The sequence below is a fragment of the Dreissena polymorpha genome, chromosome 3 (genome assembly GCF_020536995.1).
Source record: "Dreissena polymorpha isolate Duluth1 chromosome 3, UMN_Dpol_1.0, whole genome shotgun sequence".
In the NCBI taxonomy this organism is placed as follows: Eukaryota; Metazoa; Mollusca; class Bivalvia; order Myida; family Dreissenidae; genus Dreissena; species Dreissena polymorpha.
The window spans coordinates 48,999,690-49,063,496 of NC_068357.1; the positions used below are offsets into that span (position 1 = coordinate 48,999,690).

The following is a 63,807-nucleotide window of genomic DNA, read 5'->3' on the forward strand; positions in this document are numbered from 1 at the left end:
GTGACGTTGTCTGTATGACACAAACAGCTGTCCTTGGCCATCTCGCAATACTTAAACATTATGGAGATGGTTCCCAACGTTCCTTATTTTATCATACATTTTTTTATTTTCTGCTGAATTTTCCGTATTTAATAGATCTTTCACATCTTGCCCATCTTTATGCTGCGAAAGCAAATGTTTTTTTTAGTTTTGTTTGAGCCTTTTCGCAAAACATGCAATAAAATCTCTTATCGTAATGTCTGTATTCACTGTTATTTGTTTAAGCGATGGTGATGTTGGTTTTGTGTGCCTCTGCGGATGATTCGTCACGTTCACGAGATTGCAAGGATTCAACAGGAGGTAGTGTTGACGCTGTCTTCTTTTGAAATCTTTGAATGTTTGGTATGAGTTCGACAACTATCGACTCATCTGACGATGCATCGCCTTCTTCCGGAATATAGTCTTTGTCATTGTCACTATCCTGTAAAATAAAGTTGTTTTCCTGTGTGTGAGATCATATAAAAATATGAAAATATCACAACATCATAATTTGTTGTTGGTGAACTACATCCATAAAAATGTGTAAGTGTAACATAACACTTACCAGAATGCATGTCTTAATTACAGTTCGATACTAGAGCTTGAAAAAAATCGGAACTATATATAATCTTAAATTAAATGTTTAAATGTGTGTACTGTATTGCAATCACAAAATCGTTATAAGTTTACGTACATCGATATCCGATGATTCACTGTTCAACATATTTTCTGCTGCATCTTGTGAATTGTACTCGTGTGCAGTGTCGCTATGTTCTTTAGTTTCGGTACTCTGCAACACAATTCAATAAGACAATAATAGAGTAAGATTCATACATCCACGTTCCTTAGTATCAGTTGAAATTGCAATTCTTTAGTAGCAGCATTTTCAATTGATATCATCACTCATGTGGCTTTTTATTATGATGTAGAAAATCTAAGTGACATGAGAATTTTGTGTAAATGTTTGCAACCGATGGTATAATACAAGTTTAATTCACCTTCGTCCAAAATAGTTTACTTTTGCTTATCTTACATCACATGTTTTATTTTTTGCCGTTCACTGTCATTGGGGAAGATTTGAAACAGATTGATAACTTGTTTTGTCGACATAATAACAAACTGAAAAACACCCATAGAACATTTTTAAAGGTTGCATTTAAATGATCAATTTCAACAAAACGGTTTCAAATTTAACATATCTTTGATTATTTATCTTGAACGTATCAAGCTTGTTTAAAGATTGGCTGAATACACCGACGTAGTAAGTCTTAACATATACCAGGTTGTTCCAAACATGTTATCAAAGTTCAAAAAAGTATACAAGGAATATTTTTTTACAGATACTAATAAGACAAAATGTATGCACGGTTAAATGAAAGGTATTGTACTTCTCTGGACAAATGTGTTGGAAGAAAAAAGAACTGGTGAACGGACTGTGGTTCACGGTAAATCCTGTATGTATTGTGCGGTGGTTGGTGTAAAATGAACTATCCTTTCTTACCCATGTCAGAATGTATCGTATAGCAAAATATCGAGTAGATGCTATTGTTTTTTTGTCGTTAAGATAAAATATCAACCAATGACCATATGTAACACGCAATTTAAATTTCTTAATGTCTCAGAGTTTCATACACAGTAATTGGCAGCGTATAAGTCTTACACTGAAAATAAAAATTAATGATATTACACTTCTTGGATAAGCGTGATAACGTTTTTGTGATTATGATGAAGTCGATGTTTATAAACTACAGTGGTTAATACACATGCGCACCAGTTTCATTGACAGGTGTAAATTCTAAATTATAGTGTATATGAAGATTTTGAAAGACAAGTAGTTCAAAGTCACTACAACTGGTAAACAATATTTTATTCTTTTAAAATTCGCATAACATTTTAATATAATGATCATCGACGTACGTGTTATGTTAAGCCCAAATACCAATTAGCATCACCCGGAATAAATATTGGCACAATATAATTTAAGGCAAAATTACGCCTATTTCACTGAAGACTAAACCAAACCAGAAAATACGCCTTAGTAGCTTCGACATAGTGAAATATTACAAACCGTCTCATCGACTTCTTCCGTGTGTACGGATGTTGTTTGTCCTGGTTCCTGGCTGTCCGTAGATCTAGTAGTCATTGTGTTGCCTATTCACAACAACAATAAAAAATGGTATAACACATAATCTAGTCAGAGTTAAAAAGTTCGTTATTCATAAAAACATTTAGTACAACACATTGACATTAATTCCTTGTACACAAATTACATTAATTTCATGATATACATAATATGTATTTCACTAAGGAGCCATAATTCTTACAAAATGCTGTTTACAGTAGTCTGCTCTTGTTTATAGATTGGGGTCATGTTGGTAAAGAAGTATGCAAAATATAAAAGCAATATGTCAAGGAGCATAGAACATATTTGAGGTGGTACGTAAACTTTAACAAAGATTTATCAATAATATGCATATTTTAAGTGGAAAAACGGGGCCATAATTCTTACAAAATGCTTGTTACAGTTGTCTGCTCTTGTTTATAGATTGGGGTCATGTTGGTAAAGAAGTATGCAAAATATAAAAGCAATATGTCAAGGGACATAGAAAATATTTGAGGTGGTACGTAAACTTTCACAAAGATTTATCAATAATATGCATATTTTAAGTGGAAAAAAGTGACCATAATTCTTACAAGATTGTTACAGTTGTCTGCTCTTGTTTATAGATTGGGGTCATGTTGGTAAAGAAGTATGCAAAATATAAAAGCAATATGTCAAGGGACATAGACAATATTTGAGGTGGTACGCAAACTTTAACATTCCAACGCTCACGCTAACGCTCATGCTAACGCCGACGCCGGGGTGAGTAGGATAGCTCCACTATATATATATAGTCGAGCTAAAAACTGCCTAGAGCTCTACTTTGTTTAACGTATATTTATAAAATATATTCTTGAAATATGTACCGTAAAACAAGCTTTGTAATCAAATGATATTTATATAAATCGATCTTAAAATTCGTCTTTCAGTATTACTTTAACGTTTACATAAAAGCGCTTTTTAATAGTAATTAAAAATTATAAACATAATTAAAAAACTTACCTTAGTTTAATGCGTTTGTTCGCTCGAAACTCCATTTTTCCAACTGACTTTCACTAAATGATATAAATACCGAGTGTATGATTTTTAAACAGCGCAACCGGGGAACTGTTATAAGCCTGGATACACACTCGATTGTAATATGGTCAAGATTTGTGTATATTTTGTGCATGCCACAAACCCGCTAATCGGGGAAGGCGTTGGATTTCTAATATAAATTGACAGTTTGGTATTTCATTCACGTAGATTAGAGATTTTCGCCTAAAACCAACCGGGGAATTCCCCGGTTGGTAGGTGTTCCCCGGTTTGTTGGTGTGTATTCATACGATTTTCCCCGGTTGGTAGGTTTTACAAACTCACACACACACACACACACACACACACACACACACACACACACATACTTGTAAAACCTTCCAACCGGGGAAATGTGTTCTAAACCTACCAACCGGGGACCACCATTTCCACATATTCTAGAAAGCTGAAAGTGATAAAAAACAGACAGGTTTCGAACCTAAAATACGATTTTGACATAACAATTATGATAAATAGGGTAATAAATCAAAGAAAATTTTACATGCACACCGGGGAATTATGTGCGTACCAAATGAGGAACTGCGATGTGTGCCAACTGGGGAACGGTGTATACCAACAGGGGTACTAAGTGCGTACCAACTGTGGAACTTCAATGTGTACCAACAGGGGAATGGTGTATACCAACAGGGGAACTTAGTGCGTTCCAACTGTGGCACTTCAATGTGTTCCAACTGGGGAACGGTGTATACCAACAGGGGTACTATGTGCGTACCAACCGTGGAACTTTAATGTGTGCCAACAGGGGAATTGTGTTAACCAAGAGAGGAACTTAAGCGCGCTATTACTGTGGAACTTCAATAATGTCCAACGGGGAACTTGCGTTTACCAACAGGGGTAATTGTGTGTAATCATGGTACTGTTGTTGATAGGACAATGGCGTGCACGTTCATGGATAATATTTAAGTTAGTACAAAAATTGAAAAGAATATGTATGAAACAATATTTAAATTAAATATGTTTATTGTATGACCTTATATAATTTCTGCAAAAATGCCTCATTTGATTGACTCAAATATTATTCACATCAAAATAAGCATACGAGACATAACGCAAATCAAACAATACATTTATGACTTTATTAGCTATAAGCCGACTACAAGCATGCAAGTGCTGCATTATACCATAACAATCATGGTGAATTAATCAACAAATGAATACAATTCGTTCTTAAAACTAAAAAATAATGTTATTTTTTTTCAGGCCACGCTATTTGTAAAACCGAGTGAAGGAGAGGGGGAGGCGGTTTATTTGTTTTATTCCTTTTTTTCCATCAGAAAAAAATATTCACGATGTTCACGTACTATGAAGTTTTTTATCCTAAAAGTAGAACTGCCCATAAGCATGTAGATTTAGTAGTGTAAATTTACTTTGTCCTTACTCTGACATTCTAAAATAACTCATGCATTTAATCCCCTGAAACAGGTAAACATCAGAAAATTCATTCACACGCATGGCACCTTCCACTTCACTTAAATTGTCTTAAATACATTTATTGCATTTTCAAAAATAATAAAATCTGTAACTTTAAACAATTATGAACGTTTCACAACGAATGTGGCGAGGCCTGAGAAACAAAATAGTTTAGTAAACTAGCAAAACGACTTGATAACAATGCATTTTGAAGCGCCAGTGACTTAGTCTACGGCGGTAGGTCAATCTGAATAATGATCAGTATTTATTGTTATAATATATGAATTCCAATTCTACAACTGTGATACCATTACACATGTGCTGTATTAAAAAAATACAGTATGTATGCACTTGTTTGAGTAGAGAATGCCAAAAACGGGTTAACGTTAATAATGAACTTACATTTAATTCTACCTGTCGAAATAACAGATTATATTTTAAGGAAAATAGTCACTGGCAATCGCTTAGTTTTCCCTTGCAAACCAAACACCTTTTTTCAAGATTTGAATTCACGTATTTTGTTCAAACTACCTTTATGTAAACCAACTTATGTACCTAATTTTTGCATAAAATATAATAGAAAGAGTGTATTTTAAGCACTGAAAATTTATGCCGATGTGTCAACCATATATTATTTGTTGAAAACAATATAAAAGTGTTAATTAATGTTGTTATACACGTATAATCACCGCTGACTTTGACAGCATTATCATTATATAAAAACACTAATAATTAAATATGTACCAAAGCAAACACTTATCAAACACGTAGTTTAATATTATTTTGCATCACTTACATTATAGTATATATACTTACTGGGGAGTGCACATGTGAATCAATTGTTAGACCCTTGTTGGTGCCAACTTAAAAATAATATGTACCAACAGGGAAATTATAACAGTGTGACTCAATTCAAAATATAAACATACCAATTATATGCACAAAGCAAATATGTGAATTGATAGTTAATGTGAATATCTACACGCAAAACAAATGCACAAAAGTCTGTGTAGGAAATTATTGTAATATTTAACAACTATTTAATCAATTCTAGTGCGATATTTACGCAATAATTTACATATTGGTAAAGTTTTACTTTAAAATAACTATTAAGTACTCAACTGCAAGTCAGACACCTGTCATTCAAAACAAATTTTGTAAAATTGACAAAATATTCATTTGTATTCTTCACATTGTAGCAGTAGTTTAGCAGTAGTTTTTTTTTATGTTATTTACATTTATCTTATTACATCTAAAAGTGTTTGTTTGTTATGCTTAAACAAAATGTTTGTTTCCATTTATCCGACTGAATTTTTTTGTGCCTTCTCTGAACGTTTAGCCTTCTAGATTGATTTGTTATCATGTTTGCTATATTCATTCATATTCACCAAGTTTGGGGTAAAAAATAACTTGTATAGTGAGTAACTCGTAGAAACTCGTAATAGAAAGTACAAAGAAACACTCTTTGGCCGAACTATATACCAATCCTAATTTGTTCGGCGATATGATTATGAACAAATATCGTTTTTGACTGAACCGTTTTAATAAAACATTCAAATACAATAAGCACACATATATCGTTTTCGAAAAGAGTATATAGAACAAGAAAACACACAAAACACATGTGGCAACTTCATCCTTTAATGTATTCTCCTAAACGTGCATTATATGTGTAATATTTTTTTAAGTTAAAAGTCCCCGTCGCTTTTTTGTTTCAATTAAATTTCTGCAAAAGTCTTTGACATTTTTCCAACTTCTGTTGTGAAGGTCATTCTCACTTTCAATACATGCTAGTAATTCTTTTTTCCCTGGTAATTTACCCATTATCAAAAAACGATCTAAGTGTCTGTGAACAGCTCCTGTTTTCGTCTTCACTCCATTGCTCTTTGGCTGCTTGTTTTGTTCTCCTGGTATTTGAAGTACCCTTTACTGTACATGGATAATAAAACACCATATGACGTCGCTAACTGCCATGTGTAAGATATCCATATTAAATATATATACTTCAGTACAATTTTTCATAGCAAAATTACGACAAAAGCGTCCAGGTACTTACGGCACCTGATAATGACATCGATGTCACACGAAAAATTTGGAAACATTATTTTGCCTAATGAATCAAACAATTACATGTAAGAAAATCATGTTCTAAGAAACATAAGAAACTTGGAGATACATAACTTAAATGCATTCACATGTGTATGCATTCCTTTGTCTGTTATTTTTGGTTGACTGGTGCTGGGAAGCAGAGTTTCAAGGTCTTCAGTATTTTCATTTTCTGATAATTCAGAAGAATATTGTTTATCTGTCGTGTAAATCACAAGATCAAAAATTATATATAGTTTATAATATAACAATGATGGAAACAACCGAAGCACACCAAATACATATGCAGTTAGTGCATTGAAATTGAAAAATTAGAAGTAGCCAATGTAAACCTTACTTAGCACAAAATGAGTGTAGACTTTATATTCCACCTTACCTGGTCGTCTCCGATAAAAAAGAATTGCCTTGCATAACACAAGTATATTTCAGAAAATGTTTGTAATTCTTTTTATCACTTCAGGTTATCAAGTTCGGTAATGAGCCCATTATTAACATTAAGTTTACTGAATTAATTTAACACTGAAAATGCGACATACCTACAATACATTCGTCGTCAACATCAATATCGTCTAGCGAATTGACAGAATTTCTGGTAATTTGTCCACTTTCCATCATCATGAGCAGCTTGCTGACTTTGGCAACCTGCATGGTTCCATCTGGTAATCTGTAGAATTCTCTATGTACCCGAATTTCGTGACCAAGAAATTTAGCTAGAATGTCTATTTCATTTTCAGACAAGTTAAAAAGCTGAGTCATTGTGGCAATATGGTTCCTTAACTTTGTAGAACGAAGCCTTTTCGGATGTTCAACTCCACAGTCAATTGCAATTGAACGTAATACGTCTGTCCCACGAATATGCGATGATGCAGATTTTGTTGGGAAAAGAAATTTACTATTTAAACAGTTTGTTAGAGAATTTCTGCTGCGTATGAGGAGGTCGATATTTTCTTTCACTTGTCTTGGAAACAGTACTGCAGCTATTCGACCTCGTTTTGCAATAATCTCTGTACGGTAAAAATAACGGCACAGGTCTTTTTCCAGTTTTGTTAAACATCCATCTAATTCTCCATCGTCATTTGTCAATTTGTTTTTTGAATATTCTTCGACTGTCATTTTTGACACCTCGCCTGATCGTATCGATTAAAAAGAATAGTTTAGCACAAGCAGATTTCAGACAACTTATGCCATGCTTGCCTTTTCTCGCAATCACTTGCTGATCCTTGTAAGGTATTTGCATGTGTTTCTGCTTCATGTCGTAAGTATTCAGACATTACTTTGACATCATTTGCCAATGGCAACAGTCCTTTCTGACTGTTCTGCTTAGCCTCATGAAGTGTTCTTAAGGCATTGGAAGACATGTCATCCGTCCAATTAATTTCAAATAGTTTGGAAAGATCCTCAGCCCTTGTTTGCAGATCCCGGTTGCTTGTTTCGATTCCTTTCGAAATTAGAATTTTTAGACATTTCTGAAGCGTTGTGCCAATCTTTAAGGCTAATGATGGTGTAGCATAAGTATTGGTGTTTCCGTCGAAGCCTGCAACGTTTTTGCAAGATTGTGTAATAAATTTGAAAGCATCTGGATACATGAAATTCTCCAAAGACTTTTCAACATTGCCTGAACAAGATCGCATGTCTTTCAGCAATCTACCAACTTCTCTTAACTTCTGTCTAATATAATTGTGTTGCTCTTCATCATGGCCCCTTTTTGTACAGAGTTTTTCACCGAATGCAAGGATTGTATTATCACTTTTGACTATGCGACTTATTTCGTCGTTTCTCATGGACTCGATTACTCGTCTTAAAAATAGTGCTTTCTTCTTTTGATTTTGGTAATAGCAGGCTGCTCTCTAAAGCGAGTCGTTTTCTTGATCCCGCCGCATTTGTAAACTTACATTTTTGAGTGTGCCTCCACAGGATTTTCTTCGGGTAATACCCGTAACAGTAAGGACAAGGTCCATACTCGTCTGCAGCTACGCGTTGATTGTTACGTTGTCTGTATGACACAAACAGCTGTCCTTGGCCATCTCGCAATACTTTAACATTATGGAGATGGTTCCCAACGTTCCTTATTTGTTCATACATTTTTTTATTTTCTGCTGAATTTTCCGTATTTAATAGATCTTTCACATCTTGCCCATCTTTATGCTGCGAAAGCAAATGTTTGTTTAGTTTTGTTTGAGCCTTTTCGCAAAACATGCAATAAAATCTCTTATCGTAATGTCTGTATTCACTGTTATTTGTTTGAGCGATGGTGATGTTGGTTTTGTGTGCCTCTGCGGATGATTCGTCACGTTCACGAGATTGCAAGGATTCAATAGGAGGTAGTGTTGACGCTGTCTTCTTTTGAAATCTTTGAATGTTTGGTATGAGTTCGACAACTATCGACTCATCTGACGATGCATCGCCTTCTTCCGGAATATAGTCTTTGTCATTGTCACTATCCTGTAAAATACAGTTGTTTTCCTGTGTGTGAGATCATATAAAAATATGAAAATATCACAACATCATAATTTGTTGTTGGTGAACTACATCCATAAAAAATGTGTAAGTGTAACATAACACTTACCAGAATGCATGTCTTAATTACGGTTCGTTACTAGAGCTTGAAAAAATCGGAACTATATATAATCTTATATAAAATGTGTAAATGTGTGTACTGTATTGCAATCACAAAATCGTTATAAGTTTACGTACATCGATATCCGATGATTCACAGTTCAACATATTTTCTGCTGCATCTTGTGAATTGTACTCTTGTGCAGTGTCGCTATGTTCTTTAGTTTCGGTACTCTGCAACACAATTCAATGAGACATTAATAGAGTAAGATTCATACATCCACGTTACTTAGTATCAGTTGAAATTGCAATTCTTTAGTAGCAGCATTTTCAATTGATATCATTACTCATGTGGCTTTTTATTATGATGTAGAAAATCTAAGTGACATGAGAATTTTGTGTAAATGTTTGCAACCGATGGTATAATACAAGCTTAATTTACTTCGTCCAAAATAGTTTACTTTTGCTTATCTTACATCACATGTTTTATTTTTTGCCGTTCACTGTCATTGGGGAAGATTTGAAACAGATTGATAGCTTGTTTTGTCGACATAATAACAAACTGAAAAACACCCATAAAACATTTTTAAAGGTTGCATTTAAATGATCAATTTCAACAAAACGGTTTCAAATTTAACATATCTTTGAGTATTCATCTTGAACGTATCAAGCTTTTTTAAAGATTGGCTGAATACACCGACGTAGCAAGTCTTAACATATACCAGGTTGTTCCAAACATGTTATCAAAGTTCGAAAAAGTTTACAAGTAATATTTTTTACAGATACTAATAAGACAAAATGTATGCACGGTTAAATGAAAGGTATTGAACTTCTCTGGACAAATGTGTTGGAAGAAAAAAGAACTGGTGAATGGACTGTGGTTCACGGTAAATCCTGTATGTATTGTGCGGTGGTTGGTGTAAAATGAACTATCTTTTCTTACCCACGTCAGAATGTATCGTATAGCAAATATCGAGTAGACGCTATTGTTTTTTTGTCGTTAAGATAAAATATCAACCAATGTCCATATGTAACACGAAAGTTAAATTTCCTAATGTCTCCGAGTTTCATACACAGTAATTGGCAGCGTATAAGTCTTACACTGAAAATTAAAATTAATGATATTACACTTCTTGGATAAGCGATAATTAACGTTTTTGTGATTATGATGAAGTCGATGTTTATAAACTACAGTGGTTAATACACATGCGCACCAGTTTCATTGACAGGTGTAAATTCTAAATTCTTTGTGTATATGAAGATTTTGAAAGACAAGTAGTTCAAAGTCACTATAACTGGTAAACAATATTTTATTCTTTAAACATTCGCATAACGTGTGCTATAAAATGTTAATATAATGATCGTCCACGTACGTGTTATGTAAAGCCCAAATACCAATAAGCATCACCCGGAATAAATATTGGCACAATATAATGTAAGGCAAAATTACGCCTATTTCACTGAAGACTAAACCAAACCAGGAAATACGCCTTAGTAGCTTCGACATAGTGAAATATTACAAACCGTCTCATCGACTTCTTCCGTGTGTATGGATGTTGTTTGCTCTGGTTCCTGGCTGTCCGTAGATCTAGTAGTCATTGTGTTGCCTATTCACAACAACAATAAAAAATGGTATAACACATAATCTAGTCAGAGTTAAAAAGTTCGCTATTCATAAAACCATTTAGTACACCACATTGACATTAATTCCTTGTACACAAATGACATTAATTTCATGATATACATAATATATATTTAGGCATGTGTAGTAATAACAAAATCACTAAGGAGCCATAATTCTTACAAAATGCTGTTTACAGTAGTCTGCCCTTGTTTATAGAGTGGGGTCATGTTGGTAAAGAAGTATGAAAAATATAAAAGCAATATGTCAAGGGACATAGAAAATATTTGAGGTGGTACGTAAACTTTAACAAAGATTTATCAATAATATGCATATTTTAAGTGGTATGCAAAATATAAAAGCAATATGTCAAGGGACATAGACAATATTTGAGGTGGTACGTAAACTTTCAAAAAGATTAATCAATAATATGCATATTTTAAGTGGATAAAAGTGACAGTAATTCTTACAAGATGCTTGTTACAGTTGTCTGCTCTTGTTTATAGATTGGGGTCATGTTGGTAAAGAAGTATGCAAAATATAAAAGCAATATGTCAAGGGACATAGACAATATTTGAGGTGGTACGCAAACTTTAACATTCCAACGCTCACGCTAACGCTCACGCTAACGCCGGCGCCGGGTTGAGTAGAATAGCTCCACTATATATATATATATATCAAGTTTACAATGCAAACAAGCACACTCGAGTGAAATGTAATGACTCTAGATGCGCCCTGTGTGGTTATATTATTGAAGGGAATTCTTTTGATTTTAATGGCAAAATGTTCAAAATAAAAACTAATATGTCATGTGATATACAAAATGTGATTTATGTATTATTATGCAATGGATGCAGACAATATTATATAGGCCAAACTGGCGATAAACTTAGAAATAGGCGATCAGTCCATGAACAACAAATGCGAGACCCCTCAACAAGACAGATGCCTTTAAGTAAACATTTAGATGAATGTTCACATAATGAACCAAAATTTAAAATATTTCCATTTTATAAGCTATTTTCGAACAATATTTCAGCTATGTTAGCAAAAGAACAACATTTTATACATGTATTTAAACCCAAATTAAATTTCATTTAATATTTATTGACGTTATGACGTCATAATTGATATGACGTTATCTCCATGACATTTTGACGTTGTAATATATTGTATTATGCCCTGATGAGCTATGCGAAACGCGTTGGCTAAATCAATATATATTTAAAATCCCAGACACGTTTTTTTACTTTAATTATATATATATATATATATATAGTCGAGCTAAAAACTGCTTAGAGCTCTACTTTGTTTAACGTATATTTATAAAATATATCCGTGAAATATGTACCGTAAAACAAGCTTTGTAATCAAATGATATTTATATAAATCGATCTTTAGAATTCGTCTTCCAGTATTACTTGAACGTTTACATAAAAGCGCTTTTTAATAGTAATTAAAAATTGTAAACATAATAAAAAAAACTTACCTTAGTTTAATGCGTTTGTTCGCTCGAAACTCCATTTTTCCAACTGACTTTCACTAAATGATATAAATACCGAGTGTATGATTTTTAAACAGCGCAACCGGGGAACTGTTATAAGCCTGGATACACACTCGATTGTAATATGGTCAAGATTTGTGTATATTTTGTGCACGCCACAAACCCGCTAATCGGGGAAGGCGTTGGATTTCTAACTTAAATTGACAGTTTGGTATTTCATTCACGTAGATTAGAGATTTTCGCCTAAAACCAACCGGGGAATTCCCCGGTTGGTAGGTGTTCCCCGGTTTGTTGGTGTGTATTCATACGATTTTCCCCGGTTGGTAGGTTTTACAAACTCACACACACACACAAATACAAATAAAACTTACTGAACAATGCCAAGTTCCCCTAATACGTTCAAAAGTCAAACAATACAACCCACTTGTGTCAGAGCCTTTTCAAAACTGCTGCTTTGGACGATTTGTTAGAGAACGTTCGGCAAAAAATGTACATAAAGTAATTAATATTCATAAAGGCCAACAAATAAAAATATAGAATATAGCCATATCAACAGGTCTAAATATATCTTTTATCAAATTTGGGGTTCCGGAAATAACATCACCATATTCGGAGTGTCGAAACCTCAATGAATTGTTAAAGCGAGATTAAACGATTTTGTCAAATATTTATTAATTTATATAAAATGTGTAAAAAACTGATTAAACATATATTTTAATATAAATTAAAATAAAAGTTAAGAAGAACACGTGTCGAAAAATGCGAAATAAGCCAGATATTTAATTCTGAAATCGAAAAAGTCTGTACCGTCGAATTCGCCAGCATGTAAATCATGCATGTACGATGTGAATCTAAATTTAGTTTAACGGTTCATTTTAAATTCCTGCAACGATATCTTTTCATTCGACACACGAACACTAACTAAAAAGACGAATGCTTCGGATATTGTAGAAAAAAAATGTGCGAAATATCTTCGTCACAATCGGCTCGGGCGCTTATTTGTCATTGCTGCATTTTATGAAATTCGTCTTTAATGTATAATTTTTCTTGCCTATTTTGTGTTATTGTAACATATTTTATCAATATATATTACAATTTGACACATGTACAAAATCGTATAATCTCGCTTTAAGCTTTAGATGAGACAAAGCAATTAAACTATATGGGTGGTCGATCTTCCCAGTCCCGGAACAACGCTATTTTTTCATCATCATTCTGCTATTTTGAAACCATGGTGCTAGTCTGCAACAACGTTAATGTGGTTTCATTGAATATGTCAGGTGCCTATGTGATATGTTTGATAAAACGTTCAATGACGGTTAATACAGGTAGAACATTGAAATTGTTTCCTCCTTTTTTACTTAACAAAAGTCATTTAAGTGATAACTTAAAATTAGTCGTATTAGTGATTACATAAAAAACATACATGCTTACTTAAATAATTTCAGAAGATTATATATTTATTTTTATCAATAATAGCATCATCAAAACACAGAAAAAGTAGTATCAAGACAACCATAAACGAATTCGTATCAGTTGTATTTAGTGTACGTGAAAAATGGACTTTTAATCTGAATTTTGGTGTTGGTGCAATTTTATGTAATGTTTCTAGCACTAAATCAAATTGCTTCATACAGTTATAAATAATCTTACTACTGCAGTTTACACAAGCGATACGCGTAAATATTAACATGAATTACAAAGAGCACGATTTTTGTTTATCACGAGATGGCACCGTAAACTCTATAACTCCATATGAGTCACTGGAATAGTGAATGTGTATTAAAGGGACCTTTTCACAGATTTTGGTATGTTTTGAAGTTTGTCATTAAATGCTTTATATTGATAAATGTAAACATTAAATTTTAAAGGCTCCAGTAAAAAATAAAATTTAAAAAAGGAAAAAAATGTAGCCCGCAACTGGGCTCGAATCAGTGACCCCCAGAATTCTGAAGTAAAAACGCATTTGCCATCTGAGCTATTCTGCCAAGCATACATAGGCTGCGTATTTTATACGTTATATAAGCAATCTTCGTAGTTTCAAAAATTTAAACGACAACAACAGAACTCTCCAAATTATTCAATCGTTTCGCGTTGCAACGTTTTATAATTTTTAGGTTTTTAAATCGTCAAATGATGCATCTAATGGCTATATTAGACCATGGCAAATGTTCAGTAATACTGTTTCCTCACAAATATCATAACTAAACCGAAAATTTGCGAATCTGAAACAACTTTTTTCAATTTTGTCAATTTACAAAACCGTGAAAAGATCCCTTTAATTGTTTCTTTATGATAATGTAATTGTGTTGCATTTATCATTCATTTTAGTGTCAATTTGCAGTGACATGACGTTTGCATGATGACTTTCGATCTCACAAGCATAATGGCAACATGCACGTGCCTGCCCTATCATTTGTGACTGTTCACAATTATCTTGTGTGATAATGGAATACTATTTAATCGTATTTTCATTTTCATTTTCGATTATCAAACCGTACAGCTAACCCGGCTACAGGGGTGAACATTTCAATCGCCCGGCTGTTTTATTAATTCTAAAGAGTCGAATATAAACATTTATCCTGCGTTTTCAATGCAGTGACAATAATTATGGTTATTAAGCATCAGATGTGTTTGATTACATGATACTGTACCTACTTTTTAGCGAACTAACTTACCGGTAATATGTAAACAATTATACGTGGATTTATCTTAATCTTGTTTTGTTTGCTGTTTTGGGAATGAGCCAACGATGAAACGATCACGGCATAATTTTCGGATTAATAGTTTCGATGCTTAGTATATCATTATCATTTTGTCATCAACCAATCCGTGGTTATTTATCTAAGCATAATGATCGGGATATCTGATAATTAAGATGAAAGATCATCAAAAAATATGTATTTGATTAAATGGACAACTTTGTGTTAAATATCAAAATTCCAACCAATCTTTGTAATTCGAAGTATGATTAAGATAGTAATATTCTTATTGTGTTAAGATCACGAGTTTAATTTTTCAACGACGTGTGAACATTCTTGAATAAATAAACAAGAGAAAGTACGTCATTTATTACTGTTTCGTACTTCTGAAACAATCGAGCGTTGTATGTATAATATATGATTGTTGAGGTGTTTTGCTGTTTTAAAAGGTGTAAGCTTTAAATAAAAAAACACGGTTTTGATTCATCGTTATTTATAGAACGATTTGTAGTTTTGGTACGTATATAATCCGCACGTGTCATTTATTAGAACGACACGGAGTTGTTGTTGCGTTTGGCGAAAAGGGACTATAAATCGAACATTTTTTCCATCCACTCACAATTTGAAACTTATTCTGCAATTTAAAATGTAACAATGAAAGGTAAACTTTGTTTTTAAGCTCAGGGTCACACGTGTTTTCGTTATTTATTTGGATAGTTTATACAACATTGTGTTTGTTGTCTATAGAATTATAATGAGGTATCATAATATAATGTTCCGTTTAACAATCGACATAGAGACCTCCATTGAAATTGGGAAGCGAAGTTTGTTTAAATCAGTGTTTGCTAGTTTGTGTTAAAATGCATACGAAATTAAAAGGAGAAAAAAATGAATTTTAGAATGCATTGATAACACGTAATGCCCATCTAAAATACATTTAAGAAATAGTGTTAAAGATTTGGAGCATATCTTATACTTAGTTTACGTGGAAAAAAACACCTGAATCGTAAACGAAAAAAAAGGTTTGCCTAAAGTACCTTTTTAACAAAAATTGTGTGGCAAATACTTTTTTGTTTTGCCTTACCGATTCAGTTACATCGAATATCTATACATATAAATAAATTAAAGTTCGATAGTGGTATGGCCGTGTCGCAGGTTCTTAAAATCAACAGTTGAGGTTTGGCGTCAGCGTGGGGGGGGGGGGGGGTGCGTAAGTATCGCCTATTGAGCATATTGTGCGCCATATCCATGGCGAGTGGGTATGAACTTTTTAGGAACCCTTTTGGATAATCAAAAGTTATCCCCCGGAAGCGAACAAGACGTACAAAAAGTGTTTATTTCCATTTACACGATCGAACTTAATTGTGATGCAGATTTTGACGTGTTTTTTGTATTGAAGATTTTTTAATTCTATTATATTTACTCAATTAACTTTTGAATTTGCGTGCATGGTAGCTACATTTGATGATATCACTTAATATAAAAGTATAAAGTCTTTCTACGCACGCTGTGGCACATAGTTGAGTGTAACCTCTCCAAAACACTACACAGGGGTGACGCATTATTTAGACGCATTGTGAATGTTATCGTTTATATTACATATCATCCTACTTTGCATCTTCTTTAAAACATATTACAAAACCGGCTTTCCGTATTTGTATTTCAGTTATACACATTAAATATTCCAGCCTCAATACCATGCTTGATTGTTTTTATGAAACCAAGTCGGGATTTTATTTGATGGGTTAATATTTCATAAGTTCATTAGTTATGTGTGTTTTTGTCACTAAAAAGATATTCAATTTATAAATATTTGTATTTGATATGATTTTTATTATACATAGATGCTAGTCATTCTTCGCGTTTATGTTATAATTAATATTAATCAGCTCTGGAGTGTTTGTCTCAAGTTAATCATAAAAAAATAAACGCAAAGTGTCAGCCATGCCAAGCGAAGACAAAGAGCACGTGATAATTGTTTTCTATATGTGATCTTGTATCTACACTTTACGCATGGTGTTCTTGTGTGAATTATATGTTGAAAATCCTAAATAGATCGAAAAGATATGGGCATCTTTTAAACCATGTTAATTATTTGAATCATATCTAAGCATCGATATTGAACATGGAACATAAATACAACATTAAGATTGAGATAATATATTGTAAGAATCAACAAGATGTGTACAAAACTTATTTCACATATTTTTCAAACATAAATTAAAAGAAAAGTTAAAAAGAACATGTGTCGAAAAGTGCGAAATAAGCCAGATATTTAAATCTGAAATCGAAAATGGCTGGAACCCGAATTCGCCAGCATATAAATCGTTCATGTACAATGTGAATCTAAATTTAGTTTTAGTGCAGATTCGATCATACGACACAAAGACACAATTTTGTTTCCTAACAAATACGAGTACAAGTGTCGGCGTCGGCTTTAACCAGCGCTAACTTGTCTTTGCTGAATTTTATGAAATTCGTCTTCAATGTATAATTTTTCTTGCCTATTTTGCGTTATTGTTACATATCATTTATCAATATATTACAATTTCACACGTATACAAATCGTGCATACTCACTTTAACATCATGAGCTTATCTTACAAGAAATAATACGCGTAACAAATATCTGCGTTTAATGATTACGTTTTTTGTCTCCTACTTTCTAGAAACCTTTATACGCATGTCGTTACGAATATCTTTCAGTTACGAGCACGTGGCTGGAAATTGCAGCCATACCGGTAGTTCAAAATTCGTCAACAACTTCAAGTACTATATTAAACGTTTAACATACGATGTGTACAAGTTGTTCATAAAACTTGCTGAAAAGCACGTAATAATCTTCTTCTCGTACTCGTACTCGTATCTGTATATGTATCAATCGATTTCGTGTATTATCCAGTGATATAGATGATATTTACTGCACTCATGAACACTTGCTAAAACAGGTTATAGATGAACATGCTCCGATTAAAGAAAAGGTCCCCAAAAAATACTCCCCACCATACATGAACTCCCAATACCGAAAAATTATATACAAGACCCGGGAAGCCAAAAATAAGTATCAGAAACATAAGTCAAGCGAAAACTGGTTACAGTACAAAAAACTTAGGAATCTCAAAACCAGGTCAAAACGAGAGTCAATTTCAATCTATTTCAAAGCAAGATGTGATGGGGGACCCAAATCCAAAGACTTCTGGCCCACTATAAAACCCTTCTTATCCCAAAAGTCAACACAGAAATCTGACTGTCAAATTATTCTTAAAAACACTGAAAATAATACACTGATTTCTGATCAACACCAGGTAGCAGACAAATTAAACACATTTTACATCAACATTGCTAAAAATATAGGTATAGAAAACAAAGTCCCAGTAAATGAAGAACACCCTAGCATTAATACAATAAACAGTAAAACTAAGGTCAAGACTTTCGAATTTAATAAGGTTACGGAAAAGTGTATTAGTGAATGTATAAAAAATCTAAACCCCAAAAAGGCCACTGGTGTTGACTCAATCCCTCCTAAAATTATCATAGCAGGTCAAAATAGCCTCAAAACCCCATTTACAAATATAGCAAACGCCATTATAAATAAAGGTCAATTTCCCGCTAAACTTAAGCAAGCGCAGGTTACACCAATATACAAAAAAGAAGATCCTTTCAGTGAAACAAACTATAGACCAGTTAGCATGCTGCCCACAATGTCAAAGATATATGAAAAAATCATTAGCAACCAACTCACTGAACATTTTAATAATAATGTTTTCCATTCTTATCTATCAGCATTCAGGTCATCTTATGGATGTCAAACAACTTTATTAAAACTAGTAGAAGATTGGAAACAAGCCCTAGATGAAAACAATTATGTAGGAACTGTTTTAATGGACCTGTCTAAAGCGTTCGATTGCTTACCTCACAATCTAATTGTACTAAAACTCAAGGCCTATGGATTAACCGAGCATGCATGTAAATTAATGTTAAACTTTCTATCAAACAGGTCTCAAAGGGTTAAAATAAACAATTGTACTAGTAAATGGCAAGAAATCATTAAGGGAGTGCCTCAAGGCTCTATACTCGGTCCGTTGATCTTTAATATCTTTATCAATGATATTTTTTATTTAATAGATAAGTCAACCCTATATAACTATGCAGACGACAATACCCTTTCCTTCAGTCACAAAAACTTAAATACCTTTAAGGAAACTATTGAATCAGAAAGTAAATCCCTGATACACTGGTTCAATATTAACCAAATGCAGGCAAACCCCGATAAATCCCAGGCAATATGTGTAGGTAAAAAGACTTATAAAGAAGTTAAATCATTTACTATAGGTCAAAATGAAATTAAATGTGAACAAAAAGTAAAACTTTTAGGAGTGGTACTTGATAACAAATTAAACTTTGATCAACAGGTTACAAATGTATGCAAAAAGGCAGCCAAACAGTTAAATGTTCTCCAAAGACTAAGCAAATTCCTGAATGTAAGCACTAGGTTAATAATTTTTAAATCTTTTATCCGATCAAATTTTAATTTTTGTCCCCTTATATGGCATTTTTGTAGTAAATCCAACACAGAAAAACTAGAAAAGATACGGTTTAGAGCCCTTAGAACTGTTTTTAATGACTATGAATCTAGTTATGATACACTACTAAAAAAGGTTAACAGTACTACTCTTCACTTAAACAGGTTACGACTCATTGCGTCAGAAACATTTAAATGTATACACAATCTTTCCCCAGAATATCTTCAATCCTTGGTTAAAGTTAAATCCTCTACCTATAATTTCAGATATTCAAACATCCTTGTGACACCACAAGTAAGAACAACAAGGTATGGCAAAATTTCCTTTCGTTTTGAGACTGTACAGGTGTGGAACAGCCTCCCAGAGGATATTCGCACAGTCGACAAATATAAAGACTTTGTACGGCTGAGCCGCACCTGGACAGGCTCAAAATGTAAATGCGCCATGTGTGAGTAACCTGCTTCTCACATTTTTTGCTTGCTTGCTTGTGTTTTGCTGTCCTGCTTATATTATTTATTTATCTGTCAGTTAATCCCTTGTTTATTATCCTTGTATATAGTGTAGCTGAGTTTCTTGTGTGTTTAAAAAAATAAAAAAATAAACATGTATATATGTGTATATATGTGCTATGTAGATGTTTTTTTTTTCATGTGATTAAATATGCTTTTTTATACTCCCTTCTTGTGTGTTTTTTTTAAATGTTATAAACATGTATATATGTGTATATATGTGCTATTTATTTGTTGTACTATGTAGTTATTGTGCATGTGCTTATATATGCTTTTAAACATGAATTGTGTGCTATACTTGTTTGAATATCTTAAATTTTAATATAGGTCTGCAATGCTTTGTTTGTACAAATTATAAGTGTATAACATATGTGTTAATTATGAACTGATGTAAAACAGCTCCAATATAGTTCTTAGGTATATTTCCCTTTGTCATATCTATGTGTAACTTACAAAATATTATGCTTTTAATGAACATTTTTTACTAAATTTTGTGTTTTATATGCTCTAAATATGTCCTTGTAGTATAAATGCTTATATAACATGCTTAATCTTTCTTTCTTTCAGCTCAATATACACTTGTTATATATAAACAATTGTTTTGTCGGGAAATAGCTCATAAGCTAATGTTTATTGTTATTCACATCCGACGTTAAATAAAGATTCTTGTATCTTGTATCTTGTTGTGTTTCCGGAATTTATCCTTTACCAGTATCTTATGGTTTCGTGTGTTATCCGATGCGCGTGAAATCAATATGCGACCCTTTTAAAACGCAAATACTCACGTTTTTGAAGTTGCCAGTAATTTCCTACAATTTAATTAAAATTAAATAAATCGCACAAACACGTCACTTTTGTTCATTCAAATAGTACTAAACATGTTTCGGCCATAGCCTTCATCAGTAGTATAATAAGATATGACGTCAACGTCATACAATAACGAAACGTCGTTTGGCGGAAAAAATATATATAGTGCATAATATTACATAATACATAATACAAAGATGGATCAGTGATGATACAACAGCCTATAAGTAATACTATACTTTATAAAAACATAGTAATAGACAAACATCAAATGTATATGTAAATTATGTTTATGTTCTATATGTCATAAAGCAGTTTATTATTTAGACCGTTAGGAATCATAGTTTTTAATTTATGTATCCAATATGTTTCTTTGCATAAACGGTGTAGATTGTTTTGAACAACGTCAATAAGTACAAAGGAGAAATCTGATAAAGTGCAATCATTGTCGGTGGATCCAAAATGTGTAGCAACATGTGAAATAGGATTTATTGAACAATTTCTGATAACAAATCTATGGCTATCCATTGTGCGGGAAACAATCTGATTAGTTTGTCCGACGTATTGTTTTTTATAAACTACAACTTTATTATAATTCTGAACGATTATTACAACAATGTAAAGTAGTAGTGTTGTATGATTTTTTTTTCTTAAAAGTTACAAAAAAGCAAGTATTTTAATCTATTTCATGACTATGAGGTAGGTATAGTTCATTTGGTTTCGTTCGTTTTGATAAAATGGTTTATTTTCATAACGAATTTTGAAATAAACCATTAGCTGAAACACCATACTGGTCCATGAGTAATAGTATTTGGCATTTTAACGCGGTTTTGTTGCCAATTTCACTTCCAATACTAGGCGCATCCTGCAATTCACCTTGTTTATTTTCTGATATGATCCGTTGCCGTTTCGCGTATTATCCGGAAAAGTAAGGCATCACGCCAGGACAGATGGAATATGTAATGGAAGTCAACATATTGGAGTAAAATTTCATTGTTCAAATCTAGTTCGGCCATTAAAAACATCCATCGAACTGGTCAAATATGTTTATTGAAGGGCAATCTCATAGCTCCAAGAATTACAATCTAGACCGGCCATCAATAACATCAGTTTAACTGGTAAAACGTGAATAATTTTGTGTAGCACTTTTTCTGCTGTGTCATGGAGTCAATACATGAGCGAGTTGTCCAATCAACGAGTAGTAAATATGAAGGCGGAGTTAAATTGACCAAACAAGAATTGAATAAAAACTATTGTTTTGTTGTTTTATGTTTCTGTACCTGTAAATATATGAAAGTGTTTTGTGGTAAGAATGTTCATTTTACAGCTTGGATCGAAAGAACATTTGAGACTTATTGTACTTAAAAATAAAAATAAAACAGAACTTAGAAACTATCCAGAGACTTGTCTGGTTTAATAATAAGATAAACATATAGTATTCTAATAAGTAACTATGGTACATTATAAAGGATATAACTCGCGTGGATGTTAAATAGTAAATATATACATAAACACTTCACTTAAAAATGATAAACAATTGCAAAACATTATATTAATGCTGCCGGAGAGAGGCAGATAGAAACTACATCGTCTGTCCCTCAGTCTACCCATCTTCTTGTGCGGTATATTTCTCAGGAACTATTCGAGGGATTCAAATGAATTTTCATATAATTATAGAGGGCTTTATGCGGAAGTGCTCGGCACACGAATTATACCTGCTCAGGAGGTACAGAGTTATCGCACGTTAGTCAATTATCGTGTGTGGATTTTAATGCCTTGAGTATTGAAGATACATATTTAAATGAAACTTTCAGAAAAAGCGCAGTCGTAAACACATCATCAGTACGTTTGGAATTATAGCACATCGTCCATTTTTTGAATACCATTATTCAGTTTCTTGCGTAAGTCATGACTACGCACGGTATGAAAATATTCAAATATCTTACACTCATAGATGGCTTTAATAGAAAGTGACTAGTGCAAGGAACATCAATGTCTTTTCAATTATTAAAGGATTATTTCCCTTTTTAAATGTTTAATGCGCCAAACCAAGCTTCATGGGTTTTGAAGGGATTAACATTACCCTTTTTATATATTGATAGCGCACATTGTGACGAAGTGAAGGGTACAGAAATCATTACTCTTTTTGTAGTATATTTTGAGTTATTTCCCCTTGCTTATTTGTTTTTGAAACGTAACTGTATTCTGCAATTTTCTTGTACAAAGAAGAACTACAAAAGTGTTGCATGTGTTCAAATGGAACTTCAAATATTAATCAATGGTTTTGAGAGCAAGTCTATAATAAAAATTACCATAACTCTTCCTTCAATATATACATATTTATTGTCCCTGGTACATTTTCTTGCTCACTCTATGTTTTCATTTCAGTTGAATATGTCCAAAGGAAACACTAACTTAGATCTACTCAGAAAACTGTTGGTAGGCGCAGTACGTGCAAGAGCTGTAACTCACTTCAATGCTTTTGGAGATAATGCCCATGGTATTTCTCTTGTGCAGAATCCAAAGATGATAACGAAACGAGAATAACATGGAATCAAGTTAAACGTTATGAAGAAAACAAGACTATTGTCAAGCAATGATGTCCCCTACCGGCTCCACCATTGTCAGATTTGTTTTTTAAAGTATTTTGTTGCCAAAGCAACCGGAACAAAATGAAATGACGTGCATAATCTCAATATTGCCATCTGTCCATGTTTCAAGTTTTATGATAAAATTTGAAGAACTTTTTAAGTTATCGCAGGATCCAGAAAAGTGTGACAGACAGACTGACATACTGACGGACGCACTGACGGACAGAGCGCAAACCATAAGTCCCCTCCGGTGAAACCGGTAGGGGACAATAAAAGTGTGAGAAGACATGCAGAGTATAGAAACTATAAATATTTCGTTGTTATTTACACTGTTAATGCCCTTTGATTAATTTTCTTGTGCAGACCATAGCTATAAGTATTAAATTGATCAGACATCAAATGACGTGAGGGCTCGCGCTGTTTTGCGGAATGGCCGTTGTGAATAATACATAACTTGAATACTGCAAATAACCTAAAAATAAAAGAAGTATATAATACAAAGATTATTTAACAGCATTGCATACATTATCGTGACATACTTTAATTACGAGTGCTTGGACTCGTGCACAGCTGAACTACTAAAATTGGACTCACTTATCGGCTCGTTAAGTACGGTAAGCTGGGTACCCGTTCAAATATATCATATTTCACGTGTTGTACAATAAGCAAATATTACGAACCATCCGAATGTCAACGCTTAGGAGGAAGTTATATTGTCGATGTTTTTAATGGGGACAGGTTAAACAGGTAATATAATTAAGTTACATTTTTTATAACGGTATGAATACGTAAATTGTTTATCAAAACGTTTTTAATCTAAAAATGCATCTTGTTATTGTGAATTGATTACATAAGTGACTTTTTTGTTGACATTCCTTTTCGTAAAAGTTGTATTAAAACATCCGGTTTCACCTGGCTTTAGCATAACGTAGGGTTGTTGCATATTTATATATGCTATCACCAATAAATAAAATATTAGTTTGCAACTTATTTACTTTTTCGTCTTTAACAGTATGTAATTCCTTATAAATTACAATAATACGTACACAGTATTGCATGATATTAATTATGTAATAGTAATATGAATGAAAAACAAATTATAAGTGAGACAAGTAAATCATAAATGTGACATAAAGGTAATATCAATTGATATTCAAAACACAAATCACGAGAACGTCAGAATACATCGGCCCGTATTCACCAACAATTCTTTACTTAAGAATAAAGAAAATTCTTTATTGTTTACTTTTCTAAGAACGTTCTTAGGTCGATTCTTTATCGGTATTCACCAACGCTATTTTTAGCGTTCTTTACAAAAAATTATTTGTTATTGATGTAAGCGACATTGGTACCCGGCATTTCAATTAACGCATACACGGTTCGGAACCGTTTTACGCTTCTTCTTCATTATTTTTTATCGAGTGCACCGGGATTCTCTCCCATATGGCCATCGCCCCCAGAAAGACGTGTTAGTTGGTTACGGGGGATAGTGCTCGATACAGGAGACACCCCGTTCCAGAGGTGACCCTGGGCCTTTTAGTGCCCGGTGTATAGCACCTAATACACTGCACCTCGGTTTAACGTCTCATGCGAAAGACGAGTTAGTAGGTTAGGTGCAGCGGGGGATCGAACCAGTGATCTCTGGATTGTGAAGCCAGTGTGTTACCACTAGACCACGGATCCGCTACACCGTTTTACGCATACATCAAACAAGATGGCTGAGGTAAAGACAGGCAGAAATTCCCACGGTGAGCAAAAATCGTGTATCCAATAAAATCACAGTTGTCATTGCAAATCGTGCTACTACCATTCTTTCGTTGATTTTTATTTATTTATTCAAATTGAATGGGCGATTTTTTATTCATAATTATGTGAGTGTCGGCTAATGTTTTGACGAAAGATGTGTTCACCAAAATATCATAATTCATTCATCATTGACAGCATGAAATTCTATCAATCTTAACGGTGTAAGAAAAGTATCTCATTAGAGTCTGACCATAACTCACATTGGTCCGTTTGTTGGTATTGTTTTCAGTACATATGGAAAGTGATGTCTGATTGTTATTAATTATATAAACTGTATTTAAATTATATGTATGCTGTTTTTTCTTATCTCCACAGGGTGCTTCATTGTCCATCTTCCAGACAGCTGACTTGTATAGAGTTGGGCAATATCACACAGGTAAACAATTAAGAAAGATTATGCTATTTATCTCATCTCATTACATCATAGTAAATGAGGAAGCTTTTGAATTAGACATAACATGTAACTTGTAATAACAATGTTGATCAATTTCTATCCACTCATTACTCACTCATTGTTGAAATGTAGTGTAGTGTCAAAACTATAACAGCATAATGTGTAACTGAATAAAATATGTTTATATGAACATATATACATGTTTTTGAAAACGTATAGCGTCCATAGTTGGATAACAGATCATTTTTATTTGTTTAACTGAGGTTTATCAAAATGTAATATCAATGTTTATACTGATTTTCTTTTGCAATGTTTCATGTGATTTTATTAGCTCATCTATTTTTTGAAAAAGAAATATGAGCTATTGTCATAACCTGAGCGTCTGCGTCTACGTCCGGTTAAGTTTTGTGTTTAGGTCCACTTTTCTCATAAAGTATCAAAGCTATTGCATTCAAACTTGGTACACTTACTTATCATCATGAGGGGACTGGGCAGGCAAAGTAAGATAACTCTAGCTGGCATTTTGACAGAATTATGTGCACTTTTATACTTAGAAAATTGAACATTTGGTTAAGTTTTGTGTTTAGGTCCACTTTATTCCTATAGTATCAAAGCTATTGCTTTCATACTTGCAACACTTACTAACTATCATAAGGGGACTGTGCAGGCAAAGTAATGTAACTCTGACTGGCAATTTCACAGAATTATGGCCCCTTTTATTCTTAGAAAATTGAAAATTTGGTTAAGTTTTGTGTTTTGGTCCACTTTACTCCTAACGAATCATAGCTATTGCTTTCAGACTTGGAACACTTGCTAACTATCATAAGGGGACTGTGCAGGCATACTTTGACAAATATATGAGCTGTCTGCACCTGCTAGGCGGTTCTCTTGTTTATGATTTTTGCTGAATAATAAAAAGTGACATTCAACAACATGTAAAGAATTTATTAATTTGTCAGTAATAATGAACGCTTGCGAGTTTTCAATGTCACTCACAATTTGATAACCAACATTATAAACAAGATTAACAAAAACATATGAATTGTGAGTTAGTGTTAAAAAGCATTGGTACTGAATCAGTTAATAAACTATATAAATGTTAACACTTCAATAGGACAAATGTGAAGTAGCATTAACTTCATTGGTCATTTCTTGGAATGGTTTTCAATATGAACTTTCATATGTGATATGCATGAATTAAACTTAATAAATTAAGTCTCAGGGCTGAAAAATAAAAATCATTTCAGTAATTTGATTTTTTTTTTCAACAATTGCACACTTTATTGTGTGTTTTTTTGCAAGGAATACACCATAACTGTTACATGTTGTTATTTGTTTCAGATCAGCTAGGGCAACTTTCAACAAAATAGCAGAGGCCAACCTTAAAGAAGAAAAGAAGAACATCCATCTGTAATAAGTGAATCTATGCCTGAAGAATGTTTTTGACGGTGATGTTGAACACATTGATGATTCATATGTTGACATAAATGCCTTAACTTAACATAAACCAGTTTAGGCATGTTAGGGGATTACTGTAATGGCTCTTGTTATTATTAATATGTTTATACAAATTGTCATGGTACTTGAGTAGATAGATGTTATTCTCTTCGTTATACAAAACTATGTTGATTAACTGTTGTCTTACAATGTTTCCAACATGGTTTGCATTTATGTCACCATTTTCATCTACAACATGTTCATCACCACCATCAGTCAAATAATCCTCTTTAATGATAACTCCGTGTTCAATCGCAAAATATTGAAAAATTACACACGCAGTTATATGTGTCACTGCTGTTGCCATGTCAGTTCTTATCCCATAATGGAGTATAGCAAATCGTCGTTTCATTATTTCAAAAGTCTGCTCCACAATCACTCATGTTTTGCAGAGAGCCAGATTGTACTTCTCTTGATTGTGTGCTTCGGGAGTCTTTATGTATGGTGTGCATGGAATTAAAAATAAATAAATAAATAAATTAGTAAATTAGTATGATTTTCATATCAATATTCAAATAGTTTTCTATCTATAAGTGTATTTGTTTGAATTATTGCTAGGATTAGCCCGTAGTGTATCTTATTAGACATTTATGTTTGTAAACTACCATTTCTGTTGTAAAATACCCAAACGTCTGATATACTAGTGTATTGTTATCAAAATATTGATTGCATAATAGAGCTTATGTACATTTTTAGTAGAATGTTTGTGCTATTGCAAATAAAATATTTAATCTAAGTTTGTGGCCTACATCAGTTAAAAATACAGATATCACCACTGAAAACCTTTGTTTTAGTATAGCAAACAAGAAAACACACTTGCACGTTTAAAGAATGGTAGCCTTTCCATTTATTATATCTGCGTCATGGTCCTAAGGCCTTTGAATCCGAACATCATCTATGTGTCGGATAACATTTGAAAATCCTAAATAAACAATTATTTTATATAAGTTATATTTACAATACAATCAGCATACAAAGATCAGCGCTTACATTATAATGTATGTGAAAATTTATTTTCCTATATTTTTAAATTCAATATTAATATTTGCAGTAACAATAAATTGCTGTGGATATTTGTTAGTAAAACTGTCTTGTATGTACAGAAACTGCATTTCCTGTTAGTGATTATCTAGTTCTACATATTTCACAGATTTTCTTAATATGTTTTATTCATTATATCTTTCAGAATATCAAGTTGTTACATCCATGCTTTTACTACTGCAAATATTGCATGCCCCTTAAGACAATGGTTCCCATATCCATTAATTATATACTACATATGAACATTTACAACAATTTATTTAGAATATGTAAATAAAATTAAGTTGGCATGCCAGAATCATTCCTTCAGCACAACATCTCTATGTCCGCAACATTGGAGGAAAATTGTTTTTATTAAAACTGCTAAAATTGGTGCATGAGGCATGGAGCAGAAACAAAAAATTATGAAGGGCATTCAGACTGAGTGACAGACAAACAGCATTCTTATAATCCTCCCCCTGCTTTGCTGGGGATTTAAAAAAATAACAAATAAATATACAGATGCAGAGGATACAATGCTATACACCAATGATAAGTGAAATTAGAGACAAAAGGGTAGAGGTATAGATCATTAGTTAATAATTACATTGTGATATCCCATAGAGGGGCACGCATGTTAAAAACTACATTATTATATTATCTTTTTGATATATATCGATTAAAAGCAGTGAATTAATCACAATGCCATAATTATCAAAAAGTTATTTACAGTTAAGAATGGGGATGTAATCATGTATTATTACAGTAACTGTGAATTTCCGATGAAATGAAATAAACATCCAATAAAGACTAAATTTCGGCCCATGTATTAACATATTCTCAATCTCTTCTGAACTTGCCTCTGGCATTAATGCAGAATGTGTTATACAATACATAAAATAAATGCAGTCATACAAATTACTGACTTTAAAATAGTGTGTAAATCATTTATTGTACAACCTCACATGAAATCTTTGATGGTCCTGACTGCAGATATCGTTTATGAAACAATGACGACAATGGCCCCCAAAATGTATGGAACTGAATGATTTTCCTTGGATAATTTGTCACAGTCAAGGTCATTTGGAATACAAAAAGGAATTTCTCACAGGCAATTGACGGAAATTTGGATTTAATACACGCTTCTCTGTCTTGAAACTTAATTTTTCGGCGAACTAGTGGAGCATTTGCTCTTCCAACTCGTCGACAGCATCGTGAGACAGATTGACTTACCCGTATAGTGTCCGCTATGATCAGCTGAAAGGATTCAGTGGCCATGGTACGAAGGAAAACGCATATCTGCTGTATTTTTGACATTTTCGAACAACACATTAGCATAGCGCATCGCACGAACAGCCATCTTTGAATCTTTAAGAATTATTCTAAGTATGCTCCGGAGCATTCTTAGAATTCTAAAGAAAATTCTTTATTCTTAAGAATTTTCTTTAGCAAAATGAGTTCGTGAATTAGACTTAAGAATTTGTTTCTTGGACTAAAGAATTTTCTTTATTTTCAAGTCTAAGAATTGCTAAGAATTGGTTGGTGAATACGGGCCTCCATCTTATGGAAACTGAATTAAAACACAAACTTTCAAAAAAGCGCCGAAATAACAAATAATGAGGCAACAATCAGCGCGTGGGAGAACACGATAAAAGAAATGCAAACTTGTTCAGGCTATTGAAGCTTTTGCATGATCACTGATTGCTTACATAATTGTTTGTTGAAGGTGAAAAAAACAACTAGAAAAATCCAGACAATGTTAACCACAAACTTTACCTTTTCTAAATGTAGTATTAAACATTTTTATAAACCAAACGACATTTTAAACCAGGAAGTATAATTTAACGATTTCTTATATAAACCAAATCCTGCTCATCATCGGACCTATAGTTTAACATCAACTTGGTTACTAACAGTTACATAAGAAAAAAACACTGACTGAAAACGATTCAAATATAGGACAAGGTAAAAAATCGGGGCAAGGATTTAGCTATGTTTTAATCAATGAAGCATAATAACATTCTGACATAACAGAATCCGGATAGTGTCATCTTAAATCTCGCCCTTCTTTCATCATGGGCGACACACGATACACGATATTGTGCGCGACACACGAAGCGACACACGCTATTTTGCGCGATACTCAAAGCGACACACGATATTTTGTACGACACACGAAGCGACACCCGTCATGTGTCGCTTCGTGTGTCGCGCAAAATATCGTGTATCGCTTCGTGTGTCGTGTATCGCCCATGATGAAAGAAGGGCGAAATAATAGATGGCATTATCTGGATTCCGTATGACATAGATGGTCTTACCCTATAATTTTATCAGAAATGATGGGACGATATACCTCCTTTATTGTTAAATCGTACAAACTGTATTAAAAAGGGCGCATAAAAAAACTTCCAAAAAACAATTCTATTTTGACGACTTAATAAGAAAGGTAATTCTGAGAACTTGGAAAACTGAAAAACAATATCGCTTCTAAATATTAAGAACCAAAATAAATAAAGAGTGTAAGCTCAAAGATTACAAATTGTGTGGCCTAAAATAGTTAGTCTGGATGATCAAGAGAATAAAAAAACAAACAGTTTATAGGTAGCAATGTTCGCCCAGTTATTAAGCTCAATTTGCTCATCATTCAATATTGAGAAGACCCGTACTTGCTAATATAATCCAACATCAGATGCGATGATTAAAAGATTTATCAAAACATTCACATTCAGGACAAAACAGTTTGGATCTGAGACCGAAAAGTTTATAGATTGAGATGGATTGACACATCCTTAGATCTTATCGTAGGGTTTCCTCCAACTGAGATAGAATGTCCAGTTCAGTATGTAGAATGGTGAAACAAAATATTTGAACATACACCCCAATTTATATTTACACAGTTGGGCATTTCTAAATGAAAGCAAAATAAATGTTATATCAGAATTTGCATCCTTGAGCATTTGAAAAGAACGATTAGGTATGGGGTGTGGTATCCACGCCAGCAAATTAGGTTTGGAATCGACCGGTCCATACCGGTATATAGCTATGAAAAATTGTACAGAAAAAATCTGACTCACAAGTGGTAGTTTTACATGTTGATCAATTGAAGCCCGATGGAAGATCTTAATGTCCGAAACTGGGGAAAAAAAGACAATTGGTTCTAAAACCAAGATAAAATATCCAAGATGAACCGTACGTGCCATAGTCACAAAACGAACATGCAGCAGCAATTTAAACAATACAACTTTTTGACCCTGGGCAGAGACGTGTTATCTACGTCTCTGTTATCTACGTCTCTGACTCTCGGTAATTTCGAACCTCATGTAGGAAGTCAGACAATAATAGGCAGCTGTGTAGTCGGAACAGTGCGCAACTTTTTAATTTTAATCAGAATAACTGATATTAAAATACAAAAAAAATACCGCTGGTGTAATGTGTTTCCTATGATGAGGTGGTGTTAAAATTGCTTAGATATGTATTCCATCAAATTTGCAATTTAAATGTTACTACTCTAACACCTCGACATTCAGTAATTTGTAAATCTATATTCTTACCAGAAGGACAAGTTACTTTATAAACTAGTGCAAAACATTCAGTCAATAATTACTTAAGTTTTGATCGAGGTATTGCGATGCGATGTTGTATGTGGGTTACTTAAATGCACACCGAGTATGGATTTGCACAATAATTGATTAAATATTTCTTATTAAAAATTTAATCCTAATATTTTATCTGAGCTATATCGATCAATATGATATCTTACCTCTCATTACGTGTTTTGTATGTGAAAATTATATGCAGATCTGGTTTCATGTTTACATGTGTTTGCGCTTGATTTAAGTAAACGTTCGACAATTGGTGCCAAAGCGGTTCCAATTTAATATTTACAAAGGTGAATGGATTTAAAAGGCGGTAACGTCATAGTATGCAAGGTGATTTTTGCTTATTTTTGTAGGATCATAAAGATAATAATTTCAAATGAAATAACATTGAAACTATTGTTGGGAAACATGTAATTGTTTTCTTTATTTAACTAAAACTAACCAAAAAATAAATCGTTCGAAAATTGGTACCCTAAAATAAGAAAAGATTTTTAAAAGTAAGGTGTTATAATACTGGACAGTAATGTAAGTGTGACGACCGTCTGTTTTCCTTAGCCAAAATGATTGGGAACTTTCCTCGTTGAAATTGGTTTGTGTGTATCAAAATGACGTAGAACAGCGGTTCATCAAAATATGTTATTCTCAAAGGGACTGTAAACCGCGAATAACGAAAAAAAAAAGTTCTAAAATACCGTGTTTTTTTATTAGTTTATATAGATTAAAATATCACGACTGGTATATTACATTACTTGAAAAAAGTTCATATTTTCAGTATATTCGGTAATAATTTTTTTGAAATTTCGCGATGTAAAATCGAAAGGACATCGTGAAAATAGGTGTAATAACGATATACACACTATAAATAACGCAATTAGATTGATCATTTATATATAAAATATATACAATTTACTACGCATGCACAATTTGCATTCCTGGTTTTACCACGTGACGATGATAATCAATCTACTTGCGTTATTCATAGTTTACTGGTAGTTACCTGGTATACATACCCAGAAAAAACAAACAAAAAACCTTTTTCAAGTAATGTTATATACCAGTCGTGGTATTTTAATCAATATAAACTAATAATTGTAAAAAAAATACGGTATTTGGAACTTTTCTTTTTTCGTCATTCGTGGTTTACAGTCCCTTTAAAAGCATACCAGAACTGACGTGTTGGATATTTGAATGATAAGTGTATGATAAGGGTATGCTTAAGACCTTCATATATTTATTTATTTTGCATATTCTTTCGTAAGTTTATGTATATTATCAAATTTTGATTACGTATTTTTATTATTTTATGCCCCGGTATGGCGGTATCGTTTGACGATAAGAGACATATAGCGAATGGCCTGTCCGTTTTGATTCCGTCCGCCCTGTACACGATTAACAAAAAAAGAATCATTTGGTCTAACATCAAAAGCGCTTGCTACAAACGTTTGATAGTTGCGTGGATGAAATCTTTTCACATTTATTCAAATGTGGCAATCAATAAATACTGAAAAGGCTTCAATCGGGGGCAAATTCTTGAAATGAAGGCAGCATCTTGTTTCAATGCATATTTTAACGCAATACTTCTAAAACAAAATATTGTATTGTTTAATTATTGTGTATTTACTTCCTTACGCATATTGTCTGGAGCTCTGAAATACAGGTATTTTTAAGGATGAACCGTATATACCAGTTGAAGTGTAAGGAAGTCCATATGAACGGACTACCAGAGCAACCCGTTGGGTTATAAAGCTGAGAGTTGAAATATGGCAACTATAGTGTAAGGATAATCTTAATGCCATGAGAAGTTTTTGTTAATCGACCCTTGTGTGAATCCACTTCGATAAACAATATCCAAACTCAGGTGAATTGTTAACTTCAGGTGGATAAGAAGCAGATGTCGTTTTGATGGGGCTGCGGGCAGTAATAATCCTGCTGTGTGTGGGGCTTGCTGTGGCAGGTAAGCAGCCATCAATCTTATATAGTTTGAACCTTGCACCAAAGATTGGTTATAATTAACAGTTTTGTATGATACATATAACTTTGTAGCCCACCTGAGCATACATAAATCAAAGAGATCTTTTAGGATACCATGATGTCCGTCTTCTGTGAGTGTTTGAGTTGTTTTTATTTGTGTGTACGTGCGTTAACGTTGTCTTCAAATAACGTGTCCATCTGAACCCATCTACAGATTTGAACGAAACTGCACATATACATTATTCTAGTGTGTACCTCTTTCAAAAGTCGTAATGGTAAGGTGATTTCTAATTGAAAACCTTTTTTCTTTTGGTTGTATAAATCTCTAAAACCACAAGAGTCAGTTACATATGTGTTGTGTAGCATCGTCTAGTAGTCGTCTACTAAATTAAATTACATCATGCCCCTTAGGATCAACTTTGATCCCGCCTTGCTTGTTACTTATGGAAACATCGTCTCTGAATTGTTCATATATTTAATTATGTTAATTACTATTCAATAATACGATCAGTACACTTTTAAATGGCAATAATGTTGGTTAAATAAAACATGAAAGGCGTAAAATTCTCTCACACATATGCCATATATTACAGATGGAACAATACACATGCACATTAGTTTGTGTCATCAAATGTGTACTTCCTGATGGATCCAATAATATATGCTTTTTTACCAGTAAACCGGCCACCGAAAATGGTGAAACATCCAGAAATTGACATTTGGTACAAACCTGGGGAAGCCGTGGAAATAGCGTGCATAGCTGAAGGAATACCTAACCCTATGTATGTATAAATATCATGACATGACTTACCAATTAAATTCGCTAATAAGCATGTATTTAACACTGTGTGTTTTTATTTTGAATGTTTAGTGCGAAGTTTTTTGTCGTTATGACCACCAAGTACTGGTTCCATTCCCAGGGAACGGACTCGAGAGCGTTTCAAATAAGCCTCAGACTTTTGATGCAAATAAATAGGTTTAAACTAAATATTTTCGACATTAACGGTGTTATGGCCCTTTTTTAGCTCAAACTTAATTTTGGGAATATTGCTGGTGGAGGTCTGAAACTTCATAGACATATTTACCAGCGTGTAAAATTGCGCATTTCTAAATTTTGTGTCAGTTGCAGCCTACATAAGTTGATTTTTCAGACAAAAGCGGAATCGGGGATATCAGTATCCTACGGATACATTTCTAGATAAAAGTTTTAATAATATCTACATAATTGAAAATCATAGTTATTGCAGGCTCGTTTTGTTTTTGCACTTGATAATGGTATTGCCTTAAGACACCAGCACCTGCATTTGATAATTTGCATACCATGAGTTTTAATTCTGACATAAGTGTACCAGAAAAGTTAAATATTTCGTTTTCAAGTTAGTTGAAACGTATGACTTTTCCTAATACGATGCTTATATAGTTTCACGTACCATCTTTTTATGCTATACATAAAATAAACTTATTGTTTTGCAATAATGGTTTTGGTTTGTATTTTTGTGAGAAGGTAAATACTTTGCGTGGTTTGAACCTTTTTTATTCGTTAGCTATCGCTGGAAAAGAAACGGGATCGACCTTAACCTTAGCGGTAATGATGCTAGAGTTGTCCAGTTAGGAACGTTAGGAACGTTAGTTTTTAACAAACCAGAGCCCAACGATGAGGGTATATTCCAGTGCTTTGCAGATAATGGCTATGGTATTGCTGCCTCTGTGCGTGTTAACTTTCGCGAGGCGAAACTGGCACGGTTTCATATTCAGGAGAGAAAGGTAAATAATGTATTTGCTGCAATGAATGGGTTTGGTTTAAAAGGATTACCTACGGTGGGTCTGTCTGCCAAAATGTAATTACTAATCAGGATTCTAACATAACGTTAAAAGCACTTCACTAGGTTTATGAAACTCGATAAATTGATAAACCGCCATGTGGCAAATATGCATGCATGATATATTATTTATTTTTCCGCCAGACAAAAATTGTGGTAGCTTTGGTAACAGAAATAATTACAAACTGTCAGAAAAAGTTTGACCTGAAACTGTTCCTATTAAATTAAACATAAAATGAACAAAGGCAACACAATCTTGGACCAATATGAGGCTGATTTTGATTGTGTAGTTCTTTTAAAAATAACCTCGTCGCATAAGACTATGGCTACAAACGAGCCAATTTGTATTTCGCTTCATGTTTTTTCTGCATAAAACTTTATTTAATAGCCAAAATTGGTGTCTGTGTTTCACGATTAAGCCAGTTGGAGCCTTGAATGTATGTCGTTAAAAATTCTTGACATTTTCAATATTGCAGGTGATTACAGTGGCGGCGGGTGATTCAATGACTCTGCAGTGCAAGCCCCCTCAGAGCTTACCACCCGCGGACATATACTGGGTGATCAAAGGAAGTGACAACCGTAGGCAGGCCGTCACACTTGATAAGAGAGTCGACATTGACTTTGAAGGTAGCAGGCGGCTGAGTTTTCTTGTTGTTGTAGGGTGTTATAGTCTCATTGTGGTGAGCTACTGTGACCAGCTTTTGTTCGCCATGTGTCCTCTTATTTTCATGAAACTGTGTTAGGACATATCTCACAATAACATGTAGGCTGATTTTAATAATATACGATCACTTTGGTAACAAAATTCCGTTACTAAGATCAAAAACAGAGAAACAGCTTGTGAAAACACTTGTTACATTTTTTGCCTAATCATAATGAAACTTGCTCAGAATTTATTTTAGTAATACATCAGCTGATTATAAAATGTTCCGGCTTGTCTTAAATCATGGATGCCAGGGGCGGTGACTGATTTGTTTATAGTGAAAGCTTGTAAGCACTCTAGAAGTCACATAATCTTTCAAATCATCCTGAAACCAGTCCAGAACAATTGTTCTTCTGATATTTGGGCCAAGTTTAAAAATGGTTCTGGTTAATATTTTTGCCAGAGAGTGTTCATTTTTCCTTAGATGGCTATAAAGAAACAGTGTGAACACTATATTTTAAGTATCTTAAGAATTTTTAAGTTTTACACAATCACTATGAAACATGGTTTTTCAATAGCTCATCTGAGCACGAAGAGCTCAAGGCGAGCTTTTGTAATTACAAGATGTCCGGCGTCCGTCGTCGTGCAGTACGCGGTGTGCGTTGTCAATTTTAACTTCGTTACCACAATAGAAACCACATTTTGCATCAAATCATGATGAAACTTGGTCATATATTTATCTGAACAATATCTAGAACAAATGCGATTCCAGGTCATGTGCGTTTAAAAACTATGTCACCAGGTCAAATCTTAGAGAATTGGTCTGAGTTTGTATCTGGATATCTAGGCCGAGTTTTAATATGATATGTCATGTGCGTCTCATTTATGACTATGATGACACTTGGTCGAATGTTTATCTTGATAATATCTCGGCAGAACTCGAATCTTAGTCACGTGCGTCAAAACACTAGGTTCGAGTTTGAATCTGGGGCACTTGCTTCTTAACACTAGGTCGCCAGATCAAATCTGAAAAAAAAACCTAGTTACCATGTCAACATTTATGTCTAAACCTTGATAAAACTTGGTTAGAATTTTTATCTCGGCCGAGTTTGAATCTGGTATATGTGGGTCTAAAACAAGGTTACCTGGTCAAAAGCTTGTTTCCACTCTGGAGGCCAAATTAGCAACCCAATATTGATGGCACTTGGTCAAATGTTTATCTTAAGATTTTCAAGGCTGATTTCGAATCTGGGTCACGTGCGTCCGAAAACCATGTCATTATGTCAAATCTTAGAGATGCCATGTTGCCACTTTAGAGGCAATATTTATGTCTAAATCTTGATAACATTTGTTCAGAATGTTCATCTTGACAATATCAAGGCCAAGTTTGAATTTGGTTTATATGCATTCAAAATAGATCAATAGGTCAAATCTTGGAAAAAACGATGTTGTCACTCAAGAGACCAACTTATGACTCAGCCATGATGAAACTCGGTCAGAACGCGTATCTTGGCAATAAGTAGATCGATTCTGGTTCACGTGTTTAAATCCAAGGTATTCATGACAAAATCGTAGAAAAACCTTGTTACCACCGTAAAGGCCACATCTATTACTAAATCTTGATTAAAATTTGTCAGAATGGTTATCTTTACTATATTTATTCAGAATTTGAATCTAAGTCACGTGCGTCCGCAAACTTTATCATTTGTTTTTTTTTAAAAACCTTGTTACTTCTGTAAAGGCTACTCAATCTTAATAACATTTTATGAGAAAGTTTATCTTGACAATATCTAGGCCAAGTTCGAATTTAGGTCACGTTTGTATTGAAACAAAGTCGGCAGGTAAAAAAAAACATACAAAAAAACTTACCACTTTAATGGCAACATTTATGATTAAATCTTGATGAAACTATGTCAGATTGTTTATCTGGATAACATGTAGGCCATTTTTCAATCTGGGTCAAGTAGTGTCTAAATATAGATCACCAGTCCAAGACTTGTGGCGAGTGGGTGTAGTGTGATGGGTGGTTTTGCTGATATTGCTATGAGGAAACCGTGTGAACACACTAGAAGTCTTATGTTTATTTTGAAAATTGAAAATCATTTTATTTTGCAAACACCATTTGTTCTTATGATGTCTTGAATATATGTTAAATCGATATAAGCATATTAAAATATGCATGCAGCTATCATAATGACAGATTGAACAAACTGTAGTACGCTTAATTATACAATAAATGGTTATATTGCTTACTACATTTTAAATTGAAACGTATGCATCCGATCTGCTCCAAAACACTGCTTTCTAATACCGATTATTTGCACTTAACTTAAAGTGAGTATGCACGATTTTTATATGTGTTAAATTGTAATATATTGATAAAAATATGTTACAATAACACACAATATGCAAGAAATTTTTTACATTGAAGACGAATTTCATTAAATTGCACCAAAGAAAAGATAGCGCTGGTTTCAGACGATGCCGACACTTTTACTCGTATTTGTTAGGAATCAAAATTGTGTCTTTGTGTCGTATGAACGAATCTGCACTAAAACTAAATTTAGATTCACATTGTTCATATTTTCGATTTTAGATTTAAATATCTAGCTTATTTCGCATTTTTCAACTCATGTTCTTCTTAACGTTTATTTTAATTTATATTGAAATATATGTATAATAATTTTTAACACATTTTATATAAATTCATAAATATTTGACAACATCGTACAGTCTCACTTTAAGGAATGGGTTTAGTAGGTCGCGTAAAATAAGTGTGTTCTGTGATAATCAAACATCGCTAAGGTGACACCAAAGCATTGTTACGAGAGAAAAGCCTTACGGTAGCTGTCAGATAAAGGCGACTAGGTTTTTAAACATGCGTATTTTTGACAAGTTGGCACTCTTGTTTCCTTATGTGCCTATGATGGAAGCTTATTAACGCTACCTGTCCATATCAGTTTAGATCTTTGGTTTCTCTGGTAAGCATCACAAGGCCCTCTTTTTTATGCATATTTCAAGTATTGTGTGCTTTTTTAAGTCCAAATAATGTCTTTTGAACAGCATTTTGTGAGATAATTGTGTGGATGTTGTTGTGCGTCACTTTTTTGTAAGATATTTTCTGATCAATTGCGTGTAAATTTAGGGAACACACCATACAAAAATTATCTTTTGAAGCTTTTATAATAAAGTTGATTTTGTTTTACAGAAAAATGTCTTTTGCATTTGCATTAAGGGCTACTATTCAAATAACTCAAGATCTGTTAAATGTCAGGGTCATAATGCGTTTACATGTATGATAAACTTTCAATTTATACCAAACACTAACATAATTTTGAGATTTGTCACAAATTTGAAATAAAGAGCCTCAGATATGTTGACATTAAACATTATTTTATACGTATACATTTTCGTCACTGTTTCAATTGGGAATGCATGTATTAATTTGTAAATCCGATTATATGATTAAAGGCAAACTCATTTGATGTGCATATTACATGTAGACATAACTATTTCAGGATAGAACATTAGATTAACTTTTATAAATGATAGTTTGAATTATATTGTTTCCATCAGTCAATTCTTATACATTCATACAGTTGTTTGAATTTTAATATGTTTAATTTCAGGTCATTTGCGAATTTCTAACGTAAAGAAATCCGATGAGCAAGGTGGTTGAGCCTATGCGTGTGTGGCCCTCAACTTCTTTGTGCGGGATTACTCCATTGGACCAGAGATTCAAGTGCAAGTGAATGGCTGTAAGGAGAGCTTTTAATTTTAGCTTAAATCTTTTTAAGCTCAATTGACCGATCGCTATGGGATTGCTAACCATGCCTTGTCAGTTCAATTAGAGACAAGCACCTGTAAACTATTTTTTATTACAAGACTCCTCTGTCAACTAATGATGTCCATACTTTCTGAATGTCTATACGCAATACAAATCAAAACATTATGTTAACAAAGACACTATTGTGCCCATTTCCTGTTTCAACCAGTACCCCTGGTTTAAATAATCTTGATAATCCTCCGCGACTGGGGATCGAACACGTTACCCCTCTATAAAGAAGTAAAGGGGGTTATACTGGAGTCACCATGGACGCAAGTCCGGCTTCTTTGCATTTTTATGTAGAAATACAATTGTCTGAAGGCTTTCTCCTAAAAGTTTCAATGTACAGCGTATATACGATTCCAAACGACATGAAGTTGCGCATGCGGGTTGAAAATTGCAAAAATTATGTCTCTTTTTCAACTTAGTCATATTACGAAAGGCGGCGTCTGGTGAAATTCTTCGTCACTTTTTTTTACAAACTCTTAATTAAAAAATGTCCGATTGGCTATGACAATATGATAGCTCCATTGAAATGATTTTATGATTAAGGTGTATTATTGCTTGACACTTAGTCATTTATTTTACACTTGTTTAAACAATATTCAACAAACCGTTTTCACTTAGATTAAAAATTTTACATTCTGTTTGCATATTTCTATTGTAATTTGATTTTAGCTACTGAAAAGAAGCATGCCGCGGCTGAGCTATGGACTTCTCCAAGCGACCAGGTCTTTAAAAAGGGAACCACTGTCCGGCTGCGTTGTATTTTCTCCGGAAAGTACGTGCCACATTATTTATGTGCTTTCAGTAACGTGATAAATGTGCTTCAAGAATAACATATTGTTTAAATAGATAACAGTCAAGCTTAAAGTGCGTCTACTCCAGTAAGTTAATGCTGCATTATGAACACATCACCAGTGTGGACTAAGATTCTTTAGGTAGGATATTTATGAGTGTATTACCGTTGTGTGCAAATGAACAGCTTTATGTTACTTTTCAGCTTATTTGTACCCCCAGCACCCCAATCCAGCCCCATCCCCAATCCAGCCCCTCCATCCCCAAAGGCGTAGTGATATAGTCATGATGGGCGCCATTCACTCTGTGCGTGCATGTTTCCAACCGTCAAACTCTTCTGTGCACAACTCGTTGTACATTTTGTGTGCGATATTTGCCAAACCTTTACCGAACAAATAATCTCCAAGTGCTACAGCGGAGATTCTCAAGGTTAAGCAATTAAGTTATGTGTGAAGGAGTTGTTGTACTTTTATAAGAATAACACATTTAAGCTTCGGTGCGCAACTCCTAAAAGTTGTGTGCAATATATGTCGAATTTCAACAGAATGATAAACTCCGAGTGGTACAGTGTATATTTTATGTTTATTTTTCAAAATAGCGTTATTATTTAAAGAGTTATCGTCATTTGTTCAAATTACAAATGATAGCTCCTATACCCAACTCGTACATTACGCGTTCAAAGTTCGTCTTAAGTTTACAGAATAATCATCACCAAGGTTTCGATAGTGTTTATTTTTTAATAGGTAATTGTCCCTTAAGTAAAATACATTACAAGCTTATGTCGAGGCTCACACATTGTATGTGTGTTGTAAATACTGCATAACAAAAACCAGTTGACAACACTTTTCCTTTAAACTTTGAAAAGCAATTCCAAAGTCTAACCTAACCTTTTCGAAAACATTTCACCAATGGAGGGGATATAATATCTGTGACAGCATCTTATACATGTACACATGGAAGGGCTTCTCATCTTTCGAGAAAAAAACCCAACTTTTATTAATAACATATATTGTTCCTCCTTAATATATTTAAGTTCTGCACGTTTCTAAAGAGTTCCTTTTACTTCTGGTATAAATGCAATTACGCAATCGCGTACATGCCTTTTGTGGTTAATTTGGATGTGCTCATTTAGGTACTTGGCATTTCACTGACGAAACCAATTTGTCTAAGGGTGACTTCATGTGTTTTGCATTTTCTTATGAGTTATATAACATATCACTTTATTGCAAATTTCGTAAGAGGAGAATTTATCTGAGAAACAGGCTTTCAAAAACAAAACTAAAAGAAATACAAGAACACTGATATGAACGTTGTAAGTGTTTAATGAAAACATAAAGGAATTAGATTTAATACAATTTTGTCTCTTAAGTTATAGCTTTTAATCAGGGCTCCACTGGCTAAAAATTGTATGTAGCAAAATGTATAGCAATAGGGTTTTATGAAGAGGTGTATAAGTCAAATTTTCTAATTCTAGCTCATCTAGTTAATGGAAAAATAAGCCATCAACGAAATACATTTTTGTAAGCAGAGATTGATTGTTTAATACCATTCTTCTCCGATAGCCCAACACCAGAAGTGTACTGGAGTAAGATCAATGGCAGTTTCCCGGATAGAATGGCTATCGCAGACTGGGGCAAGGAATTACGCATCTCTGATGTTCAGATGGAAGATGCAGGGCAGTACCAGTGCATGGGCCTCAACGTTTTGTCTTTGTCCAACCTTACCAAGGTTTTTGATGTGAATATTGAATGTGAGTAAATTATAATTGTAACATATATTTTGACACATACAAATGTTCATACTTGTAATTAACACGTTTAACACTCTAGAGGCTACATATAAAAAAACATCCGTGCAGTATTCACCACATTCTCAATAATATCTTAAAAAAGTACTATTGAACGGTAAAACTTATGTACATATATATATATATCTTCAGCAATTTGTTTTCCCTACATGGGAAAAGTACCTGTGCTGTCTCGAAATATCTTGAAATTGGCGTCGTTAAATCTTCAATATTCAATTGCACAAACAAACTCATGTAAATGTTCGTTTATATACATTTGTGGAAAAATTCTCCGTGTTGGTGCCCTTTTAGAGCTGATGCTCTTCATATGATGCAAGCAATTATTAAATAAACTGATTCCTGAATGGTGCACGTTCGGAGCCTTGTTTAACATTGACTCAGAATGGTAATCATTAACAGTTTAAGTTTTCTAAAAGCGCTGCTTTGACATAGGCAGGCTGCAGAAGGTTGTTGACATCGTTTAATATTGTGTGTAGTAATAACTATTGTAACTCATTTGTATGATCCCGCACAGTGGCAGACAGAGCGCATTGCACTTTTCTGTCCGGTCGTCCGTCCTCCGTACGTACGTCCCAAAGATTGTATTTTGAACTCGTCTTCGTTTTTAACGACTGTGCGGTTCTTGCTCAATATTGCACAGTCGAATGACATTAATGTGCAGATTATCGCAAACAAGTTAATTTATCTACGCTGAGTTCTGGCAGAATCAATGCCCATTGTTGTTTAATGGATCTTGGTCTATTTTCATCGACATAATATGAATTGTGTGTTTTCAACTCCTCATTAAATACCGGATTGGATTCCGTAACAAACTCTTACAGCTGAGTGACCTAAAAATGAAGATAAGCCCAAAGGCAGAAATTTGGACTGTGGCAAGTTTTGGCAGAATTAGGGCCTTTGTCTCTTTTTCCAATATATAATATGTAGTCCTCTGAGGCTCGTTTGTTAAGATTTTCTTTAACTACTCGATTTATCTTGTTTATAACTTCAGAATTGAATTACCTTAATATTATTGAATATATCTGAACATTTTGTATTTTCAAGTTCTCTGTAACGTTTTAGTGCAAATTGCTCAAACATTCACAGTTGCATAATTATAATGTGTATATGATCATAAAGAAATGAATTTAAGCGTTGAATTGTTTGGAAATATTAAGGACGTTTATTTTTCCACCGTGGGATATATAAATTCGTTTGTTAACACATAATTATATACTGATTTAATCTTGCTCAAACGTTCTTACATCAATGACCACAATGTGTATATGATTGTAAAGAAAGGACGAATTTTGACTGCGATCTTTTATGCTTAATTATTACCCTTTCTCTCTTTGTCACCGTAGAAAATAGTGGATTTGTCTGTTTCTACTCGTGTCGTGTGATAGCACCAGTGTCTGATATACCTTTCTACTATTTACAAAAATGCCTTAGTTTTCAAATTAAAAATTAAAAACAATCATCGCCAGCAAATTCAATGAAACATTAGAACAGAAATGGCCAAATGGAGCGAACCAACTGTATAATATAAACCGAATCGATCGAGCATGTTTCTCGTTGTTACATACAACTTATAGATTTTATTAATTCATTGGCATGAAATTGATGCGACTTTCTTAAGTGTAGGGATTATGTTTTAGATTACAATTGGGAATTCTGTATTTTGTCCTTGATTTAAAAAAGCGCTGTTTACCGGAACTTAACTTATTTAACAAGATGACGAATCGCAGATCTTTTAACGTTTTTTTCCACTTTAAGCGGCACCCGAATGGGAGAAGGAACCAGAGGACCAAGACAAATCGGAAGGAGAGATTGCAACTTTTATTTGCAAAGCTAAAGGGGTGCCAGACCCTGTGTATGATTGGTTCATCAACGGTGTCCCACTATCATATTGTAAGTTTGCGAGGGAGAATTGGGTTAGTGTGGTCATATGCTGTTGCGCAGATAAAGTGTAGTTTGTTTACGGTGGACATTTGCTTATTCTAACTGAAAAAAGTGTAGTTAATAGTGTTTTTTTTATTGTTTTTTTTCAAAGTTCACTTGTTTCATATTGTATGTAAACAAACCTTAAACCTCTGCCCCTGGTGTTTCCATTCCACATATTCAGCATTTTACATTCAGTACGGTAAAACAATTATGTTAATATTTCTTGTTAGAAATACAAATTACCCTTTGAAGAGCCAAACATGGCAGTTTAGGCTTAGTTATACTTTATAAATTGATACCACCTTATAAACCTGTTCATAAGCACTTCAAATTGTGCACATGGGTATATTTATTATAACTGATTTGAAGCAACTGAAAGGTAATAGCATTTATGACATTTGGACCCATGTCTAATGATTTGTTAAACTTTTTTTGGTTGAGACTGTTTTCATATTTTTAAGAGTCGTGATTTCTCTTCCTTGAAAGTGAGGTAACTTTACAAATAGTTATTAACTTTACTGCTTCTATTACACTTGAAAAGGTTGGTAAACCCAGTAAGAGGGGATACGGTATTCCACATCGCTAGAAATGTTTCACAGAACACACAACGCTGATTTTATGATCTTTTGTTATTTTGGTATATTGTTTTCAGCCCCTAGTACTGAGAATGTTTGGGATCATCCCAGAATCTACAACAATCCAAGGTTTCACAAAATTGGCCACAACAACATCGCATTGATAAACCTCACTCTTGCAGATCACATGAGCATCCAATGTAATGCCAGCAACAAGCATGGCTACGTCTTCTCTAATGTCTACCTCAATGTCATAAGTAAGTGCTCTTGGTTGTCTGTTAATTTTGTTTAATTGTCAGCTCTCAGGACATAATTTTAAAAAACAGTCTAGACATTTAAGTACATACAATATTAATAAAATATTTGTTACTTTTTACACCTTTTATCTGCATGTGATGGATGGGTATCCCTCATGTGTAAATCAGCTTTGACAAGGTAAACCTTTCAGTTAACTGGAAAGCATGATATGACACTTTGAAAGATACAAACAAGCTAACATCTCAGTCTTTGATACACGTGACCTTTGTTGCACAGACCAGGCACCTGAGATTGAGCAGGAGCCGCCGGATAGCATAAAGGTTGCCGAGAGTCAGTCGGTGATCATCCCATGCATAGTCCGAGGCAAACCGGATCCTCTGATAGAATGGTACCGCTACACGACGCTCATCACTGGGGGCAGGTTCAAGATCCTGCCATCTGGAAGCTTAAAGATTTCGGTACGCGTTTTCTGGGGATAGAGCGGCCATTAAAGATAGGAAAAAACATTATGGATCTTTAATTGTCATTAAGTAGTTTTGGAATTTTATTGCAATGAGTACTTTCAAAAAATTCCTGAACTTTACTGTATCTATATTCAGCTCAACTTAGTGGTGGGCTATTGGGATAACCACATGTGCTGCGCCATTCGTCAGGGGTCGTTGTTTGTGTGTCGTCAACTTTTAGTTTGTTGACACTTTTCATTCAATCGGGATGAAACCTGGTCAGAATGTTTATGTCAACAATAAATAGACCGATTTTGAATTAGGGTCATATGCGATTGAAAACCATGTCAAGTCAGAGAAACAACTTAAAACCACTCTAGAAACCCCATTTAGGACTCAATCTTGAAACTTGTTCCGAATGTTGATTTCGACAATATATAGTAAGAGTTTGAATCTAGGTTATGTGCGTTTAAAAACTTGGTCACTAGTCAAATCTTATAAAAATCTTGTTACCAATCTGCAAACTAGATATATGACTTTAACTTGATCAAACTTTGTCAGAATGTTTTTTTCTTGACAATATCTAGGCTGAGTTCAAATCTGGGTTGAATGCAACAAAACGCTAGCTTACCAGATAACGTCTCTGGAAACACGTTTTTCAACTATGGAACCTACATTTATTAACTTTGTACTTTGTAAAAAGTTTTGTAAACAGGTCAAGTTTTTGAACATTTCTGTACATTGATCAAGTGAGAGCACTTCAGAGCCGTTACAAAATTTTGGTGAGCTCAGTAATAATGGTAGGTTGGTATTTTCTACCCGTAAGTGTTTCTTAAATCACATTCCTGATAATAAATGGTATTTTATTATTATTTAGGAGATTGATGTCATATCATATAAAGCTAATATAATATTTCATGAACATCCATTTTAGGGACTAATTCTAAATTAGTATAAGTTAACACTAATAATAAGTTGTTTGGAAATATAAAAAACACCGTTCATAAATTACTACGCACTGAATCAGAAGCTTAAATGTCCAGTTCCAAAATCTTTATAATTTCGATTTGTATTGTACATATTAAACAGTCCTTTGTTACCAAATTATGTTAAACAAATCTATAAATCTAAACATAATCATTTTCTTTTGGAAAGAGTAAAATATGTATTGCATAAAACTCAGGTGTGGATGTAAGTACCATGACCTGATAGCATTTCATTACAGAATGTGACAGTGGCAGATGCAGGTAAATACCACTGCAAGGCCTCAAACAAGTTTGGCGTTGTGAAATCAGCAAAAGTGTGTTCAGTGCAAGTTAAAAGTAAGTACTTTACTCAGTTTCAGATTCATAAATGCCCTAAAATGTTTTACAGGTGCCATTCCCTCCGTCCGTCCGTTCATCTCCTCTGTCCGTCCGTCTATACATTTCATGTTTTTCTTTTATAACCTCTGGGTACATTTCATTTAGAAGATGTGCAGTGAACCTGAACTATTACTCGCATGTATACAAGTTTTCCAGGATATGCGGATTTGTTTTTTAGAGTGGTAGATCCTTTTTCATACAGCAGATCCGATAAGAAACTCGAGGTGGGGGGGGGAATAAGAGTGAAAGGGATAGACCTTACTTGATATGAGACTTGTTCATATTTGCTATAAAATATATATGTAAATCTGTGAAACTATGCATTTCACGAAATTCCTTTACGATTCAGGAATTTCTTGTAGTGGCTGTTTCTCTTAATGACTTCACGAAATGTGTGATTTCTTCAGGAATTTCACGAAATGACTAAACAATGCATTCAGTCATTTAATGAAATTCCGGAAACGACTTCAGCTTTATATACAATTGTTAACTGCTAAATAAAATAAATGCGACTTATATTCAAACAAACAGATGTTGCTTTTGGTTGCGAATTGGATTGGTGGGATAAAGGTCAGCATTAATAAAATTATAAAAAAGTAATTCTGTAAGACATGAATTGATACAAATGTTGTTAAAACTTCATACATACATACATATTGTGTCTTGTTTTATATATATATATATATATATACGGTAAGATATATCAATTCTTGTTTTAGTTAGAGAGTGGATACCTAGTACTGACCCACTGCTTGCCCTGACAACGAAAAGCCCTTATCTAATAACCTGTTCTTCCACTTTACTCCCAACTACAACCATGCTATAATCCAGGCACGTTGCCTCTGACAAAGCTCTGTTTAAACCTTTAAAATCAAACGAATAAATTGTGATGGAAAACGCATGAACAATATGTTTGTTCAGAGAAATTTAATTTAATTTTTAAAATGTACTCAATGTTTATCTTTAATTATTTTATTGTGGATATGATTTGCTTTCCTATGTTGGTTATTTCAACGGCAAATCATAACCTCAAAAAGAAAAATGATTAAAATGTGACTTTACAAATCAGATAAACCATTTACTTTCAGGAAAAACTCGCATCGAGCAGTTTCCGGAAGACCTGGTTGTTAAAGCGGGATTTGACGCAAAATTCACTTGCTCAGGGTCCACAGATTTCAACGAGGCGCGGAATATGGTCGTAACCTGGGAGAAGGACGATAAACCTGTCGCTTCCACTGAAAACAGGATGAAACAGAACTTCTGGGATAATTCGCTTACCATTTCTGGCACCATCGTTAGAGATTCTGGGGTCTACACGTGCGTAATCAGCAACGGTCTGGACACCGACAGAGCACACGCATTCCTTACTGTGAAAGGTGGGTGAAATACAATTTGTGAATACCTAGTGTTTAGGGGTATACATCTTTTCAGTAAAACAAACGATGCAATTAAAACCAATACACTAATAGATGTGATGGAAAAATGAAGCCACGTGTCTGCCGTGAGATGACTGCTAACAATGGCTCTGATACAAGCAGATCTGTTCATTGATCCTTAATATGCAGAGTAGCCTGTCAGACTAAGTCCTTACAATGTTTTAAACAAACAAATACAACAACAATGTTGTGCGATTTGCGAGGGACGCATATATTGTGGCCGCATGTGCACAGAGTTTCAAGACAAACATGCATTTCATAAAGCAAGTTCACTTATGCAAAACATCTTATTTATACTAACACGTATACTTGATGTGCACGTAATCATATTTGCATCATAAGCATAAATGCATGCTCAGATAAAATTGGTAGTACATATTTTGTAAATTTTGACTGTTCAAACTAAAAAATGACGGTTTAAAATTAAACCGCATTACGATTAAGCATTAACTACAAATTTACCTTTATATTCATCACAAGAATGGTAGCCGCCAACGAACAACTCTCAATACTTTTCTCTTGTGGTATTACCCGACCAAGGAAGAAACGTGTGGACCGTAGCAATACACTTTGTCCATTCTTCAGAATAAAGGAATAACGGCCTTTATCCGAGCATGTTCGTAAAATCAACCAGCATATGTATAAAATATACATTTAAACATGTACTCATACAAAACATGAATTTGCCACGTTGACGACCTCGCTAGAACAGATTTCTAACGCTATTTATTTCCATAAATAGCCATTCACAAACAAACTTGCAAAACCGGTTTGTTTTCTCATGTCCGTCAGGACAAAAGTACTCCGCTATACGATGTTACGCGGAGTTCTTATAAGTCATAACTTTGTTTTAAACAAACATGAACAATAACACTGTTGTGCGATTTGCGAGAGACGCCTAGACAATACAAAGTATAGGAGGTTAAATATCAATTTCAAATTAATTCATATCCATCTCCCATGCCTCTTAAAACATCTTTCTAAAACGCACGAAGCCTTTGCCACATTGGCGGCAACACTAGCTTTTATGAAGTGCATACCAAGGCCAAGTTGGGGACCAACTAGTTTCAATTTCTTAATAATACATTCTCTTGGTCTTGTGTAACTTATTTGTTGTATTTCTTTACCAATGAGGATGAAGTATTGAAAAAACTGGTTTGTACAACAATTCATTTGACAATTTTGCTTATAACATGTATTTTACTAAAATGCCATATGGGCAAGCTGTAGTTGTACCTTTTGTAATAAGACTCTCCGAACCATTCATATCAATGCCAGTTTTGCTATGGCGTACATTAATAACCAAATAATCAAATTTTAATTGTACGTCATACCAACGAATCTCACTTACTTCGTTCATACGCTATGATACATTCATACCCCAAATGATCATTGCTCTCCTAAATCAATGAAATCAGTATAATCTTTATATATCAAACATAATATTTGTATCATCTCTTATGAAAGTACATCTTTCTTGTGAGCTGGTTTGAAAAACCCACGATTTGAAGCTTCTAATAATTGTTTGATAAAACTTTCCTTGTATCATGTACACCATTTATATAATGAATCCATTTAATACTTTAAAACACAAATGTAAAAACTTTATTAGATTTTCTTTGATCCATCGCTACAGTCATTTACATTTCTACTGATATAGGTAAGGCTGGCATGATGACCGCATTTTCTTCGCAGTATTTGAAATTTTTTAAATGAATAATTATTTTCTTCGCCGTTTTGTCTGCTCTTGATTGTTCTAGGTATACAGCCATTCTGTCCGCCAACTTATCTTAACTCTGCGTAGCCCATGCAAGCCCGCGCCCTCTAATCGCTTTCTGTGAATATTATTGAACAAATAATTCTTATTAAATGATGATCTATTATTACCAAAACAACCGGGAATCATACAGTCTCTACCAAAGTTTTTGCAATATTTTACAGAATATCTAAAATGTCCGTCTTACAATATCAACATTGAATACCCTTCTTTTTCCTTTAATAATATATTCACTTCCGGGAACAGCTTGCTCTTTTCCTTAAGCTCATTTGCATTCAAATTTGTATCATTTTCGGGTCTCAAAGACCGTGAGTACATTCCTTTACTCAGTTCGGCAACGGAATAAAACAAGTTGGAAAATAAATTTGCTTTTTTAATTCTATGAAAATCGTTAACTTGACTCTCATTTTGTCTATTTACATTTAAGCTACATCTTTTTATAACACCTCCATAACTTGTGCTACTTGCATCAGCAAATATATTAAACAAAAAAAAACCTGATTGTGTTTGAAATCTTTTCCACTGTTGCTTAACTGCCAAGTGTTTTCTTCCCAGAACGTAAGTTCGGAAATGACTTGCTCCGTCACAATAACGGGAGCTTTTGAACTAGCTCTGTTTCAAGTAAACTAGCTCTGGCATGTGTGCAATTGTATAAATGTATTATTAGCAACCTAACTTTATTTCCGATCACACTTTAAACTAATTTATCTGTCTTACAAAACTAGTTAGTAATCTAATAGGTACTACTTTTTCTTTCGTTTGATGAATTTGATAGATCATCGAATATATACTTGTTTCAAGCCTAGCCACTCCTCTATTTTCATTAAGGAACAACTGATTTTATGCATATCGAGCACATGCCCGAGCCTTTCTACTCAATGAGAAGGAATCCAAATATATTTTTCTTGGGTCAATGAACACCCAAACTCGTCGAGTAACTTGCATGTAATGTTTTTTCATATTCTTATTTGTCATGTATACCAGCATCCAAAAACAGAACTATTAAAACTAGAAATGGCAGATGCCGACGCATATCCCCACGCCGCATAGATGATTTATTAAAAGGCAATTTTGGGTGGGTAAAGCCTATGTTGGTGGGGCCACGGGGTGGGTAATGTGGACATGGATGGTTGAAATTTTGGTACGAAAAAAGTATGCCAATATATAAATATGTGTTCGAAAAACTAATTGGGTACGAAACAAAAATTGGGAGGGCTAATAACATGGGTACGAAAAAAATTGGGTACTACGAAAAACAAATTGGGTACGAAAAAAATTAGGGTACGAAAAAAGAAATTTGGTTCGAAAAAAAATTGGGTACGAACAAAAATTTGGGTACAAAAAAAAATTGGGTACGAACAGCATATTTGCGACGCTGCACTATTTGGAATTTTGATATGACCCCTGGGTCAAAAGTTATTATCATGTGCGTCGCATGTTGTCAGTAAAATGAGTGTTTTTACCCATTGTACCCATTTATTGACCCATAACTTTTGACCCAGGGGTCAGATCAAAATTCCGTCACCGTCACCGTCGCACATATGCTCATAGCTACCATGTGTGTAAGGTTCTAGTGCTTATAGTGTAGGAGGAGAAAGTGGCCAGGGCAGACGGACAGAAAGCGGAGATCAATACAATACTTTGAACGTAAGGAATGCTACTAGAACTATTTTTAGTTGTACCGAGCTTGAGTAATATATTATCGGTGGTTTTAATGCCGAATAGAAGCTAATAAAATCATAGCATTGCCTGCTATTTTCTTGTTAGCTAAAACTAAAACCAAAATATGTTCTATGTTCCGTGAATGTATCAATGTTATGATACGCTCCTTTAATATAGAAAGTAGGTTTTTTCTTTCGAATAAATCGATTCTTCCAATTCTTATTTTATACAACTGTTAGCGTATTAACAACATGTTGAATGACACGTGGTTTTTCAGTCTATCTTTTTTATGTATTTCTATACAAGGATTCTTTTGATCCATTGCTATACAAGGATCCTTAGATCCATTTCGAATTTAGATCTTTCTGTACTTTACCGTATCTGACAGAGAAGAAACCTTATAACCGCAATTAACTACATCTAAAACGTACTAACTATGAGCAGCCTCACGTAGCTTGGCCATTAACACTAAGATCGTTTTGATCGATTGCGACTTTCAGATCTTTTTGTACGTTACCGTTTTACCGAAAAAGTTAACTTATAACCGCAATAAACTACATCGAAAGTGTACCTCGTAAAACAGTTACATATAAACATATTTAATGTATACAACACACAAAGAATAGCAATATATTTTCTAGTAAGTTCAACATAATTTTTCTTCCAATAATGACCTTCCGCGAGATTTCCAGGGGCGGTTACAGGATTTTTGGTTGGGGGGGGGGGGTATTGAAAGATTTGCTGGGAGTCCAGGAAGGGCCCCTGGTGGGTGCAGGGCTAAGCCCTGCTAGGGGGCCAAAGGGTGGGGGCCAAGCACCTTGTAAGTTCCACGATTTTAGTGATTTTGAAGGCTTTGACAACCACTTCTCGAGCATGTCACGTCTTATGTTCATCAAAGTACCTTATAATAATTCCCCAAAGTGCATAGTTTATACGTAATACGGATGTATATAGCCGGAAGAAATACTATAAAGAAGAACAGGGATACATCAGAATCGCAAAGTTTGACTTGACCTTGGCGATTTTAAGGGGGGAAGGCGTACGCCGCATCTGCCCCACTTGTACCCGCCTATGATTTCGGCCACGTACCATCAATATTTCTAGTTGTAAATTGATCGGCTTTCTCTAGTGCTAATTAATTTTACTCGAAATATACATCGTTTGTTCTTTGTTACTACTTCGTTAACCTCGATACTATGCTCGAGAATCAATTTAAGGGATTTAACATATTCACGTTTGTGTAAGAACTTATCTTTTCAATGATGCTTTCCAAATCTAGCAGCATCGATGCCCTGTGTTCTGCTTATGTCGACTTCAACTTTTCATCATCAATAAAACACAGTTAACTAATGTGTTAATCAATTTGATTGCACGATGTTGCTACGTTGACGACCTCGCTTGCAATGATTGCTTACGCTATTTATTTCTATAAAAAGCCATGTGCAGAAAAATTCTTTCAAACCGGTTTGTTTTCTAATCATGTCCGTTAGGACAAAAGTACTTCGCTATACGATGTAACGCAGAGTACTAATAATTATTGTAAAATGGATTTTAGACCCTTGTCTCTAAGATATTGATGTGGTGTTTACTGACATTTGGCATTATATTACATTATTTTATAAGAAGCATTGTATATACCATAGCGACATTGAGAGACTACCAATTACACTATGAACTCTTTGATATAATACAAAAAGATCTGGCCTCAAGTCTACAAAATTTCATGCGCTAAATCTAAGTAAAATACTTTCAAGTATTATTTTTTTATAATATCAAACAAGCATTCCCGTAATAATTTTTGACAATATTGTATTGTACCCTCGTTATTTTACCCCATTATATTGCAAAGGCGGGTTAACTGGAATCAATATGGGCGTCTGTCTGTTATTCCAATTGTCTTTATGTCGGTAGAAAGACACATGTCCGCGAGCGTTCTCCTGAAATATGCAACAAAACACCATTACAACTTTCAGACATTGTACCATGTGATTTGGAAGAGTACATCGTCCCATATACACAAGTACAAAAGTAACGCGCCTTTTCAACTTTGACAGTAGACCTGGTCGGCTTGCTCATTAAGTAGAGTGCTGAACTACAAATCAGAGGATCGCGGGTTCGATCCTCGGTCCGGATACATACCATTGTGTGGGGATTTGTCATGAAATCATTTCTACGGCCATTTCAACCCTACCTCAGTTTCAAGTAGGACAGCTGTCAGTTTCTGGCATAGGTATTTTCACTTAGTCCTGGTACACCTGCTAACCTGGGGAAGAATATTGGCTGCCGTGATGTGACTGAACTACTGTGGATAACGCGGGAAATCCATCAGGCAAACACACAACGTTGACCGATATTCTATATTTTCATGTCACACATAAAGACATGTGACTTCTGGGGGGGGGGATATTCTTAGCTTGAGACTAAACTTGAAGCGAAGTGTTTACATGGTCAAGGGCCGGTGTAAATTAAAATATAATTTTGATAAATACATTTCACTGTTTTTTATCCAGCTCGACCAAACCCACCAACCAGCGTGGAGATCTATCGCTGCCCAAACTGGGATAACAAAGCTGAGCTTAGGTGGACCAAGGGCATTGCAAACAATGAACCTGTCACGTACTTCATCATTCAGTACAGCACGACCTTTAACCCCGACCGGTGGGTATCAGCGGTAGCCGTGGACTACACGGAGAATACTGCCACCATTGACCTCTCTCCGTGGGTGAATTACTCTTTCCGTGTCATTGCACATAACCAGATCGGTTTGAGCGCTCCTAGTAAACAGACATTGACCATATGTCGAACGAATCCGACCGTTCCGTTCAAGAATCCCGCCAACGTGAAATCTATTAGGAATAGAAGGAATAAGTTAAAGATTGAGTGGAGTGTGAGTTTTTCATAGATTATCATGCAGTTTAATTACTATCGATGGTTTTATTTTATCCCGGTAAACAAAACAAATTTTGGTAGAAACTGATATCTGTCATTATGCAAAACATACATGAAGTTTAAATTTAACTCGACTATAAAGATGTAAACAATATCCAAACAATACTTTCCACAAACGCGCGGATTATACAGTATTTGATATGTTAAGATTGTGTTCATAACTACGAAATTATGGTATTTTATCACTCAAACACACAATTTGCAGGAGTAAAATGTGTCGAAAAAACTGTTATTGTTTTTTTTAAATTATTTCTTTAATCAATTCATATGAATTTTTCAAATAATTAAAGTTCACAATAAAAAGGGTCTCGAATATATCGCCAATGTAATCTAATGTATTCAAAGACTGATACGCACAAAACCGCAAACCAAAAATTGTTAACGTCTTTCTTCCATCAGCCAATGAATCAAATGGAGCACAACGGGGCTGGCTTCAAATACTTGGTTTCATATCAGCGGCAGGGCGACCCTATGAAGACCATACTTCTAAATGACTGGCGCAACAATAGCGTCGAGGTCGACGCAACCGAACCATATTACCCATACCAGGTGAAAATACAGGCGAAAAATATCATGGGCAACTCGTCGGCCAAAGTTGATAACTTTACGCTTTATTCCTATGAAGATGGTATGTATTTTGAATTGCTAGAAAAAGTTGAAAATTATACTACATTGCATTTATATTTATGCATTGAGAACCCTTAAAATTTCTAATCTTTAGTAATAAATATCATGGACATATCATTTGCACCAATCTTTTAGTGTTTTTATAATGAAATTGCCATGGCTAAATGTTATTGGAATACAGGAGCTTTTTTCAATTGTATTTTTAATGCTTGAATGAATAAAAGAAGAAATTCACTCCAAATTTTTAATTTCCTTTGTCTTACAAAATGCTTATCAAATTGTTATATTTCAAGTCGGAATTAATTTTCAATTTGCTAAGAAACAACATTTTGGATTGAGAAGATATCAAACTAATGTAGGTTGTATATACATTTTTCAGAATAACAATGTGGCTTATTGGCTATGGTGTCTGCCTAGCGACCTGTAGGTCTTTCGTTCAATTCACCACTGAGGGGGCATTCTTAAGATCTCCCTTAAATAAAACACTGGTTCTTCGAAGGAAACAGACTCGAGAGGTCCTCAATAAGATTTGGCTTTTGATGCAATCACGCACGATAAAATAGGTTTAAACTTAATACATATTATTGTTAATTGGCTGAAAAGCAATGATAACTAGAAATGGCGCGGCAGAGGCCGACGCGTATTCCCACACCAAATGTTTGACCTAGGTGTGCCCCAGGGTTGGTAATGGGGCCATGCATAGTCAAGATTGACCGTATTGTCATAGAGAAGTTCAGTATCAATTAGAAGTGAATTGGTGTAGAAGTGAAGATGTTATAGTAAAGGCACGTTAGGGTGGGTGTGACCTATGTGGGCAGGGCGCCCCAGGGTTGGTAATTGGGCCATGCATAGTTGAGATTGACCATACTGTCATAAGAATAGTTCAGTATCAATTTGAAGTGAATCGGTGTAGAAATGAAGAAATTAAAGTAAAAGGCAATTTTGGGTGGGTGTGGTCTATGTGGGCGGGGCGCCCCTGGGTTGGTAATGGGGCCATGCATAGTTGAGATTGACCGTATTGTCATAAAAGAAGTTCAGTATCAATTTGAAGTGAATCCGTGTAGAAATGAAGAAATTATAGTAAATGGAAATTGTTGGTGGGTGTGGCCTATGTGGGCGGGGCGCCCAAGGGTTGGGAATGGGGCCATGCATGGTTGAGATTGACCGTATTGTCATAAGAGAGGTCCAGTATCAATTTGAAGTGAATCGGTGTAGAACTGGACAAGTAGATGTAAATAACCTAAAAAAAATGAGTGATAATTTCTGACCCGGCCCCACCCCAACCCCCATAACTTTTGACCCAGGGGTCAGATCAAAATTCCAAATAGTGCAGGGTCGCACATATGCTCATAGCTACCATGTGTGTAAGTTTCACGGACGAACAGACAGACAGACAGACGGACGGACGGCGGAGATAACCACAATATCCCAACCTTTTTTCAAAAAGTGTGGGGATAATTAAAGAAAATACATTGCTGCTAACATGACCTTATGCTTTTATTTATATTTGATATGATAATCTTGTTTAAAAATCATGATTATCATTACAGTACATACCAGCCGGTTATCCGGCCTTGTTGCATCGCAAAATAAGCTCCGCAGATTTAATCACAGTTGTGTTCGTTCTCCATAGACACATGATTAATCATTAGAATCGAATGTTTTCTCTGCACAGTGCCGTTAGGCAGGGTTTCGGGACTCGTTGTGTCAAACATCAGCTCCACGAGCGCCACCATCACATTCTCCTGGGATGATCTTTGGCTTGAGAAAAAAGGCCAGACCGCTAGCGTTCGCGGGGAATTCAAGGGCTTCAGGGTTTGTCACGAGTTTTATTTTGTTCCGCGGGTTTTTTAAAGGAACACGAGTTGATCATCAATATGACTGCGTGTTACATGGTTATGTCGCTTTCATATTCCCTATATTTTACGAAGAATTTAAATGAAACTTGGCTCATATGTTTTGCTCATGGGGACCACACGCAGAAAGCATAAGTCGTCACGAGGTAACGACTTATGGTAAAGATCACACCTGAAGGTTGTTTATTAAAAGCTGATCTTTTCTCTCGTTATGCCCTTTACCTGATATAAAAATGAAGTTTGTCTCTGCAGAAGGCGAGCGGTCTTAACACCACCTAAAAGTCACTGACTTAAGTCCAAACAATCACGACGGAGGATATATCTGTCATTTCGATTGCCTTTATCGTATACAATTTTAAATGGTTACAATTTATTGATAATTCAAAGGATACACTGTTTGTTGAACTTTTAAGAATTTTCATTTTTGCAATACCTTGGCTGCATTTGAATCAGCGTAAGATGCATATTAACACCTGATCACCAATTAACATCTTTGAACAACCTTGTAACAAAGGTAGTGGCCACATGTATGAATCAATCTTTGTAAAATTTATTCTGAATGTTTGTCTTGAAATACTAAACTCGAATCTGGGTCACTTGCGTCTACACACTAGGTCACCAGGCCAAATCTTTAAAAAAAATCTTACCCCTCTAGGGTCAACGTTTATTATTCCAAAGATGAAGACACTAAGTCAGAGGTTACTATACATATATAGGGGACGGATCGTTACACTTTTAAACAGTAGGTTACCAGGCCAAATCTGGAAAAGAAGTATTACCACTTTAGGGTCACATTTATTACTCGTTCTTAATGGAACTTGGCCACAGTATTATCTTGACATAATGAAGGCCACGTCAATGTCTTGAGCTAATGTGGTAAAAACATATATTATCATGTCAAGTCTTCAGCTATTGGTGTCTGTGAAAAACAAACTTGCCCCCCCCCCCCCACACACAAACAATACAAACTAACCAAAGCAGTAAGGCATTGACATTTATAACAAGCTATAGGGTTTTTCGATTTCAAGCTTTTAATAAGATACGACCAATAGCTTCATACGACACAATTTAGAAGATTTAATAGTTGGGCATGTTTACGTTTGATTTACCCACAGATCCAGTATTGGGTGGACGGTCAGCAAAAGAGAACCTTCCGGGAAGACGATCTACCTGTGTCCCTGCTCTACCCCGTAGACTGGAAACCAGATGGACAGACAACTCTTGTCAAAACAAACTACAAGATGAAAAATCTGCCCCCGTTCTCGACGGTCAAACTGCGCATTTGCATCGTGAATACTGTCCTTCATCGGTAAACCTAGTGATGAGCTGACCATACGGACTAATGCTGGGGGTCAGTTGATACTACATATTCGTACATTTAGCCGCTGTAGTGAAATTTCATATCGGGATCGTTTTTATACTTTATGTTATGTCACAGAACTGCATCACAAAATGTAATTTTACTGAATTTCACAGCATCTGTTAATCTTTTAGAAAATCGGGTATATTATTTCACCTGGGGCCTTCCAGGGTAAACATAAACAGAAGGAATTTAAGAATATGTATAATTTATTTTAAATAATAAATATCCATGTTAGTTTAAAAACATACCCTTCTTGCAAAACATCAGTGAGTGTGATTAAAAAGCATGTTAATACTTGTTTGAAAGAAATTTACTTATTTAAAAAATTCATAAGAAATATTAATTATATTAGGATTTTTATGGGAAAAAATACATCCATTTTGCGGAGAAGGTGAGGGATATTCGTCCCCCCAAAACGACGAAAATATGTCACGAATTAGAACAATTTTTTAATCTTTACTGATGATGCTATTTAAAAACCAAAAAACTTATCACACAATCTTGATTTATGTATCACTGGTGCACAATTTGCACAAGAAACAAAATTACCTGCTAAAAGTGATTAATTATCACCACACTTTTTGAAAAAAAGGTGGGGATATTGTGGTTATCTCCGCCGTTCGTCCGTCTGTCTGTCTGTCTGTCCGTCTGTCTGTCCGTCCGTCCGTTCTGGCCAATATCTCCTCCTACAAACTCCTTGAAACTTACACACATGGTAGCTATGAGCATATGTGCGACCCTGCACTATTTGGAATTTTGATCTGACCCAAAAAAATACTATAATTTTCTTCATTTCTACACGGATTCACTTCAAATTGATACTGAACTTCTCTAGGACAGTAGGGTCAATCTCAACTATGCATGGCCCCATAACCAACCCTGGGGCGCCCCCGCCCACATAGACCACACCACCCAAAATTGCCTTTTACAATAATTTCTTCATTCTACACCGATTCACTTCAAATTGATACTGAACTTCTCTTATGACAAGACGGTCAATCTCAACTATGCATGGCCCCATTACCAACCCTGGGGCGCCCTGCCCACATAGGTCACACCCACCCAAAATTGCCTTTACTATAACTTCTTCATTTCTACACCAATTCACTTTCTAATTGATACTGAACTTCTCTATGGCAATGCGGTCAATCTCGTCTATGCATGGCCCCATTACCAACCCTGGGGCACACCTAGGTCAAACATTCAGTGTGGGGATACGCGTCGGCCTCTGCCGCGCCATTTATAGTTATAAAATGTTTTAATCATTCCAACAACTGCTAAAAACAATGAAAATTCCAACAACAAACAAGAAACGATTTTGAATAAACAATACAAAGAAAAAAACACATAGTTTATAGATGATTGAAATATCAGTATACAATTATTATGTTTTAAAGTTTTCATAAACGGGTACGTGGAGCTTTTATTTTCTTCTATGATTTTCCCATTTCCCCAACATTCATTTAAAGTTCCCGGACCTGTCCGTACATGGAGATTCATAGGCTAGCAGCAGTGATTCCTATCACCCCTGAAGTGCTGCCCCCTGGAGATTGAGGATCGACATGGAATCATTCTTGGATACGACATTGCCTATGAGAGAAGTATTAGCATGTTTTATACAAATGATGAATTGGTGGATAACAGGGAGTGCTCTTTAAGATCTTCTTTTTATTAGGTTTAGAACAAATAATTATTTTATATATATTGAACACTATTTAGTTATTGTAAAATTTATTAAGACCATTTATTCGAAACATATGTCATATTTATGACGGGTTGATCATGATTTAAAGACTGTAGAAGTTTTGCATGGGTCATATATAATCCATGTGACAGTCTCTTGATAACTGTTTCGTATCAACTCCATAAATAATCTGCTATACTCCTTGAACGAATTTAATGAAAAGTGCCACATATTTAGGTAATTGGGATGATTTGCAGAGTGTCAACTCATCCTCACACTTGGAGGCCGAGTTTTAAAGCCTGTATATATATGTATGTTATATATGTCTTTAAAGATTTCCATAATACATTAAGGTGGTGTGTAGAAGGCTAATATTAGAATATTGCAGGACATCGGCCCGAGTCTTGCAAATAACGTATACTGAGTGCAACATGAATGCTATCGGTCCGATACGGGACCGACATCGCAACACTGGTTTATGAACCCGAAACATATTACAATGTACGATCTGTGACTTTATTTAAATATTTGAAGAGAATTTATTTAATAAAAACAATTATTACAATGCACTAGTAATATATCGTGTATTTTGTTTGTGTTGGAGATCTCCACCATAATGGTTATCCTCGTCATAATTGGCTGGCTTGTCTCCAATAACATTTCAAAATAATGCACATGATTTACTTCTTATTTTTTCGTTGTCATGTGTTTTATGAAGACCCGTTTGAATATTTCTTCATTGATTCATTCGTGATATATTAGTGATTGTTGCGAATAGGCAGAATGAAGAAAAAACAACAACTGACAAATAAATTAGTTAAAAACAAATGGTATAGCCATTTCTTTTCACGATATTTAGTATTGAACAATGATTCTGACAGATCTTTAGCTCAGTGACAGTGGAAAAGGTTTATTTAATCAGTAAAAAGGCGGTGCTAAATATCGAACAAATTACGGGACATGATGACTTATATCGGTGTCGATGTCGGGCCGAAATTTTGATATCCTGTACAATTGAATTGGACGTCGGCAGTATGATGTGTCGATATTGGGCGATGTAGCGTCGTTGTGCAGGTGCGATTCGGACCGGTGTAATTACTTACCGATAAAGGTACGATTTGCAAACCTATATAGTCCAAATATCAGGCCGATACAAATGTTAGCTGGGTGGTGAGTGTCAGCTACTGGCGTAAGCAAAAAATGTACTTACTTTGACAAGAACCGCTTGTTCCGAATGAAAATTACGCCAATTTACATCATAGCTAATGAAAAGGACAAAAGTTAGATACTAGGATAGTGCAACAAACACACAGCATACCATGCCAAACAACAGCATACCATGCCAAACAAACAGAAAACCATGAAAAACAACACAGCAAAACTATGGCAAACACAAAGCATACCACGACAAACACACAGCCTGGCCAACAAACAGCATATCATCACAAACAAAACCACATCATAATATGGCAAGCACACAGTATACTATTATAAGCACATATTATATGATTTAAACCCACATCATTTCAATGAAACACCAGCATACCATGACAAACACACGGCATTACCATGACAAACACATATCATACCATGAAAACAAACACAGCATACTACGACAAACACAAAACCTTGGCCAAACACACAGCATATCATCACAAACAAACAGCAATAATCCCAAAAAAACACATCATACTCACAAGCACACAGCATACAATGGCAAGCACACAGCATACTATTATTAGCACATATCATATGATTAAAACCCACATCATTTCAATAATGAAACAGCCGATATATCAATTGTCAGCAGGAGGCAGACGAGGGGTTCCATAAAAAAACTGTTGATCTAAAGACATGGGGCAGTTATTTATATGCTATTTATGTTGGTCCATTACCTTTTCAATTACGAATAATAGCATTTATGTATGTTATCCTAATTCAGTCGAGGGGCTTGTTTTCTAATTCAGTCGAGGGGCTGCAGCTTGGGCCGCTGAGAACGACAGGGATGAACAGATATAAACGACCGTCAATTAACGAGGCCAGATTGACAGGTCTGGTACCGAATATGAAGTATCGTGTTCACATCTTTGTGAAGGACCCAGAAGCGGTCGCGGCGCGGGGAAGACTTTTTATTGAAGGCCGTACATTGACGAAATCAGGTTTGTTTGTACATCTTTTTTGTTGTACATGTGATATTTATGTGGGTTACGCTTATGGATATTTTTTTATAATTTAATTTATTTGGTTTTAAATTTGCTCTCGGTGCTTAGAAAAAAATGTTTACGATAAGTAGTAATTCTTATTGCCGACAAAATCGAGGCTGGTTCTGTGCTGGTATACACCAATTCATCTGTGGTTTTAAATGTATCCTTATTTTAAAATATTGTATCAACTGTAATGGTAGACCTTAGCCAAAGAAGACTTATAACCGAAACAACCTCACCAATTAAATAAATTATATTTGGTTGTGGCAAATGAACATTTAATTGGGTAAACAACATATTCAGAAAATTTTTCTAAATAAGAAATAATACAAACACAGCAATTGCAAGCTTTTGTTTAGGTGCTTCATGTCAAAACTTGCCTGGGATATAGGTGCGCATGCACTAAATTCACCGCGAGGGAGGCCTGCTATGGGTTCAGTATTTCCTTCTTATAAATAAACACCAATGAAGCATAGTTACATAACTATTTAATTAATATTTAAAAAATCAATTCTAGTGTTTTAATATACATACAATGAAAATATGCAAACTCGAAGGGCGGAAAAAAAGTGTTTATTTTTTAATATATTGACAATTTGTTTGTACAAGCTTAAAATACATTAATGTGCAGTTCAGAACATCAGATATAGTTGCGTTAATGTCAACTCAACGTCAACGTCATATCACCGAGAAGTAATGAAATAGAAGAAGAAATACAAAACTAATTCAAGTACAGTACAAATCGGTAAAAAAATGCGTTAGTTAATATATCAGATAGATTATGTGATTATTCCTTCGGCTATTGGTCTCCAATCAGTGGCATTCAACAAAGAACAGTGTATGAAGTGAAGTTGGAATGAGAAATTAATATGTGGAATTGCGTTGTCAGTGGAATAATCTGGTTTACAAACCAAAATGAATCAAAGTTATACCTACGTTTAACTGTACCTACAAACAACACAA

The 63,807-nt window shown here is 34.4% G+C and overlaps 2 protein-coding genes across 7 annotated transcripts in view; one reads left to right on the forward strand and one right to left on the reverse strand.

Moving 5' to 3' along the window:
* Positions 1 to 12,723, reverse strand: part of LOC127874065 (uncharacterized) — a 17,066-nt gene extending 4,343 nt beyond the window's left edge. Inside the window, exons 1-5 of one of the 6 annotated variants that reach the window (XR_008046601.1) lie at positions 12,397 to 12,723; positions 10,811 to 10,893; positions 9,425 to 9,520; positions 7,267 to 9,172; positions 5,039 to 6,929 (exon numbers count right to left, since the gene is read on the reverse strand). Coding sequence is in view for 3 of the 6 variants with exons in the window: in XM_052418178.1 (XP_052274138.1) it covers positions 260 to 460; positions 713 to 808; positions 2,087 to 2,161 (372 nt within the window). In the remaining 3 variants the exon portion in view is untranslated. Of the gene's footprint in view, positions 1 to 84; positions 461 to 712; positions 809 to 2,086; positions 2,170 to 3,121; positions 3,266 to 4,263; positions 6,930 to 7,266; positions 9,173 to 9,424; positions 9,521 to 10,810; positions 10,894 to 12,396 lie in introns of those variants that run through there. The other 5 variants (XR_008046599.1, XR_008046600.1, XM_052418178.1 and 2 more) reach the window with 5 other exon arrangements.
* A 12,533-nt stretch (positions 12,724 to 25,256) lies between these two features.
* On the forward strand, positions 25,257 to 60,510 carry LOC127872207 (neuroglian-like). Its single transcript, XM_052415536.1, has 18 exons — positions 25,257 to 25,265; positions 25,664 to 25,698; positions 27,084 to 27,152; positions 33,735 to 33,812; positions 35,374 to 35,593; positions 36,126 to 36,276; positions 40,797 to 40,899; positions 42,479 to 42,666; positions 44,479 to 44,613; positions 45,299 to 45,478; positions 45,756 to 45,937; positions 47,148 to 47,244; positions 48,375 to 48,662; positions 54,672 to 55,048; positions 55,510 to 55,738; positions 57,413 to 57,552; positions 58,709 to 58,902; positions 60,426 to 60,510. Exons 1-18 carry the CDS (start codon positions 25,257 to 25,259, stop codon positions 60,508 to 60,510), a joined length of 2,760 nt encoding a protein of 919 aa, XP_052271496.1.
* Positions 60,511 to 63,807: the final 3,297 nt, after the last annotated feature.

Bases quoted from the DNA above. Each gene is read 5' to 3' on its own strand.
- LOC127872207 (XM_052415536.1), top strand. The intron at 25,699-27,083 runs GTATAGAGTTGG...TATTTGTTTCAG, and splicing joins ATCTTCCAGACAGCTGACTT to ATCAGCTAGGGCAACTTTCA. The intron at 48,663-54,671 runs GTGGGTGAAATA...TTTTTTATCCAG, and splicing joins CGCATTCCTTACTGTGAAAG to CTCGACCAAACCCACCAACC.